A 70,930-nucleotide genomic window follows, 5' to 3' on the forward strand; every position below is an offset into this window, starting at 1 on the left:
CTAGTTTTGTCTAACAGATTTCCCGGAAAAAGAATATCCAATTAAAAAGCTGTTGTTTTCACCTTTCACTAGTGCTTCTCAAGACTCTACACTCTAAATATTTGTGAGGTTAACTAGCATAGCAAATCGGCATCATCACGAAAACGGCCGAAAAATGTAACAGGCTAGTGAGTTTCAACCAATAAAATAGCGTATTTTCACTAGCCTTAGATATTTCGCCGATCGTCGTGATTATCCTGGATTACCTCAATATTATTTGCAACGCAAACAGAGTGGAGGAACGTACTTAAGCGTTCTGGAGCGCGCGTAACCCCTTTTTCTAAACATTGTTGTAAAATGTTCGGCCGGGGATAAAAAACCAGGTAAATAAAGTTTTTTTCAACTGGGAAAAATGTCGTCGCCCTAATTCTTATAATTTTCGTCACTTTTCCCCCGACATATTTACCCAGAAAAGGCACTCTAGTTTTGCCTAACAGATTTCCCGCAAAAAAGAATATCCAATTAAAAAGCTGTTGTTTACCTTTCACTAGTGCTTCTCAAGACTCTACACTCGATAAAATAACGTATTTTCACTAGCCTTAAATTTTTCGCCGATCGTCGTGATTATCCTGGCCTACCTCAGTATTATTTGCAACGCAAACAGAGTGGAGGAACGTACTTAAGCGTTCTGGAGCGCGCGTAACCCCTTTTTCTAAACATTGATTTTCAGCACAAAGTAATAAAAATGAGTAAAGTAGACATAGTGGAAAATATTTCAGTCGAAGATTTCGAAACAAAATACTTGAATGCGGAGAAACCTGTACTTATCAAGAACTACACGAAAGAATGGAAAGCTTTGAATTGGACTTTAGAATCGATGAAAGAGAAAGCTGGCCATAATGAAGTTTTCGTGCGCCGTAACACCGCTCAAGAATCGTATAAAATCGGACAAAAATACAACATCCAATCGATGAAATTTGCCAATTATATCGATAATTTAATGAAAGGGAACGAGGCATCGAGGACTTCATATTTAGCCGTTCAAAACATTGGGAGAGCGCTACCAGAACTCAGTAAGGACATCGAAGTCCCAACGTACGTTAAGAAGCTTCACGGAGGTCCTTTCCTTTGGTTAGTGCGTAAGGGACATTACGAATTTTGCCATTTCGATCCGGATGATAATTTTCTGATCGTTTTATCAGGCGAAAAACGAGTGAGGTTATACCCTGCAAAAGAGTTGATAAACATGTATCCCAATGAGCTTGGATCTAAAGGAAGAACGATTCAGTCCCGAGTCGATTGTGATTCACCAGATTTTAAAACACATCCGAAGTTCAATGGTGTCGAATGTTACGAAGTGAGTATTTTGTTTGAATTATTCGTCGTCACTTTTTCGAATTGTTTATGAATACTCGCTGCTTGCACCCAGACACCGCCTCTTACATCTGTTTGACATTTTTGAACTCTTTGAACTCACCGATTGAATATTTGCTTATGAATAAATGTAATACTTCTAACTATAAATATCTAATATCCAAAAATAATCCTGTCGTTGTAAGTCATTGGTGATTGCTTATAGCTCGAGATATAGCGCTTGGGCCCCTTGGTAATGATCAATTCTTTCAATTTCAGTGTACGGTGCGAAGCGGAGAGATGTTGTTCTTCCCTGCTTTTTGGTGGCATCAAGTGACGTCAGTAGAGCAAACCATCTCCGTCAACATGTTCTTCGGCAATGATGGTGAAAATGCTTACGTCAGCAAAATTATGTCCACCAAACAAATGGGGTGTTTTGAATACTGGTTGCTTAACATTGTTCAACAGAATCTTGATAAACAACAGTTTCAGAAAGTGTTGCAATACTTGGATGGAAGTCTTAAGTATTTCTTGCTCAAACAATGGCACGAGGTTCCAACGGATGAACAAATCGAAAAACTTGTCGCTCTCATTTTGAATTATTGTGGACTTGATAAAATGCCTGAAAAAGATGTTCGACTGAATCATCCTCCTCCTTTGAAAATTCGAGGTCTCTTGTGGAGGTCTTAATGCAACACCAATCTCCTTCCCTTTCTTTTTTAGTTTACACTATTCGCCTGAAAAATAAACTCGTGCAAATTGTGAAAATAGCATTTACCTGCTTTCCAAGATGTCTTACTCTATGCGTACAAACTTTCGCGAGCAGAAACTTTAGCGATTTTTGCGAATTTTGGCCTTTTTCGCGAAAGTTTATGCTCGCGAAAAATTGTCAAAATAAATCTCAATAAAAATTGGAAATCTATAAAGCATCGAAATCGTAATAAATATCAAATTTTCGGCGTTTTTTAAAATTCTCATTTTAAGCCTACGATTTTCGAAGGTTCATGCTCGCGAAAAACATTTCTTCCTCAAATTCGCGAAAGTAAATGTCGTAAATTTCACAATTTTTCGACCTCGCGAAAGTCTGTACGCCTGAAGTATCTTGTTTGACGTTCCCTTACCGCATCATTTTGATATCAAGTTTTGTTATTCATTACATGATTATTTTTGTAAAATCTTTTAAAGTGAAAGAATTCACCCCCAATTTATTGGATGTAATGTACTTCAACCGCATTCAATTAGCAAGAAGTGTGCACCCTATATAACCTTCGATTCGAAATAAGCTTCTCTCCATGGTGATTTACGGCGTGATTAGAGAGGTTTCTTCGCGTAGTTTTCTTTGAATTTATTTAATTTTAAGCGAGTGAAATTCATCCCATCTTTGAGGATTTTCTTTCGTCTTAATTCTGCGGTTTCATTTTTCCCGTTTATCGTATAGTGGGAAATAGCGGGTCGTGTTACAAAAATACAGGCTGTTTGTAGGAAAAAAATAAGATCTAGCTGAAACTTTCTCCAGACCTTCTCTATAGGATGCTTTTACCTCAGGAAAAAATCCCCTAAAATCCCACTGGTGGAACATCCTTTTTTTGGGACATTTCTTTTTTTCCCAGGCAAAATCCTAAGGGCGAAATTTTTTGAAAATTTCAAACTCATTTTTAGACATTATCAAGTATACCATTCGAAAGCTCTCGAAAAACTATATAGAAGACTTTTAAACGGGTATAGCCGATTTCATTACCTAACTCAAGATAATTCACGCATAAGATGCTATATATGGTCAATTTTAGACCAAAATGTGGCGAAAAGTGGAACTTGCGCATGAAATATCTCGAGTTAGGTAAGGAAATCGGCTATGACCGTTTAAAAGTCTTCTATATAGTTTTTCGAGAGCTTTCGAATGGTATACTTGATAATGTCTGAAAATGAGTTTGACATTTTCAAAAAAATTTGCCCTTAGGATTTTGCCTGGGGAAAAAAGAAATGTCCCGAAAAAAGGATGTTCCGCCAGTGGGATTTTAGGGGATTTTTTCCTGAGGCATAACCATCCTATAGAGAAGGTCTGGAGAAAGTTTCAGCTGAATCTTATTTTTTTCCCTTAAATTATGCTAGACAACCCCACTAAAAGGATTCGCCAAGTTCACTTTTAAAGAAGCAATCGGCTACAAAGTGGGCTGTTAAAAATGCTCGCTTTGTCACTTATGATTATGTTTTCGATTTCAGCTAAAAAGAATAAAAACAGCGATTGATGGATTAAAGGAATGCAATCATACAGTGAGCACTGGCGGATTTAAGACAATAGATCAAGTACGTCGGAAACATGCGAAGGAGTGCGACGCTCGTTTATTGACAATGAAATTACAATCACAAATCTCTTCCTCTGATAAGTTTGACATGGTCTAAAGCCGCCTATGGTGGGGAGTGATTTCAATGACGCCATTTTGAAAAGTAAGTTTTCTATTTTCTTTTTTACGCTTTGGAATTCCAATTAAGTTTTGAACACTGAACTAAGTCGATAGGTGTACAAGGAGCCACAGGAGCATCTGAAAACCAAACTGGCGAAATCCCAAGGGGTCAAATTTTCCATTTCGGAATAGGGCTCGTTAGTGAACGTGCTAACAGGGTTCCAGTCTAACTCTTTCATATGTCTATGTTTTCAGAAGCTCCTGTGGCCCCAGTTTTGCTTATGCCTTCAATTATATCTCTTGGTATTCTTAAATTTTCATCATAGGCTATTTTCCCATTTCTGAAAAGGGCTTGGCTCCTTAAACATTGTGTCCAATGTTCAAAAGCCTCATACTGTGTACTATCTTTAAGATATCCATTTCAAGCAATTCCCTTTGATTCCATATATGCTTGGGCTTGAGACCTATAGTTTATAGTGGTTGACCTTATCAAAAGTTTTTGAAAAGTCTAACAAAATTGAGTCAATTAATTTACTACAATACAATCTTACATATGGATACTTCAATTCGGCATACAGGCTTAATTTTCTAAACTTTTTGTCGATAATGTTATAATTGAATTTTTTCTTTGCGTTTTTTTATCCTCAAATAAATGCAATATACCTCAAATAAGTTCCGTCTTTAAATTTTCAAGATTTTAGTTCCGAAGCTCTTTATAGGGATCACTCAATTCAAAAGTTGAAATATATACACCCCCTTCTCACAGACCCGGTAGGATTTTTCTAGCCAGTGCGGAAAAAAAATAACATACTGAATCTCAATTCTTATATTTTTCATGGCTGGGGATTTCAATTCTTTTGTTTTCAAGTCAGAAAATTCAGTGGGGATGGAAAAAATTGTAAATATTTTGCAGTGGGGATTGGTTTATTTGATTATTTTAATTGGAGACAAAAATCGGAGGAAAATTTTCTACCAGGGACGATATTTTGGCCAATTTTTCCAGTGGAAAGGGGTCCCAGTGGGTGAGAAGGGGGTGTATATATGGGCTCAAGCAAGGGCTCAGGCAAAGGCTGACGTCTATCTATGGAAAGCATGTCAAACTATGGAAAGCAAGTCTTTGCAACTCTAATAGGTTCTCTCGTTTTAAGTTTTTAGTTCAGGTACGGAGCTCTTCAGAGGATAGCGCTTAGAATGGGTGGTCAAAAACACGGTTTGAAAAAAGTAACTTCGATTCGTCAAAAGATGATTAAAATTGGAGAAAAAAAAACACTTTGTCACTTTAACAAAGATATGTGAATAATTGGGCTATTAAGATAATTTCTTCGAGTTTTAAAAATGCCTACGGTGGCTATCTTCTAGCTCATTCTAAATTAATATCTTCTTAGAGTTTTTAATTGTTTTTAAAAGAACCTCTAATAGGCAGATTTGAAGAAAAAAAATGTGTGTAAGCAAAAGTAATAGGGTTTTTCCAGATATTTTTCGGCTTCATGATGACATAAGCAAAAATCGCTAAAAATTTAATTTTTGTAATTAGGCGAGCCAAATTTTCAAAATTTTGGTAGTTTTTCCAAGGTTTTGAGAATTTTATGTCCATTGTCATTTTATCCATGAATTCGAGCTTATTGTGTCTTTTTATTTTTCTATTTCGCATTTTTGTCAAGATGCAGTAGTTTTTGCTGCCTTTTTAGGAGATTCTATACTTAAAATTCTACTTTTATTTTTATTTTTTCGCCGACCGACCGACCCTCTTTTTGGGTTAACTTGGCTCGTAAAACAACAAATTAAATGGGCCTCGCCTTATCTTATCTTAAAGAGAAAAAGGCTAACGTCAACTGGCTACGGGGCCATATGTATTTTTCCAGGCAAAAATCTAGCTTTATGGTATAAAACAAAAGTAAAAAGAGTTCCATTCCCTGCGTCGGGCTTACCCCGATGTAGAGTTCTCAAATTACGTTAAAAATAAACCATAAGTTATTTATTAACTTGAGCTAACCAACTTTATGCTAACCCGCTTTTAGTTGCTTTGTCACTATTGAAATTCCTCTCCGTAGGACTTGTTAGAACGCTTCCATCTATCTTACAATTTGTTCATTACAATTGCCGAAACAATGCGATGTACCTTTGCTTTAGAAATAACTTATGAAACATTGCATCACATTTTTTGCATTCCTCTCATACACGCTATATCGAAAACAATAGAGGTCTTAATACTAATCGTGTAATAAGAGAAAAAAAGTACTTTTGTTCCTTGACAACCGTTCAATGTTGACTAAGAAACAACATGACGTAATGGATTGCTCTTAGCAGTATGACGTCATGTTATGATAACACCAGAATAATACGGACAAATTTGAGTTTTAAGTTACAAAATGATGGTTTTTTTAAATATTCAATATATGATGTTGATAATACTTTACAATAATTAAATACATTATTTTTCATTTTTGAATATAAAATTTGATAATTACAAAGAGACTAATATAAGTGGACTATTCAGTTGACGTCTGCAAATAATTTGGACAGAGGGAAATTCCGAAATCACTGTAAAAGTTGATGACTAATGAATGAATTATGCTTTGCAATGATTGTACTAAAAATATATGACGTTTTCCACTGAGTAGCGGTTGAAAGGACCGGCCTTGAAACACTTACAAGTAATTCTACTGAAAATAAATATGTTTAAGGATAAGATAATACTTTTCTAATAAAATCAAATTAAAAACGAACTGAATCTCATCAAAACTCGACTCAATTCGATAAAATGTCGGTTCAAAATGATCATGCTCCGCAAATTTTGGAGACTGAAAACGGACGAGGCTGCTCCATTATTTTATGATTGAGATAGTCAAGCTCGTGAAATTGATAAAAAAAATTAAGATAAAATTGGCTTTCTAATTAGATTTTTACATAAAATAATTTAATAAAGTACATTTTTCGATTTTTCTCAAGTCCTCCTTTGGAATAAAATCAATACGATTTCGGTTACGAAGCAACAGAGCATTGTGATGTTCACGAGCACGGGCGGCTGCCAAATGCGCATAGTACGTTGGTGCTGGGTAACTAACGCTTCGTTCACAGCGAGAGCAAAGATGACATAGATTGTAGGTCAGACTTTGAAGTTCGTCATTGGAGAAGTTGCTATCGTCCCAAAGCAAATGGTAGTGCGTTGGTTTGGTGGTACCCTGAAAAAGATAACATTGAACATCCATACAACAAACCATTCATTCATAAAAAAAGAAAAAGAAAATGTCTATCTGTGAAAAGCTTCCTCAGCTTTTGGCAACTGAAAGACTTTTGAGTGACAAGAAAACCTTGGGCAAGTCAATAGATGAATAGAGTACACAGTGCTCACTAACTATAAAATTAACAAAGAATGACTTACCTGGATTCCCTCATGGGATGCCAAGAAAAAGTCAGTTTCGGTGGGATGAGTGATCATAGTATCGATGACTGTTCCAGGAGGTACGTTCCTCGCTTTGCCGAAACCATCTTTTGGATCTGAAGGGAACAATCGTGTGTTGTGACGTTTCTGTGCGACAAAGAAAGTGACTTCAGGTTTGTAGTCAGGATGAAGACTGAGGCATGCTTTTCGAATAGCTGTCAATTCGTGATTCAATACTGAAATGAACTGTCCTTCACTGACACCGTCTCGATAATAGATGATCTTCAACGGTTTGACGCGCGTCTTCTCGTGGAATCGTTGAAGGAGACTTTTGACCATCTCCTCTGTCTTTTCGATCTCCTCCATTACCTTGCCTTGTTTTTGAACGCGAACTTCACAGAAATATTCCGATGCTTCGGGGTTGCACGATCCCACCATAGCTGCAATGGAAGGCTTCTTGAACTCGCTGGGCGCTGAATGAGTGACGTCAGCACCTAGGATAATGATTGGTTTCTTCATCACTGGAGGTCGAACGAACAAACCGTGATTGGTACCACCTGTTTTTGCGTTCAACTTCAAACACAAGTTGTGGATGGTTTGACCGCTGGGTCCTTGTCTTGGCTTACCGAGGACGTTTTTCTTGAGGACGAATTGCGTTGGAACATTCATTACTGCGTCACCGATGTATTTGATGCATGGATAGATGTTTCCTTTGAAGGGGGCAATGACGAGGACAAGCTGGGGTTTTCCGTTGCACTGTTGTTGAATATGCATGCAAAGCCGTTTGAAGCTTTTCTCGACATCTTCGAGGTTGTTAACGTCAGCTTTATCGTAGATCGGATAGTCGATGTGATGACCTCGTTGTCCTGCTTCAATAGCCACAGCATCCACGAAAGCTTGCTTTTGTTGCGGTGGAAGTCCGGCAAGATCTAAAACTCCCCATCTGCCGAGGGATACGGTTTCTAGAAATTTCAAGGGATCGACTCGATCTTGGCTGGTCATATTCCATTTACCACCCGTGTGTCGACACTCGCTGACTTTGCTACCTTTCTTGTACTTGATGGAGGGAGCATCCAAGACTCGTCCACGCATTTCCGCCATTTTGTCGTTGATCTCTAAACCGAAGGCTTTAGCGTATGGGTCATCTTTAAAAGAGTTTTTCAGTTCTCTCAAGTTTCTTTGGATACGTTGTTTTCTGATGTTGGGTTGCAGAGCTGTTTGTTTTATCATTTCGGCAGTTTCGTCCTCGGATAACTTTTTGGTGGTTGGAGCTAGTTGTTTCTTGATCTCCAAAAACTCGATTGGAAGGTAAATTGTTCCCTTGGGAGGACCAACATGAGCGCATGGTAACGAAGGATATTTTAAGTTGCATTTGTATTGATTTTTGAAGTACTGTTGAATTGTGGTCTTTCGCTTTCCTCCATCTGGCGAATCCATATCCAGAGATAAACGTTCTGCACTGTCGACGAGTTTGTTCACACGATATTCCCTTTTCTGTCCATCCGGTCTGGTAAAGCGAACTTTTAACTGTTTGATTTCACGATCTAATTTCGTTTTATCTTTCGGGTGAAGATTAGACAGACATCTGGGATCTTTGCTGCTGAGGACTGACATTAAAAACTGGATGACAGGCTGCTGGTTATATGCAGGTCGGTTGGCGACGGCAATGTTGAGAAATGGTTTCCATCCGATTCGAGCAGATTGAAAGGTGCCAACCCAAATCGATTTACCATGACCGATCTCCAGGATGGATCCGTTTCCTGTACATGGGTTGAAGTGTGTTCGTCCAACACATTCGTAATGTAACAAAGGTGTCATTCCAAGAATGATATTCAAAACTTGCAACGAATCATGAATAGCAGCTCCTTTCCTTCCTGATTGGAGGTATTGACTCACCATATAGTTCACTGGCAAACTATTGCCAACCCTTTTGAGTCTGACACCAACTTCAATAAAGCGGGGTGAATCTTTACCATCGTTTATTTTCACAGTTCCTTCAAAGAGTCCCTGGAACAATTCTCTATTCGAATACAGATTTTTCAGTCCGTCAAAAACAATAGAATTTGGATTACCAAGAGTACTCTGATATTGTTCTTTAACTTTTTCAATGACTTTGATCAATAGAGATTTATGTGATTTTTTCACCTCTGCCTTGTTTGGAAGGATAAATGTCACGTCATAATGGTAAATGTCGCCATTTGGAATCTTGATATCCAAAGGAAAGTGATTGGCTTGTATTTGAATAGGCTTTCCAAGTTTCCCACACTTTTGTTGCTTCTCGGCTGAACTTTTTGTACAGGGTGGCTCGAACTGTCGTTTCATTTCCTCAGTAGTGCATTCAAAATGAATCATCTCATTGTTTTTGGTGGGTGATGCAAACATGGGCGGTCCTTTTCCATTACATGACGGAGGTGTCAATGTGTATGGCTCGATTTGGTCGGGGCGTATTTTACGGCCTCCTTTCACCATGGTTGATATCTAAAGAAAGAAAAATTGACAATGATTTAAAATGCTAATTAAGCTTTTAGAGCCTGTTCAATTGAAGATATTTTTCTGGGAAACTCAGAGGTTAGTTTATTAAGGCACAACTCAAACATAAATTACTCACAGATTTCCTCAGTTGTTCGTTTCTAACAGCTCATGTTTTGTCAATATCAAGATTTATTTATCTTTCCATTACAATTTTATGTTCCCTACTTCAATTTTCAATCTAGTTAGACTTTGTTAGTGTTAGTAATTCCAATTGTATGACTTTAATGGCAATTTAGGAAAATAGGTAATATATAATAATGATTGGCCGAAAAAGTTATACCATTACTAACACCAACAAAATCAAATTAGATTGAGAATTGAATTAGCCCTAGAATGAATTTTCAAGACATTTACTTTTGAAACAAAAGGCTAAAATTTGTAAAAAATTTAAAAGTTCATGCTTGCTTAATGTATCCTTAAATTGATTGGTCCTCCTGAATATTTTCAATGTGAAGTTCAAGCACAGAAGCATTTTCATTTTATTTGAATAAAATTTAAAAACATATATTTTAGACGTTTCAGTGTCTTTCGATCACCATCATTAGTAAAAATTGAAATTAAATTCTCTAAATGTTCACAAACTGTTTAAAAAAAAATTATCTCTTTTTATGCACTAAATTTGTTTTTGAACTACTGTAATGTATTCTGCTCGCCTAATCAGGCCTAATGTACCTTAAGGGAAGAAGTTTTTGTGGAACAATTTTTGCGGAATTTAATTTAAATCCGCAAAATTAAATTCTGCATACCTGCTAAAAGTGCTACTTTTAGGGCAAAAAGGCCATATTATACATGAAATATTCTCTCACCCGCAATTTATGTTGAAGTATTTGAATTATTAAACATGACTTTAGAGCAACTTAAGGCACTTCCAAATTTTTTATCACATTTTCCACTGGTCATATCATGTCAATTCATACATTTTGGAAGAAAGTGTATTGGGGTGTAGATCACTGGAATAACGTCAGCAGTTTTTGGTTTTTACGTAATATCTTTTTTTGGGTGAAAAATTTAATTATGGCACAGCCATTTCAGTGATCTACACTCCAATATGCTTCTTTCAATGAACGAAGTGATATGATTCGACAAGTAGAAATGGTAATAAGAAATTAAGGTAAATTTGAAAAATTTGGACATGCCTTACAGTAAATTGACAGAGGACTTCATGATTAGGAAAAAATTTGATTCAACCAAATGTTAATTGAAAAATTTAAGTCAGGTTAAGTTCACTGGATTTTGATATAGCTCAATCAAATATAGTTTTTTCAGTTTCAATCATGACTTGATAGACCTTTAAGGGAATCCAGTCTGGAAACAGATAAAAAAAATCACTCCATTAAGAATTAGTGAATAAGCCTTTCTTCTTTTTTAGAGAAAAATAACAAGAAGGAGAATACAAAATAGAACACAAAATTTCAAAAAGTATATGGTTCACGGGTTAATGCTGTAAAACCCATCAATAAGTCAGCATCACCAGGGTTGCGATCAACCTGCGCTTTCCTGAAGCGAAAAGTTCTTGTTCTGATCTTGAGATGTGAATAATAATGATGGCAAACAACAACAGAAACGAAGATGAAGCAAGTGTTGAAGCTTTTCCTGGCATTGCAAATCTAATTGGCAAGAAAGGATTGAAATTTGGCCACATAAATGTGAATGGACTCGTCAACAAGTTGGGTCAAACTAAACAATTACTATTGGAATCAAACCTTGGCATCTTGGCTGTCACTGAAACACACTTATCGAAAAAGATTGAGGACAGTAAGATAAAGATCGATGGCTATGAACCGATAAGACAAGACCGAAAAGGAAAGAAAAACAGCTGGGGAGGTACCCTCATTTATCATAAAAAGCATATTAAACATTTATGAATTAGACTATGATAAACATATGAAAGCCATTGAGTCAGTCAGTCATTAACGAGGATTAAGAAGCTTTTTCCTACAAAAAAAGTGAAGTCGCTGCATTGAAGTGAGAAATTCGAACGAAAAAAGATTTTCGAATGTTTTGAAAACGTTCAAAAAGTGACGTCAAGATTAATATTTTTGAAAACACAGGCAAAATGTCTACGATTAGTTAATCTGACTTTCGAACAACGGAAGTTAATCGCCAGGATTAACTAATCGAAATATAATCGCGATTAGCGCTAATCGAGATTTAATCTAATCGACTTTTGAACAACCGGGCCCAGCTGTTTAAAAGACAAATCAATTGAATCAATCAGACGAGAAAAAAAATATTATGTTGTAATAGTTATTCAATGGGCCATCGTACTTGCCTTAAACGGCTGGTGAAATGTGACTGGCTGGATGGGGTCAATAACTTTTGCAATTATGATCAGGAATCAAGTTCAATATTTTTTGATTGATAAACCCTGGTTTGATGTATACAAAAACCTTTGAAGATGAAACCCAAAACCTCTGAAGATGAAAGACAAATTCACAAAAAAATAACAGAGAAAAATAGGAGAAAAAAATATACGTACAGTTTTTACTTTCTATCTTTTAGAATGATTATAATTTTGTTGTGCTATCTCAATACTTTGTTTTCAAAGAGAGAAAGCAAATCAAAACATATACGAAAATACATATACGTTACAGAAGTAGAATGGAAAACATACCTGTTACTTTAATTTTTACAATTTTTTCTTGTTTGAACTTCAAAACTTCTCAGTGACTTGCTGTTCTCTCAGATTTTTTTTTGTTTTGATCTTTTTCTCGGAACTTTCAAGAAGTTCGTTAGCAATGATGTCACCGAACTAGTGTTTGATTGGCCAAACCAGATAATATTACATCACCATAAAAAGATCTTGTTCACGCGGCTCGCTTACTGTGATAGAAAGGAGAAGATATAAAGTACTATGTACAGCCGGGTTCAGCTGTATCATATTAACTTAAGACCTTCCCACAATAGTGATCTCGTAAACTATACCTTGTAGTGTTATTGTACAGTTGGACGCGACTGACCCTTAAGAATTCCTCAGGGTTTAGAAAGGTCAGTGAGAACAACCAACTATCCACCATCCACATCAAATTGCTCAGTTTTTTATGGTTTACTGGTTTTACCTACACAGGCTTATCAATTGTAAAAGGGGTTACGCACGATACGAAAATCTCGTGTTCGCAAGCGAAAGGTTTTTTACACTACATACCGTAGAACTTCCTTATTCCCAGCGAAACTTTCCGATTGCTAGTGTAAAAGAAAAGGACCAAAACGCCACAAAAGTAGATTTAACACCGATTTTAGCCGGAGACGCCTAGAAGAAAAAAGATCCCGGAGACGTGGCAGGTATGTTTTCCCGGGAATGAGAAAGTTAGCCATTTTATGATAAAATTTTAAAAAGTTGTACCCAGCCGATTGCGTGATGCGTGATCGGGAAATAATTCGAGGCATGATTTGGGCTATTTTCGCGATATTTGCATGGTGAACAAACCTTTTTTGGTAATTTTCATGATCGTCACGGGAGCAAGGAAAATTTCTATTAATGCATTTTAAACATGTACAAACTTTGGTGAACCAAAAGAAAGTTTATATTTTATTTTCAAAACAAACTGCTTTTTTGAAGTTTTTTTAACTCAAATATCTTAAAATTTCAAACTAAAATACTTTTTCTCTTTTCTCGTTTTCTTAAATCAGGGGCTAATGTATATCTACAAAATTGATCTTGTTCATCAAAAATTGAGAATATTTTACAATAAGAAAACCAAAGGAAAATTTATATTTTCAAAATAGATGAAATATTTTGCATATACTTTCATATATAAAATATTGGAAAAAAGGTTTAATATATAAAATATTGGAGAAAAGGTAAAATATAAAAAATATTGAAAAAAAGGTAAAAAATTATAGCATCCAAAAGTTATATTTTTTGAAATGCATGTCAAAAAGTAAAAAACTTTCAAAACAGGGAAACAATTTCATAATTTCAAACATACACTTTTTTAATATAAGAACAATTGAAGAAAAATGCTGAGCCTGAAACTACTCAATTTCAATCAATTTAGGGGTCAAAGTAATAAAAATTGGGTATGATTTCTAAAGTACCTGACTTACATCCTATTAATAAGAACATGATAGAAGCTTAAAGTGAAAAAAAAGAAGAACAGTCGAGGCTCAGAAAAATTTTACTGGTTCTTATATAAAAAAAGTGTAATGCAAAAGAAGAAAAATAATCTCATTTATACTTGGAAACATTTTCATAATCTGAAAGAACGCCGAAAGGAAAAAATTCCCCTAGCAGAAGGCATTTTGTAATTTTCAAAAGCATGCTGCAAATGCAAAAAATGTCACATAATTGGCTATCATAATTTCCAAAATTTCCAAAAAGAAAAAAAAGTCTTCATGCCAGAATATTGCTTGAAAAAATTTTCAATTGAGGCAAAAATAAAAAAATGTAGCGTTTCTGGAAACCAACCGGGTGAAAAATAATAATTTTCTGATCTGGCCACAGCCATGGGTTCATCTATATACAGTATAGTTCATTATAAAAAAAATCAAGTTGGAGCATTTACTAAGCTATAAAAGTAGTTTGGTTAGATATTCCCACTTGTAGATCACGAATTGTTTGTTAGTTAGTAGTTGATACATTAGTATATTCAGGGCTTACTTCATACTGTTTGTACATAAAAGTTATTGTTAAAGTTCTATTTCAATGATCTTATATATTATTAAAGTCATCAAAAAAATCAAATAAAAAATTTTTTCTGGCCGGCCGCATCAAAGCTTTTTTCCTTCACCCGCATTCCGGAAACACTACATTTTTTTTTAATTTTGCCTGACAGCTAAATTTTTTTACATTTTTTAAATGCATGTGGAAGAAAATGTCAAGTTAAAGACAAACATTTTCCACATTTTAAACGCAAGAGGAAAAAATGTCCAAGTTCACAGCAAAAATTTCCACGTTTTAAAAGCACGTGAAAGAAAATGTCCAAATTCACAGCAAAAATTTCCACGTTTTAAAAGCACGTGAAAGAAAATGTCCAAATTCACAGCAAAAATTTCCACGTTTTAAACGCACATGGAAGAAATATCCAAATTCACAACCAAAAGTTTTCCACGTTTTAAGCGCACGTGGAGGAAAATGTCCAAATTCACAACCAAAGGTTTTCCACGTTTAAAATGCACGTGGAAGAAAATATCCAAATTCACATCAAAAGTTTCCACGTTTTAAAAAACACACGTGCAAAAAAATGTCCAAACTCACAACCAAAAGTTTTCCACGTTTTAAACGCACGTGGAAGAAAATGTCCAAATTCATAACCAAAAGTTTTCCACGTTTAAAATGCACGTAGAAGAAAATGTCCAAATTCACAGCAAGAATTTCCACGTTTTAAACGCACATGTAAGAAAATGTCCAAATTCACAACCAAAAGTTTTCCACGTTGCATTTTTAAAACATCAATCATCAATCAGTAAATTTTGCTCTGGGTTTAAATTTTTACATTAAAGCTAACCAGTTCATATCCAACCACAACCATTTCCTTGTTGGGTGTCGCATCTACCATCTGACCATCATAAAAAAGTAGTGAGTTCAAACTTTTTTGATGTCACAAGTATTTAATTTTTCAAATATAGCATGGTCAGATTTATCCATAAATATTCAGTCAACTGCCTTGTTAGAATTTGTGTAAATATATGGGCAAAATTGAAGTTAGTTTGTTGTGAAAGTTGATAAAATATCGACTGGATAAAATATCCTGTTTTTCAAGAAGAGATTGCATCAATCTCTCATGCCAAACCAAACGAAACATCAAATTCAGGATGGAATAATAAGAAAACTTCATCATCAACCATTTCTTGTAACAATCACACAAAAATCATGATCCAATTCAACTCATTGAAGCATAAAAACCAAAGAAAAAGAACGAAAGAGCGGTAGCAACCAGTTGTTTATTTTTGCCGCCATCTTTGTTTTGACTGTTAAAAGGCAGTATGGTCCGATCAACAATACGCTTCCGAACCGAGCGACGTTTCCCGATCGAGAAGGATAGTTATATTTTCAAGCCACGTTTCTCGAAGAAATGACGTATTCATCGTCGTATGAAAAACATCCTACTGTTTTTCACGCCGGAGCTTGATTTGGAAAAAATCCATTACGTAATGCTTCCAACATACAGTCGGGTACAGGCGATAATTCTCGATATTGGGACTTAAGACAGTTGCACACGACGACGAAAGTCTGAATGGAAACGAGGCTGAAAAAGGGTAAAAATCGATTTTATCACTCCGCATATCAGCTTTTTTTCCCGCGCTTTTGCCAAAAGAATCGCACTCGCTCGCTGCGCTCGCTCGTGCGTAACAAGTCCTTACAAAGCAGGTCAGTAGTTTTTACAGTTGGTAAACGATATCATACTCCAGGATGTATAGTCTCTTATTTTCCCCCTATTTTTTACGAACATGTTCAAAAATCTGAGGCAAAATTTGGCTGTTTTTTGGACATTTGGATTCTTGTTATATTTTTATCAATAAAATCTATTGAAGTTTGGTTAGATGTTTTGTTTTTTTGTCAGTCCTTTCAAAAAATAAATCCTCTTTATAAATATATACTTTATTCAAGACAAAGTTGACTACATCTGAAACAAGTGTTAAATTACTCCAAAACAAAAAAATGATAAAAATGTAACAAAGCAAAATTTTGAAAAATGATAAAAGCTTTAATAACTTGAGTTATAGTTGTCGTATTGCTCTGAAATTTTCAATATGGGTAGAAGGGGATGTTCTAAGCTTATTTCCAAGAAATTAGCTTCCAATACAATGAAATGGATAAACTTGTAACACTTTTTCTAGCAAGAAATGGAAAATTTTATCAATCCTTTTTTTGAAAGACTTATTGTTTATGACAAAAAAACTCAAACTAAGCCCTTCATAGCATTCCAACTATCGATTTCAAAAAGTTTCAATTTTCTTTATCAACAGGAATAAGATAAAAATGTAACAAAAAACATATCACCGTGAAGATGCTGAATTTTAGGCTAAATTAGATAGGTTTATCATCAAGTGAATTTATACAATGTATAATTGTTTCTTATTGAATGATATTTTGTGAACTGTTACTTCAAACTGAACTTAAAACTAGGATTTAAGACATAAGAAACATAGTTAAATCCCAAAAATTTGATAAAACTGTAACATATGAAAAGATTTGGAACTTTATAAATATTGTTACATAAATATCACTATTTTGTCTTTTTAAAGGCATCTGATTCATTATATCCTATCTAGGACCCTTCACTTACCAAATCAACATATATTTTATAACGAGAAGATTACTTTCAAGTACAAAATCTGATCAAAATGTAACGCACGTAGCAAACAAATTTGGACTACTCAGAAGTCTTCATACTCGAAAATTTTGTAATATCTCAATCATAAGCTTGCCAGCTTTTAACTAACGAAAATGACAATGAAAAAAGGTTTAGGAAAGTTTTACTACTCAAATAGTGTAATCAATAGTTATTGACCAAGAAAAATGACCAAGCTAAATGGTTTGATAACAATAAATTAGATATGGCAGAATTAGAAAAATCTTCGGACGGAAGCTTGAAAAACTGACAGGTTGTTACAATTTTATCATTTTTTGTGTCATTGAACTTAATTCAAATTCACTATAGTTCTTTTGATTCAAAACATACATCATAATAACTTATAAACTTTGGTAGATCACTGTTACAATGAAAATGTTGAAGGAAATTGTCATTATTTGTGCAATGTTACATTTTTATCAATATCTTGAATTCTACCTATGTTACACACTGGCCTGAAGACATTGGGACTACCTAAATAGGTAATTCTAACCAATTAAGTGAGTTATTAGCGATGAACTAACTTATTACTACACACATGAGATAAAATAGTAACAATGTTATTTTTTATCATTTCTCTGTACTGAATGCAAATTTTGACATTTTGACAAAGCGGTATCATTTTAAATATTGCAGCGGGTCTTTTCTGAAAATTTCAGACCCCAATGTTGAGAAATGTCAATTTTATAGCAAAAAACCGATTTTAGTGAATTTTGAGATGTCCAATGCATTGCCTCAGATTTTTGAACATGTTCTTACCACACGTGCGTTTGGTTTGGGAACGCGAAACACGAACGCGAACTACCAATGTCTAAACTTTTCAATATATCTCCAAAACTAACATATTTTTTGAAATTCTGTAAAAAGGGGGACGTACGGGTTTGTCGGTGTGTCGCTATTGACCCTTTTTTGCGTCGGTGTTTCCGTGTTCTTAAGGGAAAAGTGACGGTAAAATGAATTTTTTGGGTCGGTATTTTGGTAATTCGATAAATACTGTCGGTGAATCTGCATATTTCAAAGGATCTCAAAAAAGTTTTTGAATCTGCATTTGGCGACTATCTAAAATATGTTCTGTTCGCGTCATAAAACAACTTCAAATCCAGTCAGTCCACAAGTGTTTCAACCGGTATTCCAACAAAGCCATATTTTGGTTTGTACAGGAATTTCGCCCGCTCAAATCTAAACAACAAAATGGTCAATCTCACTAAAGCAAAACATTGCGGCCACGGCATTTCCCTGGATAAAAATTCTGGTCACGTGACCATCTGTGATTTTAGACCAATGAAAACGCTTCATTTCCCCGGATTAAAGTTGTGTCTACACTAACAGTATAGACCTAACTCTTCACACAAAAATTACGGGAAACGCATGTTTGGACTTTGTACCCTATGCTGCACTCGAGCACTTAAGCCAAAGTCCCGCAAAGGCGGGACAAAAATCAGTTTTTTGAAGTTTGCAAAAAAACGCCACATAGAAGATCTTTCAAATTCAGTATGTGAATAGAGCAGTAAAAAATACAACTTTTCTATTTTTCCTTTTTTTTGCAAAAGTTCTAGGAATGAAAATAAAGGGATAATGATATTTGAATACTATCCATTGATGACCCGCGCCACTATCGTAAAGCTAGAATCGCTTCGCGTACTCTTATGATTGGCAGATTGAAGTTTTTCACCCGCGCAGGAGTTCGCGGAGCGTTCTCGGCTCAATCCACGAACCGCGCTAAAAATGGTAGACTGAGCTGTGATAGATCATTTCGATGGAAGTTGTTGGAATGTTTACAAGGCTCTTGACAGAAAATCGTTTGTTTTATTGTCAATGATGACAGTGTGGTTATTAATTTTGTTAGATCTGACAAATTGATGTTTGTAAGTGCACTTTATAGTTTTGATTCCCATTGAAGAATTATATTCTGGTTTTCATGTTATTAGATGCTGTTTTAGAGCTTTAGGTCTACACTGACTAACACGCGCGAAATGACTAGAAAACGAGAGAAAAACCGGGGGTCAAATTAAATTTTTCTTCCTTCTTGCGGCAAACATTAAAGACTTTAAGAGGCCATTTATTTAAGAAAGGGGTGTTATATCATAAATGAATTATGTAAGTAAGTGATATGTTAAGTAACAAGCTCATTAACAATTTTATTTTGAAGTTTGTTTTTATAAACAGAACCCCCGTGCTATAAGATAATCTCATTTTCTTAACTTATGGACCCAATTGGAAGTCTTTGTAATACATATCATTTGGCAATGTAGTTGCAGCCTGTACAAGAATTGGAATCTAAAGTCTGAAGTCGTAACTCCTTGTCAGTGACCCCGCAGAGAAGTTTTTAGTTGGCAGAGACTTACTTTAGGTTGGTTTGGAAATCGTTTTATTTTGAAATGTAATCTTCACTTTAGATGAATACTTTTATTTATTTGGATTCATGAAAGGTTCAAGGTTTGTTTACTTTTTATTTCAAATTATTTCATTGATTTATTGAGCTGCAATAGCTGAATGAAAAACGAAGATTTTTGATAGTTATCATCGTGGCCTTGGCCGCCATTTTGAATTTCGTTTTTTTTCTCCTGTACTCGGCAATTTAGAGGTTGTTCGTAATACGCGATTTGGCTTACGCGTAACACTTGTAAGTCGGTCGGTCGGTCGGTAGTAGATTTTGTCGGGTTTTTAAAATCTAATAAATCCCAAAGAATCAAGTCGGCAATCAACAAAATCTCTTGCCGCCATCTATCTTTGATTTGCCAAATTCAATGTGCGCAACGTATGTGTGAACCTTAAAAGTGGACCTTATTTTCGGCTCTCTGGGGTATTGGCCCTACCGTGTCGCCGAATTTCGACTTGAAAATTTCAATAAGGGTACATGAAAAAACTCAAACGGGACTCAATGTGGGTTAAGTAACAAAAACTCTTAGCGAATGATGATTCAAAGAAGTGCTTAGGGGCCGTTGACATCCAACTTTCGAATTTTTTAACGGCATCTGGCCGTTATGGTTCTGACCCCCTCCCCCCCTCTACGTTAACGGCCATCAAATTCTCTAAAGTTAAAAAATTGTCAAAAATCGATGAAACTCTAAATTTTCTCCTTCACTTTCATCGTTGTTTCGTCAGCCATCTTTAATATCGCTACGGCTTCGCTCAGCTTGCATTTTAAAAATAACGGAGATAATTTCTAAACTTTTTTCCGAAAGTTGCGCAAATTAATTATCTCCGTAATCATAATCAAAAGAATAGTGGCATTTCAAAGAAAAAAAACCGACCGTCTGCGAAATTCCAGGGCCGCACGGACCGTCTAAACAAATGGAACACGAGACATAAACATCGGGTCGTTTGTTTTGGTTAAAATTATTCTAAAAAATAGCGAAGTGAATACTTTAGGTATGTGACTTTAGCAGATCTTAGTTGATAAAAGGAGGAAAAGAAATATGGAAAGTAACATTTGTATGGAATAAACGTCTCAAAAATCAATATTTTCTGGTGAAAAGAATTGATATGTGGTGAGTTGACCCCTAAAGAGATTTTCGACCTTCCCTTAACGGCACATGTTCGACCCCCTCCCCCCCCTTAACGGCCAAATTATTATTATTATTATAATGTAACAAAGTTCTAGGCGCACGAGGGCCTCTGGAACTGATCGTGATTATACGTATTTTACAATTGTCTTGTGTTGAATCTTTTCAGGTGTTTACTCCATGCAGTGTTGAGTCTTTCTTTGAAGACTTTGACTGTCTTTGCCTCAGCGACATCTTTTGGCAATTTATTCCAGGTTGGTATAGTTCGATAAAAGAAGGAATTCGTTTGTACACCACGGAGTCCATCGCTTCCAAAGTTTGGAATCATCTCAAAGTTGTGCCTTCTGTTTGGTCGCGTTCGACGGGCTATCTTGTTTGGGATGGTATCTTTTTCTTAATAGTTGATGTGCTTGTAAAGTTGGACCATGTCACAAAAGTGTCTTCTAAACTCGAGCATAGGAAGATCTAATTCACGCAATCGTTCTTCATAAGACATATCACGACATTTTTGAACAAGTTTTGTTGCCCGTCTTTGTACTCCTTCAATCAGATTTACGTGTTTACGTAGAAACGGAGACCATACTGACTGAGCGTACTCCAGATGCGGGCGAACAAACGCACAATACAATGTTTTAAATGTACTTGTACTCATATTTACAAATCCTCGATTGATTATGCCAAGTATCGCGTTTGCTTTTTTGACTTGCTTTGCAATGTGTTCTTCAAATGTAAGTTCTGAGTCAATAAGTCCGTAGCCCCTCTGTTGCAAGTTGCCCACGCCGCCTCTGATGTTTAAAGGATATAAAACAAATGTGTAATTCGCTATCGGAAGTAATTTTCGGATTTACGAATGTAAATTTGGCTTTGAACAGAAGCTGATATACGGCAAACTGATCTAACCGCAACCCATTGATCAAACTCGATTAAACACTCACAAATTTAAAAAAAATCTTTTTGAGATTGATTAATATGTTTTTATTCGAACTTTAAGCCTTCAATGGAGTTTGATTATTTCGATTGCTCGATTGGTTTGACAAGTTAGGATTAGATTGATTGTGTCTGGTATACCTTGGTCACAATAACTTATTGATAATCATCTCCAGCAGCCTGGGAATTAACTTAATAGCTAGGCTGATTTGGCAAAATCCAGTTAGGGACTATCGTCAAGCAAACCTCAAGAGACCTATCTGCTCTATTTCACAGTTTGGTTTTTGATATTTCTGTTAGTCACACTAGGAAATTAAGCTTTCAGAAAAAACAACATCAGTCATCTACAGAATGTGGATGAGGAGAGTTACCTGATCAACTTCAAGATCCTAAGATAAACAGCTATCATCATGTACATATTCTTTCTATCATCTCTTAAAAAATGGCTGATCATTTTCACCTAGGCCATCCTAGGTGAAAATGACGTCACAGGGAATCAGTATCAACAGTTTTTTTATGTTTGTGTTATGTTGCTCGTTTACCGCTTGAAAACAGCATCTAATTAGTTACATGAAAACACCGTCGCCACAAACACCCTAGCTTTTCAATGAAGCACTGAAAGCAGCTCAAAGTCTACTGAAGTTGAGCATTTCAGAAATTCTTATAACTATTGATGTTCACTGAAACCATGACCTAACTCACGTGGCAACTAATTTTTCCTATGTTGGATGATCATTTTGGGTGTTTTGGCGTTATCACACTCAAAGCAGCGGGCAGGTTGTCTTTTGCAATTTCGTCCACCATTTTAAATGGCTTTTACAATAGATCCAAAAGGGCGCCCTCATTGTGGAGGATAATTTGGGAAATAGTAATGTTTTCGGTTTTTTTTGATAAACTGATAAATTTGATTAACTTGAGTTTACATGCAAGTGTCATTTAGTTTTTGCTGGCTGATAGAATGGCAGAATCCCTGGATGGCTTCCCTAACTGTCTCTGTGTTGTTTTTTTGTAAACTTCAAAAAACTGATTTTTGTCCCGCTTTTGCAGGACTTTAGCTTGAGTGCAGCATTGGGTACAAATTCCAAATTTATGCGCTTCTCCTAAATTTTTTATGAAGAGTTAGGGCTATACTGACTTGGTGCAGGGTAGATTGTCTTCAAGTAGATCTTTCCCTGAAATGCAGGTTCAGTTACTGCTGTCATACTTTCAGAGGACTAACAATCCAAAAGTTCTCTCAACAATCAAATGAAAACATTTCTGCTGAACCAAATATTTTGAGCAATGAAACAAGTTGCTTGTCTTGAAAACTGTTCAACAAACTCTCCCAAATTATGTGCTAGCTTGATGATTTTAAATTATTTCGAAGAGGTTGAAGCTTGGATGTGTGGCAGTAACAAAAATAGGATTAAAAAAAACTTTCATATCTCATATCTCCAGGAAGGAAAAATTTGTAACATAGATATTTTTTCTTGATGAAGTCTGGAGATCCATACTTTCTAACCAAAACTTACACCACCTAAGAAAATATCCCATTTGGAGATACTCAGTGAGAGTTTTTCTGACCTTGTTTGAATTTGTGTAGAGTGGTTTGAATTTCATGCCAAAAAAGGCCGTTGATAAGGTAGCCGATCAGATTCGCCAATTTCCAATCAAATTATTATTAGCCTGTCCTCTGGCTCCATATGGACCCGATGCCCGCAAATGGCATGGTTGTGAGTCCAAGTCTAGCCGGATTCGTTGGTTTTCCAAGGGTTCTGGCGGCTGGTCAGAAGACAACATGAGAGTCACTGTATTCACTTCATTGTAAAACATAAGGCAAAATTCATTGTTCACATTGTTCATCAGCCACAAGTCCAGTGGTGCACATGTTAAGACTTTTTTTATATAGACGGTGTAGGCTGAGCTTCTCAGCTAGAGTTTATTCAGCTTTCTTTTGCAACAAAAATGTTCAAGATAATATCTTTTCGTTCTTTCAGAATTTGAAAATGAGTACTAACAGATGGGTTTTTTCAAACTTCCTGTTTGCGACACATAGGTTTTTAAAAGAATAATTTGATATGTTTTAATCCTTTGGACGCACAAAAGAAGGCTGAAAACGAGTGACAGCCTTTTTTTAAACACTGAAAAGAGAAGCAAGTACATGCAATCTTTTTCAAATCAATGACAATCTTGCTGTCATGTTTAAAATGCTTGGTTTTGGCAATATTTAATAATATTTTTAACAATATTTTCTCCCAAAATCTTTCAGAATTTTCCATTATGTGCAGGGTTAGTGACACCGGGTGATAGTTTTGGGTTCCACCTTGGGCATCACATTTGTTAAGGGTTTTCTCAAAACCTTGATTTTTAACCTTCCTTTTTTTGTCAACCAATCGAGATATAAATTTTAACTAGCCTTATGCGCAGCGTCGCACGCTGCGTGTCCCAATCCAGTGTACTACACATCTAAAAAACTCTAACAGTAGAAAGATAGCTGCCAATCGATGATACTATTTTGATTATAGGAGAGAAAGATGAAAAAAGATTACATTGCTTTGCAATTTTTAACCACAATTAAGAAAAGGCTTGGAAGAATTATTTTTTAGATCTTTATTAGCCATCGTGGCTGACCATCGCCGCTGGCCATCGCGGCTGGACATTCGAGGGTGACTTTGAAAGACTTTGAAAAATTTTGAAAGTGATAGGGAGCTGCTATTGTAAACAGAAAGTTTTAAAGAGCATCTGAATAAGAATTCTTCAAAATGAAAAATAATATTCGGGAAGAAGGTTGATTTTAACCCATCCAGCTCCAAACTTCCTGTATAGAAAACAGTATCTTGGCGTCTCAAAGCTAGTTTAGTAGTAGGAAATCTGCATAAAGTAATGGTTCAACGCCATGAAGAGGAGGCTTTGTAGAGCTTTGTTAGATTTTCGAAAACTTTTTACAAAACGTTGTGAACACACACGTTTTAGCGATGTTTAGCGTATTAATATATAGAATTTTTACCCATATTTGAGGGAAACTTACACATTCCTATCCTTACGTTGCAAATGCCCCTTATATGCCAATCTTCTCTTAAGGAAAACTACTACTTATTTATATTAATACTCGACTATTAAAAAATTACTTTTAATTTCATTATTCAAGCGAGGGTACTATCTGGTTTATCTTGCTTTAACTTTTTTAGTATACTGTGTTTTGAAAAATCTGACCTCAAAAGACTTTTTTTTATATTTAGTGACAATTGGAAAATATTTCATAAATGTAAACACCTTTTAAAATGAAGAGCTTTATGTTTATTGCGAAATATTTGTTTTAGGGATCTTGGGGATCTCTATCACTGTCGATGCTTTAAAAATATCTGGAAAGGCCTGAGTGAATCAAGATGTTTACCTGATGCTCCCTCATTAAAGAAAGTCTCGTTTTTGTGTGCTGTATATCTTACAAATACAAAAGCAAGCAAAATATTTCCGTTTGAAAAGAGAAGCTGGCTATTTCGTGACAACCTTTTGGTTAAGCCGATCGATTCTCGTCATTTAAGAAAGTTATGTCAATCGATTAAAGTTATACCATCGCTTTAAAAGGCTTTAAATGTAAAAAGAGCCTTTATGCGATTCTTGCCATGGTTATTTTACTTCCAATTAAGTTTATGAATGATTTGAGAGGTTTTCGTTGTTGTTAAATGACTCATTAAGAGGTCTAAAGTCATTAAGTGATTGCAGTGATTGATTGATGAGATTCGTTCGTCCTTTCTCATTCCACGAGTTTTCAGAATGACAACACCTTTAGTTAAGTGATTTATGTTTTGTTTTCAGACGGAATACTATTTGGCTTTCAGTTTGGATATCATTTCGTTTGTAGTTTATTTCATTGTTTGTGATAAACTATTCGTACTCTCACGGTTCCACTAACTAAATGATTTGTGACCAACTCCTTCCGTTTTTGTTTTGTCTGGTTTTGGTGTTTACTCGTTTCTCCCAAAGAAAGAACTTCTCCTTTATTTTCGCTGATCGTTCTACCGGTCGAATGTTTTAGTGATTTGTTACTCATTCACGTTGGTTAATCCATCTCATGTGCGCTGTCATAAGGAGTGAACTCTGCGTTATTTTTAGAGTCCCTTCTAGCTATTAATATCTTTCTGATGTTTTCCCATGTCAGTTCGTTCACTAAACAAATCCATCTTTGAAGACCTCAAGATATTTTATGCAAGATAAAGTGTCGGAAACTTAAAAAGGAACGAAACTGGTTTTTAGCAAGTTAGATAATATCTTTTCTTTGTCAGCTTAAAGTTATCATAGGAGCTATCTTTAGCAAAGCAAAAGTGTAAGTTTTCATAACAAAAGTTATTTGACAGTTTGATATTTTTGTCTGTCAGACCGCAAGACCACATCATCATCATAACAGAGGATTGTAATGTTTTGCTTTGAACGTCTTTTGACGAATCATTCTCTTCTCCTTCGAAAGAATTGGAAATGACAATGGTTCCTTGTGACAAGACTTCGTCTGTTTTGTGTTTTGGATATCAGAGGGATACGGTGCTGACTGTTTATAACGTTTGTTTACAAAAAGGAATCTCATTGGGCTGGATATTTGGAGAAGTTTAGTACTTTATAATATTTTTGTAGGGAATTTTACTCGAGCAGTTTGATGAAATTGTATGGATTTTGAAAATTCAGTTCTGTCTTTAGATTATACTCTATAATCATACTTGTTATGCGATGCCTTGTTTTTTTTCTTACCTGCTATTGACGTCGAGCTTCAACACTATGTGATCGCGCTACACGAAACTTCCTTCAAACTGTTTATCTTTTCTTTCCTCATCTCTACATGAAGGAGTTTTTATAGCCTTCTTTTAACCTCATGAACTATCATACAATCGTTCTCTTTGCTTAACTTTCAATCTCAAATTTGTATTCTATTGGCAGTGGTCTTTTTCTTTGACTTTCAATCGACGGCGAAATTGTTTCATCAAGCTGTCATGAACGGTCTAGCCTTTTCTTTTGTTGTTTAGTGGAAGTCGAGATCTTTTAATATGTTTGATGGGCAAACATTTTGTTTGTAGTTGACCTGCCAACTATGATGTGTTTTGACCGCTATCTATTTTTTGTCTGCCAAATAATGGTTGGATGGTTTTCTCGTTTCAAATAGGAGAAGCACGTAAATCGCTCGTTTATAAGATTTATGATGATTGCTTAATTTGAGATAAATTTTCTTCTCAACCGTTATCTTTAAGAATCTGTTTCTTGAATTAATAACAGGAGAAGGTTTGTGTGTTGAATACAGGGAAATTTTGATATATTAATACTTTTCGAAATTTTTAATCTGTTTAGTTTATAACTTTATTTCTCGTCACGTCAAAAATTGTGAAGGATGTCTTGGTTCGTCGTGACGAAGGACGTTTTGTGTGAAGAAAGTTTTCGTTTTAGTTAGTGGGAATAGGAACCTTCTGCTTTTCAAATCAGTTTTTTCTGAACACATCTTTGATGTGGGAGTGTAACAATTCACGGATTAGAGGGAGATGGGTGGAACACACGGCATAATGGGAAACGAACGAAAACTCTCTGTTTTATTTTGAAGTGTGTTTTGTTCTTGTGTTAATTATATCTTTCTTTCCTTTCCCTTTTTAATCGTTATTTTTGTAACTTTCGATATTTATTTCAGTTTGAGAAAAAGAAAAAAAAATGAATTAGAAATTACGAACAAAGGTTTGAGATTTTGTTACATGGGAACATCACTTGAAGAGACTGTGTCGTGAAATGTGAGTAGAGATCTTCGTTAGGAGCATCGCTATACGTTGTTTGAACAGAAGTGAACAATATGGACAAAGAGAAAAGTAACGGCTCACAATCCGGCAAAAACAAGCCACGCCGACTCCGAATTAAGAGAAGCTCCACCAAAGAGAATAATCGAACGTCTCAAACTCAAGAAGAAAGTTCCCCTCCGCCGTACCAGAGTAAACTACAAAGTTTGTTCGCACAAATCGAGAAAGAATTCCAAAAACTTCATCATCAAAATCAAGAATGTGAGTTTTGTTTTTTCATTGATAGATACTCGTTTTTTCTTTTCTTTGGTTCTTTTTTGATCCAACCTAGGTTAAAAGGTTTTGCTTTTTAACAAGAGTGATGTCGTTTGCCTACTCATCAATTTTAATTCACAAGCTTTTTCACATTGGATTGAAACGGATGTGGAGGAAGACACTGTCCTGATATGAAATATGTGTTTGATATGAAACGGGAACACTCATGCAAAAATAAAACCTTTAAGAGCAATTCTTCGATCTTGGCGCATTTACTTCTCCCTTACACGTGGTATTATCGTTTCTCCCTTATCGTTTTTCAGTACACGAGAAAGTTGATATTCTGACGGAAAAATATGAACAGTTAGTTGCAAACGGAGTCGACAAATCGGACAGCAAAATACCGACGTATAACGATTCCTACGCTGGTTTGGACACCAATGATTTTTATTCAAAGGGAAACAAAAAACAATGTGAGTGGGCATTCTCTTTCATTTTTTACCGTCTAGAAATATTTTGGGCTACGAGGATTAACCTTCGCTTCTTTCTGTTTGTTTGAAGTTCTGTCTACCTTTGAAAAGATGTGAATTTCTTTCAAATTATATTTTCACCCCCAAACAATGGGAAGTTTTACATAGCGACTACCTGTAAATCAACTTCATCGACGCATTGTCTAGATATTAAAACGAGCCACCCCCGTCTTGTCTGATGGGAATTTTAGGTTTGAAAATTTAAAAGATTTTTCCCTCATTTTTCTCAAAGTTACTCTTTAAGAACCCAGAATATGATCTGTAGACTCTTCATCAATATGACCTGTTTCTTTTTTTCTAACAGCGGCCAGTTCGTTGATGTCACAAAAATTGAAGACAAGATACAAAGCCTCCACTAGCAAGGTATCTTTCGAATGATAACGTAATCATTGCATTAACTCCAAATGATACTATCTAAGATTATGTAATATTATAAAAAATTCTCTTATCTTGAATAATGATATGTCATAGTAAAAGAAGTAATTCTATCGCCCGCCCAACTATCTGTGATAAGTCAACACTAGTTTCTTTATTGTGTCTGTCATTTTGCATGACAATCGCGCAAACTAAAATTGACACCAAATTTTTCCACTTTCGTTTTCGAACAGCTTGTGTCCAGTTTCAAAATACCAAACAGTCAAGGAGGAAATGTCTTTTGTCACATGGTACAAAAATATGCGGGTCACAAAGACGGGATATGGGATTTGGATTCGCAAAAAACAAACTCTTTTCTCATCGGAACGGCGTCTGCAGGTTTCACTTTGTCTTTGTCTTGGATGTTCTTGATCATTACAGTTGCTCAGATGAAAAGAATATTCTTATCTACGCCAGATATTCGTGATATATACCATTTCTTCTAACATTACATCGTGGACTGAACAGCTGATTGGTTGTGACGTAAAATCATTCAATACGTCACTTTCAACCAATCAGCTGTTGGGTCCATGGAAGAAATTGCAATGGGGCATATCTTGAATACTGATCATCAAGTGATATCTTTCATGAATTTTTAAAAAGAACTTTCAACGAATTTCAACATTTACTCTAAGATATATTTCATTTTGTATATCTCACAAGAGAATGGGAGCAATGACTATCTTGTAAGTTTAATATGCATCATTTCTCACTTTAGATCGAACAGCCAAGTTATGGAATGCAGAGACAGGTCAATGTTTGATCACTTACATGGCTCACAATGGATCAGGTTCGTAACTCTTATTAATTTATTCGTCATTGTGAAGTTTAACTACAACGTGTAAATAATGTGTATATTATTCCTGTATAAGTCCTGCAATTTATTTTACTTTCTTTTTCAGTGAACTCGATTCGCTTCCACCCTACAGAACCTCTAGCTTGTACAGGTAATTCAAACTATTTCTCATTCCATTTTATCTTTTCTCTATAAAGATTTACTGACATTATCAATCCATAATCAACCCTTTTCACCAACCCATGCTCACTTCTTCTCTTGCAGGTTCAGGAGATGGTAATGCACATATTTGGAAAATTCCCCCTTTATCTGATGTTCGAAGTCGCTCTCCTCAAGGAAATTCTGACTCGCCTGCTGTGAGTTTTTATATTGCCAACTCGTGCTCTCATTTATAAGAATAGTATCTAACAATGGAAATGATAGCGAATATTTTTCAACAAGGGCTGCGAGTAAGTCTTTCAGCGGGTTGAAAATTTTTCAGCGAAGGACTGAGATTCATTCATTCATTCATTCACTGATTGATTTTTGTAGGGCTCAGGAGAGGACGACTTAGAAGACGAAGGAGAAGGAACGGACAATCAACAAATCATGAAAATCAAACATTCTTCCGTCGAATTCTCGCAACATGAAGGTTCGCAATCTCTCTTCTACTGTTTTATTCACTAGAGAAGGTTCTTCTACTGTTTTATTCACTAGAGAAGGTACCATAAGTTTTCTTATCATAGTTAGACCTCACCAAAAGAATTGCCAAAAAAGTCTAAATCTCACCGGAATGGTAAACCACCCACAAGGATAGTATACAGTAGTATATCATAATAGCAATAATACTTTTCCGATTCATTTTCACAGGTCCGATAGCGGTGGCAGATTGGTGGGAGAATGGAAGTCAGATCGTCACTGCTTCATGGGATCGAACGGTCAAACTGTGGGATGTCGAAAAAGCCACCGCATTTTATACTATGGAAGGTAATTAAAAGTTTGTTATGGTCACGAGTTTACGTGGAATCTTTTATTTTTTCACCGACGGTAAATCTCTTTTCTTTCTTTTTTTCAGGCCACGAGCTGGAGATCACTCACGCCTCAACACACAGCAGTCACAAACTGATAGTGACGTCATCACAAGACACAACGTTTCGCTTATGGGATTTCAGACAGCCTTACATGCATTCTGTGAACGTGTTCCAGGGCCATACTGAGTATGAGTGAACTAATTTCAAACTCTATTACCTTTGAGCCTGACTGAGCGAACCATGACGTATTATCTCTAAATATTATCCCAGTGAAAATTCTACTGTGATAGCAAGTAGTTCTTATAGCCTCGTTTCCATTTCTCATTATAGCACGGTGACGTCAGCAGTTTTCACGACGAAAGCGGATCACGTGGTGAGTGGAAGTGACGATCGAACAGTTAAGGTGAGTTTGACCATGCTCCTTTTGATGCAGACTGAAATATTACCCTCAAAGAGCTGAATCTTAACTTCTATTATACTGTCTTTTTTGAGTTTTTGGTATCTATGTACAAGACAAGTAATGCTTCCAAACCTTCAAAACGTAGCTCACAGATAAAGTATTGGCCCAGCTTTGCACGTGTCTCGAAGACAAAAAAAAAACAGCAGAAACCATCGACAAATAACGAATGTGTATGATATTTTCACTTCAGGTTTGGGATTTGAAAAACATGCGTTCTCCCCTAACGACGATACGCCTCGATTCCGCCATTAACAGGTATATGTCTACTTGGCTTTTGCATGTACCACCCCGCCCACGGGCGTTTTCTATATTTTTGAAGAAAAAAAACCTTATCTTTTCAGTCAGCGAAGAAGAGTTTGGCACAGGCTACTTTGCTTTTGGTTGTTTTCATTTGAAGTGTTGAGAAAAACAAATCTTTGTGAATTTTTCCTCTTTTCTTTATCAGGTTATCATTGTCACCTGCTCAAAACATCATCGCCATTCCTCACGATAATCGACACGTGCGGCTTTATGATTTGGCTGGTAATCGTATGTCTCGCCTACCCAGACGTCATCGACAGGTAAGAGTGATTCTTGGCTGCATTAAAACGTTCTTTCGCAAATTCTCTCTGATTTTCCGTAAAAATCTCTAGAACCTTTTTCCCTGATAATAGAGGGATCAGCTAGAGAACTCCTTCATAATCCACCAGCCAATATCTGTATAAGGTGCACGCGGTTTTTAAGTCGTAAACTTCATATTGCTTAATTTATGTTTTTTTCGAATATTTATATATTATAAGTACATTTCTCTCATCATGCTTCTTACAGGGTCACCGTCGAATCGTTTGCGCCACCTGTTGGCATGACGACACGAATACAAACAAACCCGTCAATCTTTTGACGGCTGGATTTGATAAACAGATTTTGGGATGGAAAGTTGGATTTTAAGGCAAATCGTCATCAGCAAAGTTGTTTTATGATAACTCCGTGCAATAATGGATGGATCTTTTCTCCTTCGATTTTTGGAAAGAAGCTTTTTCGCGGTATTTTTAATGTTGATAAGGAAGTTTTATTTTTAAAACGAGATTTAGTTCAATATCTTGGTAAGTATTATACGATGCCCTTCTTTCCTGATTTTTCCGATGAAGCCAATTTTAACCTTTCTCCCTCACTATTCGTTGAAGTGCGTATTCATTTTTAGATTCAATTGCTTTTTTTATTTGAAGACTCTTTGATAATTAGGATTTATTTTGTACATAAAAATGTTAATAGGTACTTTAGTTTGTAACATATATTTTAGGAGAATTTAGAACGAATTTTCTTTTATCATCCGTCATTTTGTTTTCATATTTACAAGAGAACGAGATTGTTTGCTAAAACTGAAATACGAATCGGTAGTTTTGCGCTGTTTCGAAATATCGTCATAGTATCCTTTTGAAATGTATCTTATCAACTGTTTTATCTGGCATTCATACATCTGAATCCCGGATATTTGGAAGAAATATGCACTGATTAGTGTTGCAACTCTTCCTTTTTCAGTGTTCCTAGTTATGGGCCTTGAAAGAAGAAATTTCGATTTACGATTTAATTTTGGCCGCATCGCTCAGATTTATCAAAGAGTAACTACAGTACTGGTCGATGTACAAAACGGCATCTTTCCTTAGTCTATTGGGGATTTGATACTTAAACGAGGTTAAAAGTTTGCAGGTCACTGGAAAGGTCAGTCTTATCTTATCACATATATTTATTTACCTTTTCCAAACGAGGTTTAGATTTTGCAAATTCTTTTGTTTTAGAGACACAAAAAATAAGATAAAACAGATATGAAATACAACGGCAATAAGCAAGAACGATTAATTTGATGGGATGTAATTTTTCATTCATTGCAAGGGTTGCGGTCAAGGAAGCAACAGACGGACAGGATGGTGTGTGGATCAATGGAGGTCTGCCGGTTAGGTTATGTCATGAACCAGCACAGAGAGTCTGATTACTGGGAGAAAGTTGCACAAAAAAGACAAGAAAATTTTATTTTGGTAATATTTCATCTTTAAAATTTGGAATAAACTACAAAAACTATTCTTTGGAGAAGCGGATTTACAACATGTCCATGAGTTCCATGAATTCATCTGAAAAAGAGAGAAAAGAAAAAGTTGTTCAAGGTGTGGTTGACAAGTAGAAATCGTGAATTTTTCAAACTTATTGGCATTAAAACTTCTTCAAATGTTTAAAAAATTTTTAATTTGATTGCGAAGTTTGCAATAATAATGTTTGCATACCTTCGGAGATGGAGTAACCGAACCATTGGTCTTTGATGTATTGAGCAATCTTGACGTACAATTCACTGGCTCTTTGAACTCCGTTAGCATACAATTCTCTCAATTTCTCCATCACTTCGTTCAATTTGACTCCGAATAATTCGGCGACTTTCTTGACTTTGTCGCATCGCTGGAGATAAAAGTGAAGAAAATGAACAGGTGGTGTAAACAGGCTGCATTTAGAAACATAACATTTTTAAGATTATTTTTCAGACATTCGTGTAGATTTATCTTCTTCTGCTGTTGATTCTTACAACAGATTCTCTGGTCATGAAAACCACCAAACAAACAAACAAACAAAGAAAAAGAATCCTCACGTCTTGTCCGAGGACTTTTTCACAGGTGATTTCGTTGGTCAAGAATTCCTTGGCGTCATCAAAGAAGTCTTGAGCTTTGGTCAATCCCTTGGCGTAAGCATCAATGATAGCTTTCTTAACATCTTGGGAGTTTGCGTGGATTTTCTTGGCGAAATCCTCAATCTTGGCGCAAGTCTGCAAACGAGAAATTCAAGATATAAAAAGTTTACCTTTTCGAAATGAATCAATTAAAATCTCACTCCTGTATAGCCGGTGATTCAATGTTTTAGTAAAGAATGTTTCGCTTACGTCAGCATCCATAACTTGATCACAGGAGAAGTTGTTGATTTTCTCCAACATGATTTCGACTGTCTTTTGGTAAAGAGCTTGTCCTTTGACGATACCATCGGCAACAGCTTCTTTGATGTCTTGGATGAGGTCAGCGGCTGACACTTTGAATTTTTGTGCAATGGCTGTCAATTTGGTGCATTGCTACACGATGGGAAAAAGAGAAGGATATGTTTATGTGATGGTATCAATGGATCAGAGAATGAAAAGGCTTTTTTAAAGGAAAATGTGGCTTTCGTTCGTCTTGTTGCTTTGTATCTATTATTATGAAGAATGTGACTTACATCAGCAGAGAGAACATCTTCACATTTGAAGTTGTTGGCCTTGGCAATCAATTGGTCACGAACGTACATGATGATGTCTTGAGCGTTGGAAAGATGTTTTTGGACGGCTTCGGAGACCAATTGGTTGACCATTTGAACATTTTCGTGGAAGATCTTGGCCAAGTTTCTGAGCTTGGTGCAGGTCTAAAAAATAGAACGTTACAAGTATTAGAATGCAGTCGATGCTAGCCTGTCACTAGCATATACAACGACAGCAAATTTGAAGGTAATTTGTAATCGAAAGTTTGAACTGGCTGATCCTCATCGTTTTATACGGTCTTTTCATACGGGAATGGGTTTATACGAACGCGGTGAAATATGGTAAGAAATAATTGAGCTTCCATGAAGATTCTTATGAAAGAATTAGAAAATTCTTACTTCAGCCTTCAAAACATCCTCGCATGTGGATGGAGCATCTAATGCAGCGCTTCGAGCGGAAACTGCTTGAAGGAGAAGGATGGAGGCTAAAGCGATCAGGACTGACTTCATCTGAAAAAAGAAAAAAACATTATAATTAATTCGGACGAAGCTACCATTAAAGCTCATCACTGATATTTTATGGTTGAAACCGTGTTTAAGTAAGACCAACAACTCAGACATTAATCGAAAAACTCATGCATATCAAAAGACTAAAAACACTTTTAATAAACAATATAAATTACTCTTACCTTGGACAGATTTGTGTGTTTCCAGTTGTTTTGTGAATGAGGGAAAGCTATCTCACCCTTGCTTTATATAGCCTGAAATGTTTGTTGACTGATCATTCTTTTACAAAGAATAATAATTGGAACAGCTTCATTAAATTTCAATATTTACCTCTTTTTCGTAAAATATCTTTTTATTTCGTGAAGATGTCATCAAGTCAATTATTTTGACACCTTGCAAGATGTTCAACCAAATACATCTCCTTTTTCTCAACTTTGTGAAATATCTTTCTTCTTAATTACATTTCTCACCAATTTTGCTTCATCATTGTTGAATGAAAAATGTTTCATAATACTTTGCTGTTTCATCTCGCCCCCCAAATCAGGACTTTGACCTTGACGTTGTTAGGGCTTCTAATCAATTCTTCTTCTTTCAGTCTTAACTATGAATTTAAGTACATCATCACAACTCTTTTTCGACTACGGCTTAGACAGTGAATTCCATCTCCTGACGCCAACTATGACGGTTTCTCACCTTTTTTCGGAACATGCCACTGTATCTGTAAAAGTGAGTATTTTCGAAAGGCATGTCTTCCAGAGTCTGGAAGAATGCTCAATATTATCTCATAAGAAAAACGCTTACAATGCACACAAAATTTGAACTATGGGTTATAAGGAACCGTAGACAAGGGCATTTGGGGTGGTTACGTAAAAGATTTGTAACCGTTCTCATAGCTATACAGTTCATTTTTTAGACCAAATTCTTGATTTTTTTAACCGTTCGATTTTCTTTCATTGAGTGAAAATAAAATTAGCAAAATATTTGCATTCAATATTTTTCAAGAAGGCGTTTTATTGAAATCTTCGTTCCCAAGCACTAATTGCTGACTACTCCTTTTAAAGAACCTAGTCATTGTTGGAAATTCAAAAATTATTATGCCATCACTAGAAAGTTTTTGCTAAAGATTAGATTTGAAAGAATTCATACTTTTTATAAAATTCTCTTTTCATTCTCTGTTTATTCTCCTATCATATTTTTATTGCTGATTATATGCGCATGTCACATGTTCATTCCAAAAGCCATGGCTCTGTAGGAGAATCTGCCCAGGTTTACGAACCGCTTTGATATTTTTTATTCGGTTTTGGGGATAAATTTCAAATGAACTTTTTTCTCGCGTGATTGGCTAAATGAAATTTGTTAGCTGAAAAAAACAAAAAAAACAGACCAGCTAATTACATTCGCCACATCCATTTAGAGCAGATCGTAGTGTGCGCAGAATGGATGATCTGTTATAAGATTAGCCTACTTCACATTATTTTTTGATAATAATTTGCACGAATATTTTATCACTTTAAAACTTCAAGGGTCTATTTCCACTGCTATAAGCGGCCTTTGGGTTTAAATATTCTGAATAACTAGTTAGAGTCTTAATAGTAGAGGGCATTTTGTAAAATCGCTCGACTGTTTTGTTAGAAGCACTTGTTATACATTTTTGGAAAGCTAAGGGGTAGGGGAATCGAAATTACTATGTTTCAAATTTTTTTTCGGATACTTTGGTGTGATTTTCGGACAAATATGACGGTCTCAGGCAAAAATCATAGGGTTAAAAATTAATGAAAATTTTAGCTCGAGAAAACGGAAACCTGTTGTATATTTTTGGAAAGCTCTCAAAAAATTAAGATTAGAAATATATTGCAAGTATAGGTGATTTCAGTACCTAACTCGAGATATTGAGCTTCCGAAAGCGCAAAAACTGGACAAAATAGCTGTTTCTGGCTGAAAAACACGGTTTTCAAGGGTTAATATCTCGAGTTAGGTACAGAAATCACCTATACTTGCAATATATCTCTAATCTTAATTTTTTGAGAGCTTTCCAAAAATATACAACAGGTCTCTGTTTTCTCGAGCTAAAATTTTCATTAATTTTTAACCCTATGATTTTTGCCTGAGACCGTCATATTTGTCCGAAAATCACACCAAAGTGTCCGAAAAAAAATTGGAAAGATAGTAATTTCGATTCCCCTACCCCTTAGCTTTCCAAAAATGTATAACAAGTGCTTCTAACAAAACAGTCAAGCGATTGCAAAAAATCGAACAAAATTCCCCCTACTATAGAGCGATAAACGCATGTAACGTTCAGCTAATAGAGGGAACTTATTTGGGAGATAAGAAAAAGTTCATCTTGGGATCTTCACCGCTCCGATCACTTATTTCTGAGTTTATGTACGTGTGTTTTTCTCCGACGGAGACGGTAAAGTTCTAATTTGTCTACATCCTGACTGACTGAGGACGACCGTAAGTCAGCACCTTTACCGTCCTCGATTTTGCAGGTCAAAACTGCGGGTTTTTCCAAATCGCTTCAGTCACTTTTCCGTCCTCAAAAGTGCAAATATATAAACTCTCTATACTAATGGAATGGACGGTGGACAGAAATAAATATGCGATTCATCATAACCACAACACACCTACCCAATGATGTCAACCTTTTTCATCCCTTTCCAAAAATTTCCACTTTCAGTTTTCAGAGTTGGAAATCATTACTTAATGGCTGTCGTTCAGTGACGTCATCAGTTCGATTTCGGTCACGTGAGGGAAGACTTCCTTATCACAACCAGTTTCTTTTCAAAATCACGTCTCGCTTCTTTAGATGAAGAAAATCAAACATTGGTTACAGAAGTCTTCATTTCACTTATTGAGCTTGGCTAATCTTTGCTCTAACAGTAGCTTAATACTTACTTATGACACTTGGATGCAACTCCGTATTAAAGTACAAACAGGACTCCCTCCCCTTTGCAAAAAATTGGCTGTGAAATCGTCCCTGGTTAGAAAAACACTCCAAAATAATTTTCAAACCAAAATTCCCATCGTCACTGGGGAAGCTAGTGTAAGTTAGTTTAAGTTTAAGGTGGTTTTCCATCCTTATCCTTCACGAACTATCTGAAACACATTTGAAAAATTGACAAAAGAAAATGAGGAAGAAAATTGAATCTTTTTGTTTCTGAAGATATTCTTTTTTAAGACATGCAAGATAAGCTTGCAAAATGAAATTTACAAAGTTTCTTCTAAGTTGACAAATTTTAAGATTTCCTAGGAAAAAATATTAACATTTATTTACATTGTGGTGAAAAGTTTTTTACAGAAGATTGTTCAAAGATGGCTTCCATTCCTTTTGTTGAAAGGCTTGTCGCAAGAAGGTTCAATGATTGTTTGTGAGGACGTCATTAATAATCAGGGAAACAACAAATATATCCAAACATCACATTACAAAACATGCAATCGTATCCTTGGTGATAGTGGCATTGAAGACATCCATCGAATCCATCATAGCCTCCACCAATACCTGCGAAGCGCATGATTTGAGGGTCTGTCGGCAACTTCAGTTTTTGTTGTTCTTCCACCGTTGAAGTGAGAGGTCTCAAAGCTTTCATATGTCTCCCGTAATACTTGGCAATAGGGTTGACGAATGATTTGAAAAAAGCTTTCGAGACTTTCTTCGTCTTCTGTTTGGTGTTTCGTTCTGTGGTGTTGGATTTTGTGAGAAGTTTTTTAACTGCTTTGAAGAAATACTTGGTGATAGGTTTCATTGCTGTGAACATCTCTTCAGGAATCTCAACTTGATCCGCATCTAATGTCTTCTTTGGCACCGATATTGTAACGTTCTCCTTCTCCGATTTCCTATTTGGCAGAGCTTGGACGACCAACATTGAGAATGTTAACATGAAGAGTGTCGAAAAATTCATCTTTGTTGGTTTGTTTGTTTTCTTCTTTGTTTATGTTTATTTGTTTAGTGAGAAGAAGCTGAAGATGTTTGATGTCGAATGCTCACTGGCTCCCCCCTTTTATAGCTGCTCTTCATCGAACGCTCATTAAGAGAGACAAAGGAAACTCGTTAATCTCCAACTTAATGATTTAAAGGTGGGTGCCCAAACAATTTTACGATGTTCCAATAACGGAGTGGGGTTGCGCATTTTTTGGCAGAACTGCGTGTTTTCGTGTTGCGCATGAAGTTTTAATGATAATTGGTTTGGGGTGTAAAGGTGAACAATTGTAGAGCCGCCGAACGGTTGAAACTCTAAACCTTCAAATGATGTGAGACTGTTGTATTTTCATACCTTACATGTATTTTAACACAAAGTCCAGGCAATGTTAGCCTGGATATCTAAGCTGTAAACGGTTTTTTACTTTTGGTGTTTCTGGTTTACCGCCTGGTTTACTGGAGATCCAGTATCCCATCCCTCGATTGGGGGTATAGAAGTATGACAGTATTTTTTCTTTTTTAAACCTCACATTTTTTAATAAAAACTTCAAAACTAATTTACTAAGAAATTGCATGTTTTAGAGTCTGCAAAGCCCTTTAGTGACCGGGCCGTTTTTGTCTAAGTTTTCTCAAAAATTTTAGAAATCATAATACAGTCCGTCCGTGATTCTTCTAGTGTTGTTCTCGGTACTTCTAACAATCAATCGAAATACAAATAAAGAAAATTCAGTATACTCGAAAACGTTCCAGCACTGACTGAGCACAGATGAAATGTCTGGCCTTGGTAAAAGAGTGGAGTCAAATTTTGCTAGAATTTCCATAGTATAAGAGAAATTAACTATGAGATTTTCTACCAAGGATGTCACGTGACATCACATGATCTAAACGGATTGAGAGATGAGATATCGCGTTTAATGCCTTTTTCACTGTGCCTTTTAGAAACAATGGAATGGCGGATTATATTCATCGACACGAAATCTTAGTTCGGCAACACTTTTTACGGGAAGCTAGGCGCAAAGATACCTCAAGGCAGATACATAAAGCTCTGAGGCCTTACATCAATGGGACAGATAATAGTATGCTATGTAACAGTGTGGGAAGGCACGTTACTTTTCCGGGTTTCTTGTGTTTGATTACAGCAGACATAATCCTCCATTACTCTCATTATTTTCGCATCCATCAATCATACAACCGACTCACTTGTCGCTCGTTATGATGAAAGATTATCCAAAAAACGCAAGAAAGAAAATTGTTGGAAAAAATATCATTGCGTTACTAAACAGAAATGATCGGAAAAACAAATTGGGACTAATTTCCGTTTCTTCCGCTCAGAAAACTTTATAGAAATGGATATGAAGCAATGTGTCGCCATAATTTAAAGAAATCTTCTCATTTTGATATTTCTTCCATCCCGTCTCTAGTGTGTAGGCATTTAGCAGATGGGAAGATACTTTCATTGTCAGCCCTTTTGTAACTGGCTTCGTGATTCCGATTTCTAGACTAGTATGAATGTTTATGGGAAAACCATATCCAATGGGAAAACGGCGTGATGTCATTTACACAAAAGAGATTTTAGGTTTTTAAGACCCCGTCACTCCTTCTACCGGGTGTCCCAGAAAAAAGTCTTCCTCTTTGAAGTGAATTTTCTCGAGTTCTTTGAACTTTTAAAATCTCGGTCCTTGTGATATGGAAAGAGCAAGGATAAATCTAAATAGGAGGTGTCTTTGATCAACTAGATCAAAATTTATGGTCGAAATGCTAAAACATTACGAAAAATGAGGGTACAAAATTTATTGTAGACAAAGCCATGAATGTTGTTGTACTTCTACTGGAGCGCTTACTAGTATTTACACAATTAACCATCCCTGCAAAAGCGTTAATTGATCAAGGGTCTGGGATTACAAATTTTGGGGTTGCTTCCAGATCTGTTGCTTCATGTAACCACAAATCTGTAAAGCCCGAAAAGGCTTGATATATGGCCTTTATCGAAAAGTGAAGCAAGTTTTGGTAGGATTTCCTACTAAAGAAATCACGTGACAACAAGCAATTTCACTGGTTTGAGAGACGCGAAATAGCGTTTGCCGTCTACTTTTTTTGATTTTTTTTGCTGGAGAAAGCTTAAAGTTGGCTATCTCTCACAGTGAGATCAGATAATTTTGGGGGCGACTCAACATCCTTACTCAAAAGTAATGATACCCGGTGTTTCATAAGAACAGGACGTCGCTGAATTTGTTGAATTCGTTTTGCTTTAGAAAAGAATACCAGCTTTATTGATAAAGAGATCTTCATTTCCATTTCGTGAACACTTTGGTCCGAAAAATGACTGACTGTTCAAATCAAATAAGTCAAATATCAATGTTATTGTTCAAAAGCAAATCACGTACCAGAAATAATCACGTAATAGAAATTTATGTTTTTCACAGCAAGGACCAATGGTTCAAACCTCATCTATTTTGAGTTCAGTCAAAATATTTTTACGTCTAATGACTTTGACCCTTTGGTACCTTTTTTTCTATCCTTTGTACCCATGGCGTTTCAAATTAGAACGCCATATTTCTAACCCTGTGTTTTTAAAAAGGCGACGAATCTCAAAAAACTTAGCCACGCCGAAAGATGGTCGTGTTCTCATTCTTCAGAATTTCAATGCATTATCATTAAAGGAAGGTTGGTGAACTGAGTTACAGAAGTTGATGATGTGTTTCTAATTCAACCAACCTTTATAGAATCTCATGCTTTCACAATAACTCTGTGTCATGTCCCAGTAAAATCAGCATCGGGGAAATCTCCCGTATAATTTTATTATTTATTATTTTATTCAAAGAATTACAGTCCAGGTACACGAGGGCCTCTAAACCGATCTTGTACAAAAAATCTTCTTTAGGTACAGTTTGTCACGAGGACTTCCCCGCACCCTCCAATTAAAATCTTCATTCGACTTGGCTTTATTCATCTCGTCTGCTCTTCTTTTCCATTCTTTGATTTGCTCTCTCTCCATTTTCGTTAAATCGTCGGTGATGCTCAATTTTACGTACTTCTCGTGCTGTCTTAGTTCAGTCAACTTCTTCATGAAGCGGTATTTTATATGGCTGTCTTTGAATATAAGCTCTAGTGAAAGATATCCACCAAAATAACTAAATTTAAGCCCTTTCTAAAACCCAACCATAAAAAAATACCACGGGGCAACTATTTTTTCAAGGTTATGTCCAATTTTTAAGGTAATCTTCACCAGACTAAAACTGATTGGAAAAATATCTGGATTTTGCCTTCACACTGACTATCGAAAGATATCGATTTTTTTGGATCTTTGGAGATTCATTTACAGCTTTTGATGAAACTCACGTACGGTCGTGGTTGTTGGAGGTTATTTAAAGAAACGAAAATGAATTTCTTCATCAAGAAATATTTTTGTTATGTCATTCCATTTCCTTAATTGCCAAGTGAAGCAATCGACATTTGATGATGAAAATATCTTCGTCTCCACACTAGCAATGGTTATGTAAGTAGATCACTCCCCAAATGGTGTGTGAAGAAAACAACAGCGTTCAAGATCTAGAGTGTCAATTTATTGAAATCCGACTTCGGTACTATTTTTGATTAATTCATAGGCTATCCAGCTCTAAAGATCTGTGGCTGTGAATATGAAATACTAAAGGGGTTTTAGTTGACGTCAAACTTGACAATGCATTTTTGGTTCACTTGCATTTTAAGTTAAGTCAGTGCTCTCTTGTAGAAATATTACAAACATTTAAGTTGTGAATGAAAAATAGAACGGATAGATACGTGACCGAATTTTTGCACCGGAGCAAGAGTTTTTTGGTCAATTTTTGAAATGCGATATTCATTAGTGATCTACAAAACGCACGATTCGAGCTCTCTTCAAGCCATCTGAGGTAATTACCGTGCACCTTAAAATGCAAGAATGTCAACATTGGCGACACACGCTCCTATTGTGTGGTTTTGGTGGTGTGCATTTTTTGGCAGTATAACTTGTTTACTTCTTCTGAAGTTAACCTTTGACTTCGTTTTCGTCGGTGGTTTTTTTGGAGTTGTTTTGGAAAGACTTCTTTTTATCACGTTTAGCAAATTATACTAAGGGTCGGGAGGGGAACGGTTCTTTGCGGTAAAGTTTTGTTTTTATGATTTTGTTATCGTGGGTGGGTGTTTTGATGCAAGCATGAACACACAGAATGAATAATCGCAGTGCTACTAACTAGTTAATGTGCCAGTAATTTGTGGTTGAGATCACTTACGGTGAATGTTTTGGTATCAATCTCAACAACCTCTAGTAGAGAAAATCCTCCTAGCTTGACGAGTTAAAAACAAGCGAAAGATTATCTATTAATTAACATTTCAATCTCTAACTTTTAATACAGTTTTCATTTTACACCCAAAAATAATTATGTTAATCAAATATTTACATATTGTTTTCATCTCTGCTCTAAGCAAAGATTATTCTGGTACTCTGAACCAAGTAGACCAAGGCACGAGACAAAAGAAAACTAGATCATGACAGGGTCCGTGGTTTGAGGCAAAGTAAACACCACAATCTTGTTATTCTTCAGATCAGCTGCTGCGATATTTCCGTTAGAGAGCACCGTCACACCGTGCAAATCACTCAGATCGCCTCCTTGCTCTGATTTCGATCCGAACTTTGTGATGTACTCGCCTGATGTTTGAATGACCTGAATCCGATGATTATCCCGATCGGCAACAACCAGCCGACCTTTGATGTCGATAGCGATTCCGGTAGGATGGTGAAATTCTCCGTTCCCGTCTCCTTTGTGTCCGAAACTCCGAATAAAGATGCTGTCCGAATCGTACATCTGAAACAATGGAGGATTTGTTTTGTTTTATAAATTCATAAAGCTTCCTCGTATATCCTACTGTCCATTAGATTGATAAACATTTCACTTAAAATTGATTCAGTGAGCTAGTAGTTAAATAAGCTACACTTGGCTTAATATACAGACCTGTACTTTGTTGCTGTTCATATCAGAGACGAAGATGTTGCCTTTCAAATCGGTTGCTACGTAACCAGGGTATTGCAATTCACCCTCACTTTGCCCAAAATGTCCGAATTTCGACCAACGCTCTGAAAAATAAAACATGAACTTTTTTCTTTAAATTGGTGCAAATATTTTCGAAATACCTAGCAAATCTATAAAAAAGCAGATTTAAATACTTCCATCATCATGATTATAGTATAGTATATTTATTTCAGTTGGGTGTTTTCTTTTCTGTTTTGTGACCAACTTAAGGGCTCTGACCATAGTCCAAAAATTGATTTTGGTATTTGAACATAAAAGTTATATTTCAGGTTCCTTAACACTTTTAACAAAGAATTGCCTTTATAAATTGCTTTTTAATCGAATCCCTTAAGAGTAATTAAGAATTAAATTGCAAAAATGACGTTATGAACTTTAAAAAGATGTTAATAATATGTTGCATCACCCTCTTTTACAAAAAATGCTTAGTTTTAATGGGTAATTAACGTTTTTGTTTCAAAATTTCTTTACACTGTCCGCAAAGAATTGAACTATTTTAAATTTTGCGGAAAATTTTTCTACAAAGATGTGTCAAAAGTTATGACTGTTTTTTTAAGCAAAATCCAGATAAAAAATTGATGAAAAACCACTATTTTGAAGCTTTCGAGACAAAGAAGCATTTACAAAAATTTTCCGCAAAAATTTTTATTGTTCGGTAAAAAATACACAATCTACTGCGAAAAAATTTTCAAAATGTTTTTTCTTCGCCGAAACTAAACTCTTCAAAGTTGAAATACTCTTCCTCACAAAAGTCTTCATTTTCTTCTTCATCAAATTTTTTTCAATGCAATTTTTGAATTTTCAGATTCAAGAATAGTTTGTCTAACAGAAAATGTATAACATGCCATAGTTTTGTTGGTTACATCAGTCAGAAAACACATTTTAAACACGGCAATTATGAAAAATTCACTATGGTCAGAGCCCTTAAATCAATGAGCTAGAAAACTAATGGAAAATTGTTTCATTGAACTCACCAAGTATTGGGTCGAGGATATAAATACAACAACTGGTGTAATCTGCAATGATGATCCTCCCTCCGATGTCCACCGTTAGCGTCGACGCTTTCAATTGGTTCAAAATAAATCGTCTTTGGAAATGACCCTCGGAATTGAAGACCTACCAAAGGAAAAGAAAAAAAAAATGCAGCGCAATGACATCAGTTCTAAACATTGCTGAGAATCCTTTCTTTAGACTTTTTCAAAAAGGTAAAAGGGATTAATACCTGTATTCTGCCTTTCAGTCTTTCGCAAACCACAATTTCACCATTCGGACCAACGCCTACGCCCGTCGGGTGTTGAAATTCACCGTCGTTATTTCCTTTCTGTCCAAAAGCAAAGAGAAATTTCCCTTCTTCATTGAACACTTGGATACGGTTGTTATGGCAATCCGTTGCTATGATACGTTTGTTTGTGTGGTCGCTAGCAACGCCAAAAACACCGTGAAATTCCGCGAAATTTGTTCCCCGCTGTCCGATAGAGAAAACATATTTAGCGGACAGTTCAGCCGTATTGAGAAGCAGGTTTCTGTACGAAGAATTCGGATCGTCTATACCATTTGTTGGGTTCATATTTTTGTCGAGATAGTAATTATTGGGAGGATTCGGAGAGTGTCGATCGTTGGAGTATAAGTTTTTAGAACCTTCATTAGAGTCTGATCTTTTGTATGAAGGATGGTCGTTGATTTCAAGGCTCAATGGTTTGGAGTAATTGGTGGAAAGATGAGAAGGACTTTTATCGTTGGATGAAGTGCTGTCTGAACTACCACGTCTCTGTTTCTCCGAACTGTTGATGACGTTAATGGAGAAGGGACTTCCCGTGATGTGTTTCCCTTTCAGTTTGATGTGCAACTAAATGAAGAATGAAATAAAATGAAATAGATTGGTTGTTCAATATGTTATTTTCTGAAAAAGAATATGTAGAAAAATGGTGTAGGGATTGTTAAGTACCTGGTGTATACCCAAAGAATAGGTTCGAAAGTTCAACGTGAAAGTGCTGGATGTTTTCTCTCTGACTTCGGGCATGATTATACCGAGGTCTGGAGTCTTCATTTCAACTTCAATGTCTTCTTTGGAGACGGAAGCTTCTTGACCTAGTTGGTTCCTATGGTGAAATATGATGCACTGGTTTAGCCAACTCTAATTTTCAATGACATGTCCCTAGCCATCTTCCCTAAGTAAATCTTTATTGAACACCCTTTGAATATGGTTTTTATCTGTCGTCACGGGGCGTATTTCGGACTGTAAATCTCTTCGTAATAAAAAATCATGTTCCATGGTCAAACTTACTTGATCAGTAAAGTCAATTGAGTGGACATTCCTTTGACAGCAGTGGTCACACTTCCCAAAACAAAGCATTTCAAGAATACTTCTCCTTGCGTTGAGAATTGACCATAACTTTTGATGGCAGATGCAATGGAGTCAACGTTCGTGTCACAGCTGATCTGATCGTCCACCTCGGGTTCATAGGTTTGTTCTGACGTCACTGCTGTTTTCATGCGCTCGCATAACGCTTGTTTGACCATCAAGATCTCCGCTGACGTGCCCGTCTTCAAGATCTGACCTGAAAATCAGAAGATTACGTTATTTATCGAAGAAAAAAGAAATATGTAATATTCTTTCAAAACAAATTGCTGTGGTAAATATATTTACCTGTAAACTCATAGAGAGATTTCAGGTTTTTGGTTTCAACTTCAAGTTGTTCGAGTTGTTTTTGGAGTATTTTCTTCTTCCCTTCGACAATTTCATTCAATTCTCTCAACATTTCTTCTTCCTTTTGTTCAAGAAGTTTGAGTAAGCGAGGCGTGCGATCTTCGATCTCTGAAGTGATGAGTTGAGAGCGGGAATCGAGTTTCTGTTGTGTCTCGCTTAACTGCGACGTGGCTCGATTAAGGATGGGAAGTTTCATTTCAATGACTTGTTTTAACGAGGTGATCTCGTTCCGTTGACCTTCAATGGCATGTTCAATGTTGGTGTATTCGTGACTGTTTTGTTGATGTGTTGTGATGACGCATTCACGACAAATCGTCTGTTGACACGTGTTGCAGAAGTAACTATGGAAACGTAGAGAATGCGACATATTGAGGCTGCACGTTGCATTAAGCAGAGGCAAGTAATAGACTGTTAATATTCTTGTGAAAATTTAGTTTTAGCTGTAAGGCTATTTCTTTCATGCCGTAAAATGAATTTATTCGTTTTTGTTTTGCAAAAACAACAATACCTGACACGCTCTTCTTTGTGTGTTTGACAAAAGACAGGTCTGTGTAACATTCCTGAAACGTCTTCACTTCGCTTTAGTTGCTCCAACGTCAAAATCTGAAAATTAATTGCATCATCATTATCTTATGTGCAATATCGGTCAAAAAATATTGAGAGTTTTGGTTAATTCCTCGTTTTTAGTATTTTAAACATTAGGCGAGAAAGTGGCTTTAGAACTATTCGTTAGAAATAATCAAATATTTCAACATAGGTGGGGTTTATAGACTTCCAGGCCATATTTTAGCCCTATTGGACCATTCTTGAATTTTTGGATCAGATCCTAAGCTTAAGTTTTAAGTCTCATGTTAAAACTCAGAGTTAAAACCCTTCCAACCTAAGTTAGAGCGCTTCCAAATCGATTTCGTGGGAATTTCCCTTTTTTCTCAAATATTATGGCCGGTATTGTGGAGGTTGGATTCAGAATTCGTTGGAGGTTGAGCAAAATACATATACAAGACTCGATCCATCTCTTAATTTGCATCAAGAAGACATCTTTAGATAGGGTCAACTGAAGCTATGTTGAAATTGAACATGCTAATGTTTCCCAACTTGAAAACCCAGGGTACTTACATGGTGGTCTTTTGTCATGCGCACTCGACTGTGTGCATTGTGACATGCGTAGCAGAGAAATTCCATACAGTCTAAACATCTGGCGGTTGCAGGGAGCTGTTCATTACAACTACTACATAGCATGGGTTTGGAAGCACTGTTCCGAACTGACTCCACATCGATCTGATTGTTAATGACGAAATTGGGTGGAAAATCTGAAATGCCATTCACCTGAAGAAGTGATAAAATTAAATTTCAGAGCTAAATATCAGAAGAAAAGAATGTTAGGTCTTAATAGGGTATATGACTTCGGACTGGATGGCTTAGAAATTTTGACAGGAGGCTCGATTCTCCACATTGTGTTTCCTTTTGGCTCTCCATCGTTTCATTATAACTTCTTACGTAGAATCAGATTCCTTTCGAGCAAATACATTGAACACCGAGAAAAGTTTTCGGGGGGTTTTTCGTTTGTTGTACAGGCTACATCTCATCCAAACAGCTTATACCACTTTATTGAATGTTTGCCATAACGAACTGCTTTTCTTCTTTTGTTGAAAAGAATCTTCGAGAATGTTTTTCAAGCTTCTCATCATCTTATTTTCAGCTCTTGATCGTCAAAAGTGAGGAATTGAGGCTTCAAAAGTCAAATATATTTTCATTTTCCATTTAGAGGGACGCGTTCTTTGAAATAAAGCTTTAGTTTGCGTTTGCTAATGAAAAGAACACACAGCGCAAACTTCTTCTCTCGTCGACTTCAAAAGACCAAATATTCGATTTCTTCAGGAAAAGCTGAAGTCAGTTTTCTTAATTTCTGAAAACGGAACCCCTACTGTAGCTAATCTTTTTATTTGGAACTTTCAGGCCTATATTAAGGAACATGATTAATTAGGGACGTCGGATTTCGGGGCAAATTATATATCTGTTTTATCAAAAAATTTCATCAAAAGGTTTGATTTAAAGCCAGCAAACATACTACTTTGCATGGTGGGTGAGAACGCAGGAGGTCTTTTTCTGGAAGAAATAATTACTCGATTTTAAACTTTAGTATGGTTTGTGGTATCCTTCCGAACTAACAACTAGAGACGAATTCAGGGTTTTATAAAACCTCTCTTTGTAGCAGTCTGTATTTCTGAGAGACATTATGTTTTACCTCTTTCTCATTTGTGTCGATGATTTTGACTCGGATGTTATATCCCAGTTCAGAGCACAATTCTTTCAATTTGTGCAATTTTGTCACAAGACTCATTCTCGACAAAAACACAAAACCTCTGTGACAACCTCAAGCTCTAAGCACACCAAACGTTTGTAACAACCTCAAGTCTCTTTTTCGTTGAAAGGAGACGTAATAGACGGAGTAAAACCTTTTTCATTGCTTTTCATCTTCAGTGAACGAAAAAAAAAAAAAGATTAGATGAATTCGTTTGAGAGTCTGAAGTGAAGAAACCATCTGTTGATGAAGTATCCAACTGTTACTAATCAATCGATCCCTTTCTCCATTTCATCAACACAATTTCAACTAGTGACGTCATCCCGTCATCATCATTATCCATTCACTCACTTGACTATTCTCTATGATTGCATAACTACCCCCTAATGTGACTCACGCGTGACTACTAATGTAAATCAGATGAAGGGCAGGACATTATTTCTGAAGATGACTTAAACTGGATGGAACTCCTCCTCCCCTCAATCAAGAAAGGCGACAGTCCATCCCTCTAAATATAAAATGTAGAAACAATTTAAAAAGAAGAAACTGACCTTCAACACGACCTCCTTTCGACATAAATGGCACGTCAAAGTTGTAGACCTCGGGTTCACCGTGTGTTCTAGACATCGCTTGCAGAAAGAATGTAAACACGGTAATAGACGGGGGTCTGTGTACATTTCGCCACATAATGCGCACGTTAAGTCTTCCCGCACGGGCGTTTTCTTGCGTTCGTTGACGTTTGTTTGATTCATGAAGCGAGAAAGGGTGGAATGGTTTGCTGTTGTTGAAGAGTTTAGGTCCAAATCTTTGGAGGAGCGATTCTCTGTCTGTTGTTGATATTTTGGTTTGTTTAAAATGCTATAATTGTCCTCATTCCCGCTGTTGTAGCTATCCGATGATGCGCTGTTTCTACCAGAAGTGTTGGGATGGTCTGATTGAGCGGACTGACTTCGTATAACGTTCGGTACATTTCGAAACCAATCCATTGTAGCTCAACAAAATTCTCTCTCAGATACAATGATAATAGATATGAAGCATTTAGTTTTTATTTCTATTTTATTGGCCCATTACAATGACAATTGGATGAAAGAGATTTCAGCCTGTACTTTATCTTTGTTTACTTGAACTAAGCAGGACCTCTCTTTTTTACTCATCCAGTCTCCACATTCTCTATTCTTCCATCAGATGACAACAACCTCTCCCTCTTTATTTTTCACTCTTTATTATAACTATTTTGAAAAAATGACAAATATCTCCAAAAACATTAAAATAATCTTCCCCTTTTTTTCTCCATTTTTTTCGATCTTGTCATGGAAGAGTTTTTTTCTGAGCACGAAAAAGTTGAAGAATAAGAATTATTTTTTCATAGTGAGAAAACTCAATGTTTTATTCATTCCCTCTTCCCCTTTTTTTCATTTTTCGTCCTATGTTCTTTTTTGTTGGTCTTGATGAAAAAAGAACTAATCATCCCTACATCCTTTCATCGACCCTCGCGATTTTGACTTTCCTACCTCTTTCCTATTTGCTCCTTTTGCCCTCCTTAAACAAACAAACAAAGAGTCAGTAAACCTTTGAATAATTTGAACCTTTTTTTTTCGAAATAGTTTTGCAGAGAAAAAATCCAAAAAATAATCCAAAGTTTTCGTTATTTTTTGAAAGAATTCGTCCCTTTAAAAGATACAATCGGGAATTAGAGCAAATTTTCTTTTTTCTTTATTGCTTTGTTTTGATAAATTAGATATATCTGTTTTTTTCTCCCCTTTTTTAGGGAACGAACCACTTCAGGTAGACGTTGTGACAGGTGGAAAAGGATCGATTAATGACCAGACCTCGCCATCTACTCATTTCTTGTTCTCAAATTTCCATTTCTCCTCTTGTTTCTTATCTAATCTAAACGAAACTGTTCAATTTGCAGACTTCAATAATTCATGCTCCTTGATCACCGCTATGTAGTACAAAACATTTCTCAATATTAAAAACTCTATTAAAAGAATAGGATATTTTACTTATCACTAAACCAGTTCTACCTTTCCACCAGACCTACCTAAAAATTATGATTATATCCTTACACCCCTGTATCAGTATTTCATGAGCTCCTTACTTGGCTGTTGGTGCAATGAAGAATTAAAATCTCGATTGGAAAATCGTCTGTTTTGATTCCAGTTCAGATTCTATTCTCTAAGTTGGAGGAATTATAAATTCAAATCGTCCCTGAATGAAAAAGTACGTGGTTACCAGAGGGGAGGGATGGCCATTTGCGTACGCTTACCTAGGGGGAGGGGGTACTCGATTTTAGACATTTTAGTGCGTACGTACTATGTGGACGGCCCCTAGAGGCGAAAGCGTTTCTAGCGTCACCTCGTCGGTGAATTATACTTCTACTGTGAAAATCACAGGCAACTTTGTTTAGCCAATTCTAACTTATTGTATACCGTTGAAAGGATAATCTAGAGAACTATAATTTGTAATAAAATCAATTCGAGAAATTTTAGAAAATGAAGAAGAAAGATGAAGAAGAGAACAATAACTTTTGCGCTAGAAAATTGATTTTAATACAGAAGCAGCTGAACTCTCTGTGTTTCTTAGGGCAGGGGTAGTAAGCAACTTGAAGTCATTATGTATCGTGGGTGATTGACTGAGTGACGGTCTCAAATAGATGAGCAGGGATGGGTCCTACCCACGAAGATAAATTGATGAACAGATACCAAACTTTTCATACTAATAATAGCGGTATACTTAGAATGATCGACTTTAGATTGATCACGTTCTCTTCATGCTTTCTTCATGTGATTAATTTTCTGGAAGATGTCGTGTGGTGTTTTCCCTACTTGCTCATGTATGTTATCAATCTGTCAATCTGTTGAATTGTTTCTCGTTCATTGCAGATTTCCAATTTGTCATACAACATTTACTTTTCACTCTTCAATTAATTCTTTTGGCTTTACACTCAAATTCTTTTGATTTCCCCCTTTTGTTCATTTTTGTCTGTTATTGGTGGTCAAATATTCTTGATGTGTGTTAATTTAGCTCTAGCTAATTATTGCTCTTTTAAAGGTTCATTTACTGTAATGTTCATCCCAAATTTGTACGAGAAAGATCAAAGTGATGGCACCAACCTGGGCCAATCTCTAGAGAATGCATACGTACCAACACGGAAGTAATCAGTCAGAATCTGCTTGGAGATTGATGTCAGGCACACATTCACGCTGCTGTAGGTCTGTAGTCTGGTATTCGATGTAGAAATTATCTTCCGACATAGCTTTAGGCAATATAGTGTTTTCGGTGCTTTCAAAGGTTTTTTATAATTTACGGTGGATATTTTAAGTTTGCCTTGGAATACTATTCAATCACAACTTACAATCAGATTTATCCTTATTGACTGCATCAAACTAGCTTAGATTTCTAGGCTACTCTTGACCGACATGCTAAAGGCTCTGGTACCAACCTCGTTCTCTGCGCATGATCAGCTTTTTTATACTTTAATATATGGCGCTCAAAATGTCTCTGCGCCTCCCACATCGTAACTGGTAAACTTTCGCCGAGTAATGTTGATATTTATTCGAGCTACTGTGGATACTCCCGGTGTATTATTGAACTGAAGGTCGATAAAAATGTTCGACATCTTTCGGTTTTAGTGTCAAGGATCTTTCAGTTGGAGGCCTAAACCTCGGGATGGGAACAACCAAAATACTTAAAATATCAGGCTCAAGGGAAATTGGGCCCGGATATGATGGGCCCGCACTCCTTTCTTCTTTATTAATTTCGCATAGCGAAAGTATTACGATAGTCTTTCTATGTATGTATGTATCGAGAAATTTTTTGGGGCGCAAATTATGGCGTGAACGTTTGGCTGCGGGCGTTTACAAAGGCTTGGTTACACTTCTTGCACTAGCGTATTTTATTTATTTAGAAAAGCCCTGTTTTTTTATCACTTTTTTATCTTTGTGAGTGAGTCCACCTTTAGAATACAGCCAATATTCTAAAGGTGGACTCACTCACAAAGATAAAAAAGTGATAAAAAAACAGGGCTTTTCTAAATAAATAAAATACGCTAGTGCAAGAAGTGTAACCAAGCCTTTGTAAACATTCATCGTGAATACTTTCCCTTTTTAATGGCTGCTTGATTGCACAGTTGCACATACTTTTGAAACTTGGAAACTTGCTGCTGCTGTATAAATTTTTATCATGTTTTCTGGTCTTTTGTAGAGTGTTTACTACTAAGTATTTTATGTTTGTGTAGTTAGTGAATGCACCAATAAATTGATCATGCTCAGTAAGTAGTACAAAAAGAGTTAATTTTCCACAACAACAACATCATTATACCGTGAGATTGGGTAACTTGCATCAGTGGAGGCTAACATGCATAGCCCTCAAATGAAAGACCTGGCTGGTCATTAAAATACAACTACGCAGCTCCGCTCACAGCTCTACTCTACCATTTTTGTTTTGATTTAACTTTGTATTTTAATGACCAGCCAGGTCTTTCATTTGAGGGCTATGCATGTTAGCCTCCACTGATGCAAGTTACCCAATCTCACGGTACCCTCTCCTTTCTTCCCTTCTTCACCAAAACTACAAACAGCACAGGTATGATCTTTTTTTCCTTTTTTCAACAGATAGTTATGTGTTAATAGTGAAACCAGTTGTGACAAACAGTCAGTTTTAGCAAGTATTTCTTAGAGATCATGTCAATTGAAATTCAGCAATCATTTTTGTATTATCGAAACGACCCTGCCTAGATACTGCCGTACATTCTTAATAAACAGTTTGCTAGTGTTTTTTCAGTTGATGACGGAACTACCCCAGAAGTTAATGGACCAAAAAGCGCTGCAATCATGCAGATCCACATCACCAAAAATGGTCTTCTCAAACTTCTCAACGATCTCAACCCATCCAAAGCCAGTGGTCCTGACGGTGTTTCGGCAAGAATCTTAAAAGAATGTGCCAATGAAGTAGCCGACGCTCTCATCTTAATCTTTTCAGCCTCGATGAAACAAGGCAAAATCCCTGATGAATGGAGGAAAGCAACCATTTCTCCTCTCTACAAAGGGGGTAACAAAAACAGAGCTAAGGCAGAAAACTACCGTCCAATCAGCCTCACTTCAACTACTTGTAAGGTTTTGGAGCACATAGTTCACAGCCATGTAATAAACCACTTGGAAAGTGAGAAAGTTCTCATTGAATCACAGCATGGCTTTAGAAAGCGCAGATCCTGTGAGACACAACTTCTGCAAACTGTACATAAACTTGCTAAAAGTATGAATGATAAAGAACAAGTTGATAGTGTATTGCTTGACTTTAGTAAGGCTTTTGATAAGGTGGTTCATAGAAAACTCATGATAAAGCTAAGACACTACGGTGTCTGTGGAAACATTCATGACTGGATATCAGACTTCCTTTCTAATCGCATCCAAACCGTCGTCGTCAGAGGAGCTACATCTAGCTGTAAAGCTGTGACATCAGGTGTTCCACAAGGTACTGTTCTGGGCCCACTGCTTTTCTTAGTATACATCAACGATATGCCCCATGTAACAAGCTCTAAACTTGCACTTTTTGCAGATGATTCTTATCTGTATCGCCCAATATCAACCAGTGCTGATGCAGAGGAGCTACAAAAAGACCTATCCAATCTAACAAAATGGGAAAACGATTGGCAGATGGAATTCCACCCAGACAAATGTAAGATCCTAACCGTCACTAACAAAAGACTCACTGTTATTGTAGAATCCTACAACATACACAATATCAACCTTGAACTGGTAGAGAAGGCTAAATACCTAGGAGTCACTCTAACTAAACGTCTTACTTGGAACTCTCACATTAATAATGTATGTGCAAAAGCCAACGCTGTTCGATTCTTCCTGCAAAGAAACCTTGTTAAAAGCAACTCCGAAACTCGCTTAAAGTGTTACAAAATCTTTATTCGCCCAATCTTAGAATATGCAAGCACAGTTTGGGACCCTTCCAATAATAATGCTCTACGAGATAAAATCGAAATGGTTCAACGAAAATCGCTGCGATGGATTTATAACTCCTGGGATTATGATGTCAGCCCCACATTACTAAGAATCAAATCTAAATTAAAGTCACTTGAGGATCGTAGGTCAATTGCCAAACTAAAGATGTTGCATTCCATTTATCACAGGACGAAAGAAATAGATCCAGAAAATATCCCAAAACGTCAACGCTGCTCTACCTTACGATTCATCCAACCGCACGGCAGAATACAAGTATATAGCTCATCATTCTTTCCAAGTTCAATTTGCTTATGGAACCGTCTACCTGATGATATTGTAAATATTGTAGAATGTGATAAATTTGAAGAGAAATTATTATCCCTAAATTTTAACGAATTTTAAGAGTTAGTTTATAGCCAAATTTAGGTCTTTTTCTTTCTTGTTTGAAATACTTTTAGTTTTTCTCGCCATGCATCGTTCTGTGCGTCTCTATTCTAATCCTTATTCTTTAGTCATAAATCTTAATCCTCTGATTTTTAAAACGAAGTTTTTACTAATACCAAGTTGTATATTTTTTATAAATATATATTTTATTTTATACCTTTTTCATATTTTTTCATATAATCTATACTTATTTATAGTATGCCTATAACAATTCATATCTTTAGTTAAATCCCGAGAAATCACATTCAGCTTCAATATACTACTAGACTTCTCGAATCTGCCTAAATCTAGCTCTTTTTGATCTTAGTCTTTTGATTTTAGACTTTTTAATTATTGAATAAAGCATATTTTATTTATTTTATTTATTATTCATTCACTACTTTTTATTCAATTTAATATTGTTATTTTTTTATTTTTTTTTTTTTATTGAATTGTACACTATAGTTGTTTTATAATCTGTAAATTACTTAATATTTTTTCATTTATTTATTTTTTGTTCCATTAGCGAAAATAACTTGTAAAAAGTTCATGCTAATAAAGAAATAGAAATAGAAATAGAAACATTATTGTACGGTGGGTACAGTGGGTGTACAGCAGATTTAAAATTAACCTATTTCCACCGCCGTACAAAGGACATTTAGATCCAGCCCCACCGTACACCACAGCACAATGTACAGCGGTCGTCAGCGGTCCCTCGTTAATGATGACAGTTTTCTATCCGATGAGGTTTGATTGGTGTTCGAGGAGTTTGGTTAGTAAAAGTTCCAGCTTTTCCTCCCCGATGGGATGATAGATATTGGCTCTTTAAGCTTTAGCGTGGGCGTCTGCTAATAAGCCGTTGGAATGTAAAAAGAATGGACAACAAGGTAATAAATCAAACTAATCGAGCTTCAATCAAACTTCACCGATCTTGATACACCTTTTGCTAATTAGGAATTTCATTTTGAATCATGGTACCATTGTTTGTATAAGATTCCCATTTCCGCACTAAGATTCTTGCTACTTTTCTGAAATTTTTCCCCTATATTTTTCACGGGATAAACGGCAAGAGATTGGGGAGGGTTTGTTTAATGAGATGCAGTTTAAAGCAGTTATAAAGGAGTCAAAGTTTAATCTCAAGGAGTATCATTTCTTTTGGCTTGGCTAGTTGGCTAGTTTTTACCCTGCAATTTTCTAGTCCAGAAGCTGGAGCTCAACTACTCAACTGCTTTTTGCGTTTAATGTGCTCTTCCAGAAAATATCCGTACATGGGGGTGGAGGATATAGTGTCCGGAGGGGGGGGGGGGGGTAGTGAAGAATCTCCCACAATCTACAGAATTTGCCTTGTCCTGGGGGGGGGGTAAACTTGCTCTCGATGGGGTCAACTGATGCTTGTCCGGGGCGGGGGGTTAGACCTGCTGTCCGGGGGATCAAAAGTCACAATGTCCAAGGGGGGGGGGGGTAAAATTTCCAAAAAATGTTGTATCCTTCACCCCCCCGATATTCAATTTTTTTCTGGAAAAGTCCAATGATTTTGATGGTGGTGGACCATCATTCATATCAGAAAGCGAAGATAGTATACAACAGATTTTTCTGACTACTTTAACCGGATTAAATTTCGCGAGATTAAATTTCGCGAGCTAAAAAAATCGCGAAATTTTCTGGATTTAATTTCGCGAGTCAGAGTTTTGAAATATTTCGCGTGGATTTAATTTCGCGAATAAGCCAGAAAACAGCTGAAAATAGCCATTTTTTTGCCATAAATGGAGACTTGGAACTAGTTTCTCCGCCAAAAATACAATTTTAAAAGTTTTGTGGTGGATTTAATTTCGCGAATCAGGAATCTCACGCGTGTTCGCGAGTTTTAATTTCGCGAAAATGGCAAAAATTCGCGAAATCGCGAAATTTAATCTCGCGAAAATTAATCCGATTAAAGTAGCCATTTTTCTCAATTTTAGATAAGTTTATATAAACTTTGCGCAAGTGAAAGAAGTCTTTATCACAAGTTCCTTCAAAACACAAAATGAGGTTTCTGGCATCAAAGAATGAAAAGTTCATTTTTTCTTCTTCATTTTCAAAAAAAATTTAAATAAACCAGCTGCGCTGGAAGCTCCGGCTTTAGAGATTAAAAGATGTGAAAGATGAGCTTGTTGAGTTAGTTGTGTTCGAACGTTGCCCACAAACTACTAATCAGAACAGATCAGAAAGCAAAGCAATAAATCTATTGCAGAACGAGTATGAGAAATAATCTTAACGAATAAATAAACCAGCTGGAAGTTTAGCTCTTTTAAGTGATTACACATGCACTTTCTTGCTTAAATAACCAAGCCCATCCCCTGCCCACCCCTCCTCAACTAAAAAGTTCAAAATTGGAGCATTTAGAAGTCAATATTTCCAAGTTCTTATAAATCTATTTTTTTCTAAATTTGCCAATAGCGAAGCCATGATGCGCCGTTGATTTGATTGTCCGGATAAAATTTCGTTAATGGGATAAACTTTTGCGATTGGGCCTACCTGCGAAATTTAAAAATTTTGCGGGGACTCAATTTCGCGGGCGGCAATATTTTCACGATTTTGTGACTTAACTGTCAAATCGTGCATTTTGGTTGTTGAAATATACATTTGTTTGACAAATTTTGAGTTTTGTTTAGAAATATTTCGCGGATGAGGCCTTTCCAAATTTCCATTTAGACTAAATTTCACGGATGGCACCCAAATCCGTGAAATCAGCGAAATTTAATCCCCGCGAAAGTTTATCCCATTAAGCCACGGGTTTTTAGCTAAGCATTATTTTTTCTGCTGGGATAATACTTGGAGAAGAGTAGGATAAACCAAATAAGATGGTACAATAGTGTGTATGTAATAAATATTTGGAAAAAGCCTGTTTCGGGTTTGAAAAATGTTCAAAAGGAACGGTCGCCCCAGCCAATGAAATTACGACAAAGTCCAAAAAATATCATTTTCAGTTATAACACTGTGAAAATTTCTCCGATCTTGTTCAAATTTACACAGGAATTGTGTTTTAGTATCCTTTACTGAATTCTCATAGTGATATGTTTGTAAAGAATCTGTGTCGGGTTTTAAAAATCAAAAGGAACGGTCGCCAGCCGCGACGAAATTACGACAAAGTCCAAAAACGATCATTTTCAGCCATAATACTGTGAAAATTTCTCCAATCTTGTTCAAATTTACACAGGAATTGTGTTTTAGTATCCTTTACTGAATTCTCATAGTGATATGTTTGTAAAAAATCTGTGTCAGGTTTGAAAAATCAAAAGGAATGGTCGCCAGCCGCGACGAAATTACGACAAAGTCCAAAACGATCATTTTCAACCATAATACTGTGAAAATTTCTCCGATCTTGTTCCAATGTACACAGGAATTGTGTTTTAGTATCCTTTACTGAATTCTCATAGTGATATGTTTGTAAAAAATCTGTGTCGGGTTTGAAAAATCAAAAGGAACGGTCGCCAGCCGCGATGAAATTACAACAAAGTCCAAAAATTATAATTTTCAGCCATAACACTGTCAGTCTGACTGTGAAAATTTCTCCAATCTTGTTAAAATTTACACAGGAACTGCGTTTCAGTATCCTTTATTGAATTCTCATAGTGATATGTTTGTAAAAAATCTGTGTCGGGTTTGAAAAATCAAAAGTAACGGTCGCCAGCCGATGATGAATACGACAATAACAAAGTCCAAAACAGGATCATTTTCAGCCATACATAACACCACAAAAAATACTGTGTATCAATGGCTGTGTGTTTGAAAGTTTCATTGTCAAGTTTGAAAATCCAAAAGGGAGAACTACCAATTATACCAGGGGATGTCAATCGAATGTTCGATTGCCAATCGAACCAATCGAATTAATCGAATTTACTCGAATCCAATCGAATGATTGATTTTCGATTAGCCGAATTGATCGAACGCCAATCGAATTCTAATCGAAACCGAAAAACATGTGAAATTCGATTGGTTTCGATTGAGTTCGACGAGCTTCAATTAACGTTCGATCAACTTCGATTAACGTTCGATCAACTTCGATTAACGTTCGATCAACTTCGATTTTACTTTAAAAAGTTTAAATTTTGCGGGGCTAAATTTGGAAGATTTCTTGTACCGTAAACCCAGATGACTTCGACCACCCTCTGTTAACTTCGGCCGACTTTGAAGGGCTGTAACATTTTATAGAATGAATGAATCACATTCATTTTTTCTACACGTTTGGCCACAATTAAGGTCTTTCGGATGGTACAATAGAAAAAACAAGAATATTTATTCCTAGCGAAAATGGGGCAAAAAGCGGACATCTTTGACCGTCTTTTTTGAAACCGTGATCATAAAAGATTGCGGAAAGATATCTGTAAAAATTTTACACAGCAGCGATGCATATGATAGACCAATTGTAAAGTGTACAAAATCTTTTTGAAAAATGATGAATCTTTGACGAGCTATAACCCCTTAACATTGACCCTATTTTTTTGCTTATTTTGGATAATAACCCTATGTTGACAACTTGAAATATTCATGTCAATTGATTAAGTTGTTGTTAAACTGTTGCACGATCTAATTAGAATGACGTCACATTTTGCAGATTTCCTGCGAGAGTTACTTTATGAAGTTCATTGACATGCAAATGAGTTCAAGGATATTTTTGAGGGCCTCTTTATATCACGATCGATAAAAGTAAGCGGGATAAAAGTTTAAAAGCTTGCTCTTTCATGTTCTTTCACAAGCATTAATTCAAGATGTATATTAAGGCAACGTAAAAAGGGGACGGAAAGTTACGAGAATTTCCCGAAGAAATATAATTTTATCAGATACGTATATCCCTGTCTCATGCAAATGGCATTTTAGCTCTCCCCGCCTCTCGGGTTCCAACGAAGGAAATACCATATTACATCCCTGTCTCGTGCGAGTGTGTATGTGAGATTTCCTATTTCCCTGTCTCACAACGAAGGGATACACATTACACCCCCTTCTCACAACGAAGGGAATACACATTACACCCCTTTCTCGCAACGAAGGGAATACACATTACACCCCTTTCTCGCAACGAAGGGAATACACATTACACCCTTTCTCACAACGAAGGGAATACACATTACACCCCTTTCTCGCAACGAAGGGAATACACATTACAACCCTTTCTCGCAACGAAGGGAATACCCATTACATCCCTGTCTCACAACGAAGGAAATACGCACCAATTTCTTTAGTTAAACGGATTTTCAATTTAGCAAGAACTAAGTTTCGCGAAAAGGGCGAAAATTCATGAAAATCACGAATTTACCGTTTTTAATTACTCCACGGAGTTTAATCCACCTAAGGCGGCGGACACGTAAGGTATTTTGATTTAAGTCAATGAATCCAGAATTTCGCCGGTTTAGGGATTGTAAAGATATTCTAGCGTCACATGACGGACATTTAAAAATGTCAGAAAAGGTTTTGTAAGCTGTTGTGTGTCAACTGTTTCATATTTGATCGGTATTAAATGTGGTTTAGCCGGTTGAAGATTAAAATTATTTGAATATATTGCTTTTCTTTCAAGATATTCCAAATCGACACGTCGAATAATGGTACAGCTATAAAGTATCCCGGACTGAGAAGTCCACGCATCGTCATATTGGACGGCATACAATTAGGAAAAGCAGAGATTTGGGAAAAGGTATTTCGTTCTCGAATGTTTTCACCTGATTTTATCGTCATCCTTTATACCATTTTAATATGTATTTTTCTTCTAGTAAAATAATTTTATCATGCACCCCTATTTTAGGTCGTTGACTACTGAATGACAAAAATTTATCCCAACATAGATAAAGTAAAGTTACATCTTCTAATTTCCAGGATTTTGACATTAAAATTTGCGTTCTAGGTAGTATCAATGACGTGTGGCGGTATATAATGACATAAAAAGGAGGGATACCGTGAAAGTGCGGAATAGTGTACAAGTAAGTACTCTCGGGTACCTAATAGCTGGGGGAGGGGGCGGGGCGCTAATTAATTTTTCGAAAGTTTCCACCCAAGACATTTTTTTAACCCCCCACCCGCTTATTAAGTTTTGTGATAACGTTAACTGTAAATTTCTTTACATGTCTAATAAACATTCGATGGGTTTGATTGTGCTTTCTATCTAAAGAGCGAAGGTAATGAAGCCCTGAATATACCTATTTTATTCATTCGTTGTCTTTTATAGGAACCACTGGATGAACCGATAATCGAGATCGTTCTCAGGTAGACAAGACCCTTAATTGTCAACTTGACTAAAACACGACAGGAAAATCATTTATTCGCCATCGAAGCGCTAAGAATTATGCACCCGACTGTATCCACGGAGATTATTTATGCAAATATTTTTACTATTCCCCTATATCAGTGACCCGGTCAGCCCCACTTGATGGATAACCCGGTGAAAGAAATTACATAGAACCCAAATCAAAGATCTTATTTATGGTCTTACCCCCCAACAATCGTTAATTTTTTTAAGAATTCTTGGAATATTACTTGAGATTACTTTTTCCCTACCCGACGAAGTTAAAAGTTATCACTTAGTGAGTTTTGGAGACCCTATAGTCAGACCCGGTGGGTTTCAAAACTTCACTGGGTCACTGAGAAAGGGGTGTTATATATGAAATATAAAAAATGTACGTCTATGTGTGTCAGTAAATGTCCGGGAAAGTGTATATCATCCGTTTATATCCACACGCTGGGGCTTTACAATAACCAAACAGAGTATCATCAAATTTTACACTTGCGTTTGATTCCCAGTTTAGTGAAATCGGAGAGGTCATGTTGCAGTTATTGGTGAATTTACCCAATGGAGAGAAGATAGAAATTCCAATTGGGGGAAAGAGAAAGATCCATTGAGTAATTCAGTCATTTTTAAGGGTTGAGTTTTTCAATAGAACTTCAAAAAGGAGCTGAACTTGGACAATTCGGGGGAAAATGATGACAATTTTGAAAAGTTAACAAAGGTTTATCCCGTCACAATTTTTCCCCGACTTAATTAAACCCCAAATCTTGTTCCCCAATAAGATATTTTGCAACAGAAATTTACAACTGCAATTTCCCGTGTTAGGTCCCACCGGGTTCTGTGATACAAGTGTGTAGGGCAGATTATTATGTTCTACTGTTGCTCGCTTTTCCTTTTGACATGTAATCGCTACAGCTTCGGTAAAACAACAAACGCAAAGCAAATGCTTGCAGAGTTAGTTTGTTCTTATAAACTTCGTTTCTTGATCCATCCTGATTCCAAAGAGAACAAGGCCTAAAAATGAAATCGCAAAAACAATTAATTGATAAGCAGGTTGTTACTTAACACGATCCCACCAAACCGGTTTACTGCCTAGTAATCGTAAAAATATACGTGAACATTTAACGAGCCGTAATTACTAACAACAGACAGATATATTTTCATATTTTTGATTTTGAGGCTAGCCGAAGTTATTTTTTGCTACTTTTTGACGAAAATGAAAATGGTCAAAAGTGGCCGAAGTCATCTGGACTTACGGTAACACCACCTTGAAATTCCCTTCCCACCAAAAGAAGTTAGCGGAAGAATGTTTGCTTAATTCGAGGCTTAATTCATGGGGGGTACTAAGGCAAAAAATGGGTGATAGGTATGTGCGGACGGTAAGGGTCGGCGTTTTCACCTTTCAAAGTCTCTCTAACAAGAGGGTAGCAAAAATCACAAATATTCATATCAGTCTCTCTAAGGGTCGGAAAATTCAAGATTTCTAGGAAATTTTTTTGATTCAGAAAGAAAGAAAAAATTGAAAAAACTCTCTCTTAGGGTAGGGAATTTTTCAAATTCCAAAGAAAACAAGGTCGAATTCCGCAATTCCGAAATACCGTTCGTATCCTATTTCAGCGCTAATTTCGAACTTAAGATTTTATTTATATTTCTGGAGTGTCTTTAATTATTACTACTGAGATAGTTCTGTGGGGTTGGTTCCCACGTAATACGCGAGCCGCACTCGATCAATCCGGCTGTTATTGGATGGCGGGGCTTATTGGGGGAGGTGCTTATTTCGAAACTTGAGATTACGGTGCAGCTCTTATATTAAGGGAGGCGATTAAAACAGGGCAGCGGTATAGAGGAAATACGGAACCACGAAGATCGAAATTACAAAAAAAACGGAACAAAATTTGATCGAGTGCTAATCGAACATAAATGGAATCAATCAAATGCCAATCGAACATAAATCGAATTAATCGAATGCCATCGAACATAAATCGAATTGATCGAACATTAATCGAACTAATCGAATCAATCGAAAAGTATATGCAATCGAAGCTAATCGAAACTAATCGAACGTCAATCGAACACCAATCAAACGGTAATCGAATCCAATCAAAAAAAAGATGTGAAATTCGATTGGCGTTCGATCAATTCGGCTAATCGAAAATCAATCATTCGATTGGCTTCGATTAAGTTCGATTGATTCGGTAATCGAATTTTTCGATTGACATCCCCTGGATTATATCATCATGAAAAATGACCAAAAGTCCAAAATATATCATTTTTACAGCATAAAATCATGAGAAACACACGTATTTGAATTCAGTATACAGTACAACGTACAACTCCCCATCAAACTTCTCATGAATCATGTCCAAAACATCATGAATAAGGATGAAAATGATCAATTTTCACTGAGATTTGCCAGTATTTGCTACACAGTCAGCTAGCCATCTTTTTCTAAATACTTTTCGGCCAATCAAATCACAGTATTATCGGAATCAGTGATCCGTTTTTGTTAAATCGGTATAGTTCATCGGATTAGATAAACAGACAAAAAATGTCTTAACCCTTGTCGGAAGAGAGAATTAAAGGCTCCTAGGCCGGAGCAATTATTTTTCTTAAGTATATTGCAGTTCTCTGAATTATTCTGAATTGAAAGATTTTGTTTACGCTTTATAGAATAGAATTCTTTAGTCGCATTTTTTAAGGAATCTTCTTTTTAATGGATTGAGATTTTTCATAAAAAAACAGGGTATCTATGACCTGTGTGTACAATACATTCTCTATATTTTGTGTAACTCTTCATTCAAAATGCATAATGCTGCAGGAGTCACGTTTCACGCGTCTTCATCGTTGATGTTCAAGTATTATGCGAAATTTTCGACTTTAAGTCGTCTTGTTCAGAGATTCAGCGTGGGCGGCCGCCAATACGCCATCGGGAAAATCAGATAAGCTGTGGTGGTACGGGCGCTACCACGTGAAGTGTTTCGTGAGCACGTAACATGAGTTCAGTGTGGCACCATTTGATCAAAACAATTCAAATTTCCCAGTCTAGTCTTGCATCACGGTGAAGGCTTCTTCGTAAAGGCGAAAGACATGTATCTATTTTTCGGATCCGGCATGCGGGAATAGTGTCAGGACCTGCAGGCGACCTGGTAGGGTTGGGTATGGGTGTGGTTTGGGTGTGGTTACGTATCAGATTGGCTAGGAGTTTGGTTATTATCAGTTAGGGTTAGGGTTGGAGCTCGAAACAAGCACTCTTTTGTGATTTTCTCTAAATATAGTCTGGTCTGCAGTTTGTACAATATAAATAGCCGTCAGAAACATTCTCTCGGCATGAATCCGTGGCGCAGTGGATAAGGCATTGGGTTTCAAATCATCGGATCTTTGCATTTAGTGGGTTCGAATCCCACCGGTGGCGATCTGTCGGTAAGTCATTCAGTAAGTTAGAAAACATAGAAAATATCTCACATAGAACCAGAAAGTCGGAATAACTACGAACAAGAGACTGGAAAGTACGAAATAATTCCAGATCTGTCTTTCGTCTTTACGAAGAAGCCACGACATCACACACGTTTGCAGTTTGTCATTAAATGACAAACCAGAAAACAAATTTTGTTTTCTGGTTTGTTATTTTACATAGAAATTTGTAATACTTTTTAATTTACTTTGATAAAACCTCTTCTCCTTTTTTGTGAAATCGTCGTTGTTAATGACCTTTTTGACGTGCTAGCAGTTAGTCACACTAGGAAATTAAGCTTTCAGAAAAAACAACATCAGTCATCTACAGGATACATTTCAACAACAAGGATGAGAGTTACCTGAATCAAGTTTGCAAGACAATATTAATTAAAACTTGAAAGTTGGAAACAAAATAAAACGTGCAGCAGCCAAAATCAACCAACCAAAATTTGTCATTCAATTCCCGAGACAGCGCTTCGATTTTTAAGGCCTTGTTTATACACTAAAGTAAAAACAATTCCGCACATGAAGATGGGTCCTTGTTTGAGGTCCTGCAAAATTTCCGGGAGATGGCCTATCCGGCGGTGCGCGGATCTAGGTGGGTTCCGCCTCCCCCATAGATCTTTTTCTTGGGAAGTTGATCTTCAAATTAGTTTTCAAGGTTGGCTTGGCTCAAATATTTTCATCTGTGGCTCAAATTTTAGGCAATTTCTCAAAGTTTTTGAAAATGTTAATTTCATTAAAAAGCGCCGGGTTATTGTTTCATGAATCCCTTTAGAAGTTTTGCGGCGCATTTTTTTGCTTGAGAATCAAGTAAACGATTTAGCGCTTTCGCAGCATTAATCTTTGATACGCATTTTGGCGGGACGCTAGTGTGACTAACTGGCTAGTTGTGTCCATTCGATGCACGATATGGCGACATACCGTGAGATCAGGTAACTTGCATCAGTGGAGGCTAACATGCATAGACCTCAAATAAATGACCTGGCTGGTCATTAAAATACAAAGTTAAATCAAAACAAAAATGGTAGAGTAGAGCTGCGAGCGGAGCTGCGTAGTTGTATTTTAATGTAATGACCAGCCAGGTCATTCATTTGAGGGCTATGCATGTTAGCCTCCACTGATGCAAGTTACCCAATCTCACGGTACGTCCATATCTTTGTTTGTTTCATTAAAGTTGAAGTTTGTGTTGGTTTAAATACACCTTTCTCCATCAAAATAATGTGTGCGCATTAGTTTTACGAATTAAGGGAAAGGTGTATTGGTTTGATATTCTATGTTTGATGAAGTTCAGTCAGGCACATCCTGGCAAATGAAAGGGGTGAGCATTTGCATGGGGTATTCGTCACCCAGTGTAAATGAGATAGGACGTCTCAGGCTAAAATCGTGAAAATGAATAAAAATGAACTTCAAACTGAAAAAGGGAAAAAAGGAAGAAAACTGGGAACTTTATTTTTTCATTAAAAGTTTCTTCAATCTTCGAAGACAAAATTATGGAACGCCATAGCTGCCATAAGTGCTCTTTTTGTGCGCTCTTTTTTCATGATATTCGCTCTTTTAGTTCGCTGAACTCTTTCGGTTCGCTCTTTTGTTCGCTCTTTTCATTCGCTCATTCGCTCTTTTCATTCGCTCTTTTGATGCGCTCTTTTATTCGCTCTTTTCATTCGCTCTTTTGATGCGCTGAACGCGTTCAGTTTGCTCTTTTATTCGCTCTTTCAATTCGCTCGTGCGCTCTTTTATTCGCTCTTTTTGTTTGCTAAACGCATTCGGTTTGCTCTTTTCATTCGCTCATTCGCTCTTTTGATGCGCTCTTTTATTGCGCTCTTTTATTGCGCTCTTTCAATTCGCTCTTTTCGTTCGCTCTTTGCATGCGCTCTCTGTTCGGCAAATCATCAGTTCGGGATTTTATCCATTCTGCAAATTATCAGTTCCGTAAATTTAGTGTTCTGTAAAGTAGCTTATTACGGCATGGAAACCACAGATATCTGTAAAGCCCGAAGGGCTAGATTTGCAGCTTTTATCGAAAAGTGAAGCTCATCTTTGGAAGGATTTCCTACCAGAGTCACGTGACTAAAAATTAAAATTAAAATATGCAATTTCACCGGTTTGAGAGATGTGAAATAGCGTTTGCCGGCTACGTTTTTTGATCTCGCGCTCCGAAAACAATTAAAATGCTAGATCCTATCCATCGGCACGAAGTTTAAAAAGTCAAATTTTAGCTTCACTTTTTTTTGCTGGAGAAAGCTTAAAGTTGCCTATTTAGCCCTTCGGGCTTAGATATCTGTGATGGAAACGGCTAGTTTCAGAAAAAAATTTCTGAAGTCTTTTTTTAAAAGATGGCTGACCAAAAGTTACATACCATTCTGCAAGTATTAGGCTTACATAATTAATTACGTTCAGAATTTCAAAGATGAAAACATCACATCTGATATAATTTCGATGTTATCAAAGGAAGATTTCAAGTCACTAGGGCTTACAGATAAACTTGTAAGGTGGAATTTTATCATAACTGGTATAGTTGACGGTTTTAGTCGTTTACCTGTAGGTTTGTATTGCACCAATAACAACAAGGCTTTAACTATTTTGAGTTGCTTTCAAGCTTCTGTTGAAGAGTATGGTTTGCCCAGCAGAGTGCGTGCAGACAAAGGGAAAGAAAATGTTTTGGTGGCTGATCGAGAGAAGAGGGGTTGGTAGGAAAAGTATGATTACTGGAAAGAGTACTCATAATCAGAGAGTTGAAAGATTGTGGCGCGATGTGTATACTGGTGTTCTCTCTTATTTTTCTAACATTTTCACTTACTTAGAGGATCAAGATGTCTTAGATTCAACTAATATCCTGCATCTGCATTTTTCTCAAATTACCTACCCTTGCCTTACAGTGCACCTGGGCGTACCTAGGCTTTGTCAGAACCTCGAAAAACCTACCCTTAAGCGCCGCACGTCCGGTAGGTCATTTACCTTGAGTGCCCCTCCCCCCCGGGGAAAGTGTAGATATGATACCTGGAACGAGGGTGCGCGAAAAGAACCAACCATCAGTACAGCAGTTTTCGCGCCAAAAAATGAACTGCAGAACTTTACTTTGTGGAGCTGATAATTTGCAGAATGAATAAAATCCCTAACTGATAATTTGCCGAACAAAAAGCGCATGTAAAGAGCGTACCAAAAGAGCGAACTGAAAGAATGCGAACTAAAAGAGCGAACAAAAAGAGCAAACTAAAAGAGCGAACTAAAAGAGCGAATTAAAAGAGCGAACTAAACGAGCGAACAAAAAGAGCGAACAAAAAGAGCGAACAAAAAGAGCAAACTAAAAGAGCGAAAGTAAAGAGCGAAAGAAAAGAGCGAATTAAAAGAGCGAATAAAAGAGCGAACTGAATGCGTTCAGCGAACGGAAAGGGCGAATAAAAGAGCGCATCAAAAGAGCGAATAAAAAGAGCGCATGAGCGAATGAAAAGAGCGAATGAGCGAATGAAAAGAGCGCATGAGCGAATGAAAAGAGCGCATGAGCGAATGAAAAGAGCGAATAAGCGAATGAAAAGAGCGAATGAGCGAATGAAAAGAGCGAATGAGCGAATGAAAAGAGCGAACAAAAGAGCGAACCGAAAGAGTTCAGCGAACTAAAAGAGCGAATATCATGAAAAAAGAGCGCACAAAAAGAGCACTTATGGCAGCTATGGCGTTCCATACAAAATTGACCCATGGAAAAAAAATTTCATCTATGCAGTTCTTTGAAATGAAGCAAAATATTTCTAACCCGGTTCAATTAAACTGGGTATTCGGCGCTATTACGTCACTTTCGTTTTGGACCCTGTTCATTTGCCAATGGTCCCAAGTGAAAAATACCCCGTTCATTTGCCAGGATGTGCCTGACTGAAGTTGAAGTTGGTTTGATATTCTACGTTTGACGTTTGATATTCGTTTGATATTCGTTTGATATTCGTTTGATATTCTCAAATTTGCGTTTTGAAGTTTTTGTGACTACTTTTGGAATTGGAAACTATTGGAAGCCAATAGAGTTTATTCTCAAGGGTGTGTGTGCAAAATTTCAGCGCTCTCCATCGCAGCGTGCTCCCTCTAAAAATTTGTAACCGTTAAACTCATTTCGGCCGAAATGACAAGTTGGGCTCCTGTGGGGGAGAGCGGTTATCTTTGGAACTGGAAACTATTGGAAGCCAATAGAGTTTATTCTCAAGGGTGTGTGTGCAAAATTTCAGCACTCTCCGTCACAGCGTGCTCCCTCTAAAAATTTGTAACCGTCAAACCTCATTTCGGCCGAAATGACAAGTTGGGCTCCTGTGGGGGAGAGCGGTTATCTTTGGAATTGGAAACTATTGGAAGCCAATAGAGTTTATTCTCAAGGGTGTGTGTGCAAAATTTCAGCGCTCTCCATCGCAGAGTGCTCCCTCTAAAAATTTGTAACCGTTAAACTCATTTCGGCCGAAATGACAAGTTGGGCTCCTGTGGGGGAGAGCGGTTATCTTTGGAACTGGAATTTTTGGCCGAAATGAGGTTTAACGGTTACAAATTTTTAGAGGGAGCACGCTGCGACGGAGAGCGCTGAAATTTTGCACACACACCCTTTAGAATAAACTATTGGCTTCCAATAGTTTCCAGTTCCAAAGATAACCGCTCTCCCCCACAGGAGCCCAACTTGTCATTTCGGCCGAAATGAGTTTAACGGTTACAAATTTTTAGAGGGAGCACGCTGCGAGGGAGAGCGCTGAAATTTTGCACACACACCCTTGAGAATAAACTCTATTGGCTTCCAATAGTTTCCAATTCCAAAAGTAGTCACAAAAACTTCAAAACGCAAATTTGGGAATATCAAACGAATATCAAACGAATATCAAACGTCAAACGTAGAATATCAAACCAACTTCAACTTAATCTATGTTTGATGCTTGATATTTCTTTGATATTCTCAAATTTGTTTTTTGAAGTTCCGGTGTGATATACTTTAGGAATTGGAAATGACTATTTGGCAGAAGCCAATAAAGTTTATTCTCAACTCTCTATACCAAATTTTCCTGCTCTCTGTTCTGCTCACTGTGCTCCCTCTAAAAGAGATCCTCGACAAAAAACTTTCGAATTCTTTATCGGCATTGGGCCGATAAGGGGGTGGGGGGTCCAACTACATACCGATAAAAAAACAAGTATTGGGACAAAAATCTTTTCAGCCAATTTCTTTCTGATTTCGTCCACAAACTCAACTGAAAGCATACAATTTCACTTGCTTTCACCTTCGCGCACAAATTCGTATATAACTTTAAAAATACAGTTTTGAATTATAGCTTTTACAAAAAAAACTCTTTTTTCATTGGCCAGCGTGCTGCATACCGTTTCCTTCGAAATGTTGCGACTTCATCGCGTCTTTTTAACTTTCGTTTTGATAAAACAATATCAATGCGGGTATGAACAAACTCAATGTTGGTGCAAATAGACAAAAACTCAACGAAGACGGGTGGGAACATACAGTGTATAGGAAGGCAAGACCAACGCGATGGCAGACATGATTGGAAAAAAATGTGTTTTCGAAGATTTAAAAATTGGTTTCAAAAATTTTGGCCGATAAGAGCAAGGCCCAATGCCGATAAAAAATTCGAAAGTTTTTTGTCGAACACCCCTAAGCCAGACCCGATCAATCGAACTTGTCGAACCAATCGAACAATCGAACTAATCGAACTCCATCGAACGATTAAAGTTCGATTAAAAAAATTAATCGAACCTAATCGAACACTCAAAATTTTTGAAGCAATAGCAGTTCGATTAGTTCGGTCAGTAAAAACTTTGATTAGTTCGATGATATTAAATCCTCATATCTTCCCTCGCTTGAAAAAACTTTATCTTGGCACGCGATTGCCATTTCGACAATTCCTGGACTTAACAGCTTAACGTTCATTGTACCCGGATATTTTTCTATCCGGAATAAAGTCCGTAGCCCCTCTGTTGCGATTTCGCGCGCGGTCGAGTGGCGGAATACTACGCCCCAACAAACCGCCTCTGGCGCTAAAAGGATATACAGGAAAAATGTGTAATCCGTTATTGGAAGTAATTTCCAGATTTATATACATTCCGAATTTGGCTTTGAGAAGAAGCTAATGTAATATACGGTGGCGGAGCAGCACGAACTTGTCGAACAAAATTGGTTTATCGAACTGATAGCCATTGATCGAACTTAATCGAACACTCACAAAATCTATTAAAAATCTTAGAGTTCGATTAATTTTTTTAATCGAACTTTAATCGTTCCATGGAGTTCAATTGGTTCGATTGTTCGATTGGTTCGACAAGTTCGATTGATCGGGTTAGGCCTAAGGGGAGTCTTCCAAACTCAGACCTGCCACACAGGAAACGTCAAATGGATGTTTAAGTTAGGGGGTAGGGGTATAATTTGCTGACGTTCTTTTGTGGCAAAGAAATTTTAACCAGAAAAATCAATTTTAGAAAGGTTCATTCCATCCGTCCAAACTTTTAAACTGCAACCGTGAGATTGGGTAACTTGCATCAGTGGAGGAGGCTAACATGCATAGCCCTCAAGTCAAGTCAAA

At 36.5% G+C, this 70,930-nt stretch overlaps 5 protein-coding genes across 7 annotated transcripts; 2 read left to right on the forward strand and 3 right to left on the reverse strand.

Annotated features, from left to right (window-relative positions):
* Positions 1-704: 704 nt before the first annotated feature.
* On the forward strand, positions 705-2,255 carry LOC136816931 (lysine-specific demethylase 8-like). The gene is made up of 2 exons (XM_067073270.1): positions 705-1,336; positions 1,612-2,255. The coding sequence occupies exons 1-2, from the start codon at positions 725-727 to the stop codon at positions 2,020-2,022; spliced, it is 1,023 nt and encodes a 340-aa protein (XP_066929371.1). The 5' UTR covers positions 705-724; the 3' UTR covers positions 2,023-2,255.
* A 3,834-nt stretch (positions 2,256-6,089) lies between these two features.
* On the reverse strand, positions 6,090-12,371 carry LOC136816932 (protein argonaute-2-like). 2 transcript variants are annotated; one of them, XM_067073271.1, is made up of 3 exons: positions 12,263-12,371; positions 7,117-9,594; positions 6,090-6,916 (listed from the first exon to the last, which is right to left on the reverse strand). In XM_067073271.1, the coding sequence occupies exons 2-3, from the start codon at positions 9,583-9,585 to the stop codon at positions 6,638-6,640; spliced, it is 2,748 nt and encodes a 915-aa protein (XP_066929372.1). In that variant the 5' UTR covers positions 9,586-9,594; positions 12,263-12,371; the 3' UTR covers positions 6,090-6,637. The 2 variants fall into 2 exon arrangements, with proteins under 2 accessions (XP_066929372.1, XP_066929373.1); XM_067073272.1 differs by lacking the exon at positions 12,263-12,371 and adding an exon at positions 10,054-10,146.
* Positions 12,372-27,015: 14,644 nt separating this feature from the next.
* Positions 27,016-31,964, forward strand: LOC136816933 (WD repeat-containing protein 37-like). The gene is made up of 14 exons (XM_067073273.1): positions 27,016-27,378; positions 27,696-27,845; positions 28,207-28,265; positions 28,511-28,655; positions 29,035-29,106; positions 29,219-29,263; positions 29,377-29,468; positions 29,644-29,743; positions 29,962-30,078; positions 30,167-30,308; positions 30,453-30,525; positions 30,773-30,837; positions 31,028-31,142; positions 31,390-31,964. Exons 1-14 carry the CDS (start codon positions 27,174-27,176, stop codon positions 31,507-31,509), a joined length of 1,500 nt encoding a protein of 499 aa, XP_066929374.1. The 5' UTR covers positions 27,016-27,173; the 3' UTR covers positions 31,510-31,964.
* A 633-nt stretch (positions 31,965-32,597) lies between these two features.
* Positions 32,598-34,557, reverse strand: LOC136816934 (uncharacterized). The gene is made up of 7 exons (XM_067073274.1): positions 34,512-34,557; positions 34,222-34,332; positions 33,805-33,987; positions 33,482-33,664; positions 33,194-33,367; positions 32,838-33,006; positions 32,598-32,687 (listed from the first exon to the last, which is right to left on the reverse strand). The coding sequence occupies exons 2-7, from the start codon at positions 34,330-34,332 to the stop codon at positions 32,656-32,658; spliced, it is 852 nt and encodes a 283-aa protein (XP_066929375.1). The 5' UTR covers positions 34,512-34,557; the 3' UTR covers positions 32,598-32,655.
* An 8,030-nt stretch (positions 34,558-42,587) lies between these two features.
* Positions 42,588-49,530, reverse strand: LOC136816935 (tripartite motif-containing protein 2-like). Of its 2 annotated transcripts, none has more exons than XM_067073275.1 (10): positions 48,851-49,530; positions 47,114-47,323; positions 46,506-46,600; positions 45,938-46,338; positions 45,575-45,848; positions 45,236-45,389; positions 44,513-45,136; positions 44,265-44,406; positions 43,216-43,337; positions 42,588-43,068 (listed from the first exon to the last, which is right to left on the reverse strand). In XM_067073275.1, the coding sequence occupies exons 1-10, from the start codon at positions 49,283-49,285 to the stop codon at positions 42,745-42,747; spliced, it is 2,781 nt and encodes a 926-aa protein (XP_066929376.1). In that variant the 5' UTR covers positions 49,286-49,530; the 3' UTR covers positions 42,588-42,744. The 2 variants fall into 2 exon arrangements, with proteins under 2 accessions (XP_066929376.1, XP_066929377.1); XM_067073276.1 differs by lacking the exon at positions 48,851-49,530 and adding an exon at positions 48,243-48,415.
* Positions 49,531-70,930: the final 21,400 nt, after the last annotated feature.

Source organism: Clytia hemisphaerica, unplaced genomic scaffold (genome assembly GCF_902728285.1).
Source record: "Clytia hemisphaerica strain Z4C2 unplaced genomic scaffold, Clytia hemisphaerica genome assembly, whole genome shotgun sequence".
Lineage (NCBI taxonomy): Eukaryota > Metazoa > Cnidaria > Hydrozoa > Leptothecata > Clytiidae > Clytia > Clytia hemisphaerica.

What these genes read in the sequence shown, in the direction of transcription:
- LOC136816935 (XM_067073275.1), bottom strand. Translation starts at nt 49,285, where the DNA reads ATGGATTGGTTTCGAAATGTACCGAACGTTATACGAAGTCAGTCCGCT. An exon ending in CACAAAGAAGAGCGTGTCAG is followed by an intron (nt 46,339 to 46,505) that starts GTATTGTTGTTT and finishes ACGTTTCCATAG; the next exon opens with TTACTTCTGCAACACGTGTC. An exon ending in ATTCTTTGGGTATACACCAG is followed by an intron (nt 45,137 to 45,235) that starts GTACTTAACAAT and finishes TTCTTCATTTAG; the next exon opens with TTGCACATCAAACTGAAAGG.
- LOC136816932 (XM_067073271.1), bottom strand. Translation starts at nt 9,585, where the DNA reads ATGGTGAAAGGAGGCCGTAAAATACGCCCCGACCAAATCGAGCCATAC. An exon ending in CATCCCATGAGGGAATCCAG is followed by an intron (nt 6,917 to 7,116) that starts GTAAGTCATTCT and finishes TATCTTTTTCAG; the next exon opens with GGTACCACCAAACCAACGCA.
- LOC136816933 (XM_067073273.1), top strand. Translation starts at nt 27,174, where the DNA reads ATGGACAAAGAGAAAAGTAACGGCTCACAATCCGGCAAAAACAAGCCA. An exon ending in AAAGGGAAACAAAAAACAAT is followed by an intron (nt 27,846 to 28,206) that starts GTGAGTGGGCAT and finishes TTTTTCTAACAG; the next exon opens with CGGCCAGTTCGTTGATGTCA. An exon ending in CGCATTTTATACTATGGAAG is followed by an intron (nt 30,079 to 30,166) that starts GTAATTAAAAGT and finishes TCTTTTTTTCAG; the next exon opens with GCCACGAGCTGGAGATCACT.
- LOC136816931 (XM_067073270.1), top strand. Translation starts at nt 725, where the DNA reads ATGAGTAAAGTAGACATAGTGGAAAATATTTCAGTCGAAGATTTCGAA. An exon ending in ATGGTGTCGAATGTTACGAA is followed by an intron (nt 1,337 to 1,611) that starts GTGAGTATTTTG and finishes TTTCAATTTCAG; the next exon opens with TGTACGGTGCGAAGCGGAGA.
- LOC136816934 (XM_067073274.1), bottom strand. Translation starts at nt 34,332, where the DNA reads ATGAAGTCAGTCCTGATCGCTTTAGCCTCCATCCTTCTCCTTCAAGCA. An exon ending in AAGATGTTCTCTCTGCTGAT is followed by an intron (nt 33,665 to 33,804) that starts GTAAGTCACATT and finishes CCCATCGTGTAG; the next exon opens with CAATGCACCAAATTGACAGC. An exon ending in AAAAAGTCCTCGGACAAGAC is followed by an intron (nt 33,007 to 33,193) that starts GTGAGGATTCTT and finishes TTTTATCTCCAG; the next exon opens with CGATGCGACAAAGTCAAGAA.